This window comes from Henckelia pumila, chromosome 1 (assembly GCF_033568475.1).
Source record: "Henckelia pumila isolate YLH828 chromosome 1, ASM3356847v2, whole genome shotgun sequence".
NCBI classification, from domain to species: domain Eukaryota; kingdom Viridiplantae; phylum Streptophyta; class Magnoliopsida; order Lamiales; family Gesneriaceae; genus Henckelia; species Henckelia pumila.
In genome coordinates, this window is record NC_133120.1 from 96,461,945 (window position 1) to 96,534,033 (window position 72,089).

At 34.8% G+C, this 72,089-nt stretch overlaps 6 protein-coding genes across 9 annotated transcripts in view; 3 read left to right on the forward strand and 3 right to left on the reverse strand.

Moving 5' to 3' along the window:
* The window catches only part of LOC140878275 (nonsense-mediated mRNA decay factor SMG7-like), a 4,534-nt gene extending 2,944 nt beyond the window's left edge, over positions 1 to 1,590 (forward strand). For all 3 annotated transcript variants that reach the window (XM_073281884.1, XM_073281878.1, XM_073281875.1), the window contains exon 6: positions 1 to 1,590. This exon is cut by the window's left edge and continues 598 nt beyond it. In XM_073281884.1, the coding sequence (XP_073137985.1) occupies positions 1 to 1,326 (1,326 nt within the window). In that variant the 3' untranslated portion in view covers positions 1,327 to 1,590.
* Positions 1,591 to 2,056: 466 nt separating this feature from the next.
* On the forward strand, positions 2,057 to 3,177 carry LOC140892710 (uncharacterized). The gene is made up of 3 exons (XM_073301678.1): positions 2,057 to 2,322; positions 2,417 to 2,574; positions 2,881 to 3,177. The coding sequence occupies exons 1-3, from the start codon at positions 2,242 to 2,244 to the stop codon at positions 2,966 to 2,968; spliced, it is 327 nt and encodes a 108-aa protein (XP_073157779.1). The 5' UTR covers positions 2,057 to 2,241; the 3' UTR covers positions 2,969 to 3,177.
* Positions 2,894 to 7,753, reverse strand: LOC140874505 (uncharacterized). 2 transcript variants are annotated; one of them, XR_012148136.1, is made up of 6 exons: positions 7,423 to 7,753; positions 5,529 to 6,858; positions 4,652 to 4,921; positions 4,230 to 4,385; positions 3,790 to 4,086; positions 2,894 to 3,004 (listed from the first exon to the last, which is right to left on the reverse strand). XR_012148136.1 is itself a non-coding variant. In XM_073277799.1 (5 exons), the coding sequence occupies exons 1-5, from the start codon at positions 7,428 to 7,430 to the stop codon at positions 3,967 to 3,969; spliced, it is 1,884 nt and encodes a 627-aa protein (XP_073133900.1). In that variant the 5' UTR covers positions 7,431 to 7,753; the 3' UTR covers positions 3,746 to 3,966. The 2 variants fall into 2 exon arrangements, 1 of the variants encoding a protein (XP_073133900.1); XM_073277799.1 differs by lacking the exon at positions 2,894 to 3,004 and having other exon boundaries at positions 3,746 to 4,086.
* Positions 7,754 to 14,800: 7,047 nt separating this feature from the next.
* LOC140890110 (transcription factor MYB102-like) lies at positions 14,801 to 16,301 on the reverse strand. Its single transcript, XM_073297870.1, has 3 exons — positions 16,064 to 16,301; positions 15,820 to 15,949; positions 14,801 to 15,663 (listed from the first exon to the last, which is right to left on the reverse strand). Exons 1-3 carry the CDS (start codon positions 16,194 to 16,196, stop codon positions 14,880 to 14,882), a joined length of 1,047 nt encoding a protein of 348 aa, XP_073153971.1. The 5' UTR covers positions 16,197 to 16,301; the 3' UTR covers positions 14,801 to 14,879.
* A 1,148-nt stretch (positions 16,302 to 17,449) lies between these two features.
* Positions 17,450 to 19,238, forward strand: LOC140876038 (uncharacterized). The gene is made up of 3 exons (XM_073279877.1): positions 17,450 to 17,816; positions 17,928 to 18,830; positions 18,931 to 19,238. The coding sequence occupies exons 1-2, from the start codon at positions 17,562 to 17,564 to the stop codon at positions 18,093 to 18,095; spliced, it is 423 nt and encodes a 140-aa protein (XP_073135978.1). The 5' UTR covers positions 17,450 to 17,561; the 3' UTR covers positions 18,096 to 18,830; positions 18,931 to 19,238.
* A 3,076-nt stretch (positions 19,239 to 22,314) lies between these two features.
* LOC140875809 (sugar carrier protein C-like) lies at positions 22,315 to 25,207 on the reverse strand. Its single transcript, XM_073279606.1, has 4 exons — positions 24,940 to 25,207; positions 24,516 to 24,838; positions 23,121 to 23,750; positions 22,315 to 23,023 (listed from the first exon to the last, which is right to left on the reverse strand). The coding sequence occupies exons 1-4, from the start codon at positions 25,070 to 25,072 to the stop codon at positions 22,544 to 22,546; spliced, it is 1,566 nt and encodes a 521-aa protein (XP_073135707.1). The 5' UTR covers positions 25,073 to 25,207; the 3' UTR covers positions 22,315 to 22,543.
* Between the last annotated feature and the right edge of the window lie 46,882 nt (positions 25,208 to 72,089).

Sequence of the window (72,089 nt, forward strand, 5' to 3'; positions counted from 1 at the left end):
TCTGATAGAAGGCGTTCTCAGCGCATAATTCACTCTGCTACCAGAATTGTGGACCGAGCCAAAAGTTCGCGAGATTGGTTCTCCAAAGACAAAGAGGGAAGAAATTTCTGCAGTTTCAAGAAAGAAGAATGTTCGAGCCAAGCAGAATCATCCGTCCCAGGATCTGGTTCCATCCTTGAAGTGGTGAGAAGTGCAGAGACGTCGTCAACTCTAAAGAAAACACAATTAATGATTGCTGAAGAGGAAGAAGTGATTCTCTTCAAGCCAATCACGAGACACAACTCAGCCCCAATTTATACCCGTCAATCTACAACCCATCCGGTTAGTCATGAAGCCACAGATACACAGAGAACGACGCTACTTGATGAATGTTTACGCCATGCCACAACATTTTCCTCCAATCAGCAGTCGGAAGATGGTGATTCATTTAGTTTCTGCTCCACTGTGTTTGATTCAGGACAACACAAGCTGTTGAAGGACTCATCAACCCACTCCACTGGACCTCCCTCCCTAAGTGCATGGGTCCTCAATAGGGGAGATTCGAAGTATGGAGTAGAAAATGGGACCAAAGACTTCAATGAACACAAGAAGCTCGATTCTATCGAGGAAATAGCCTCTATGTCCTTATCCGATCTATCCATATCGGAAAGAAAGGATTTCGAGATAGGCGACGAGCCTATTTTAACAATGAGCTACAATTCACCTCCTTATGTACCTTCTGCCCCTCTGTTACCAGAAAACGCGGTTTGGTTGAAAATAAATCCATTAATCTCACCTGAGTACCAGAATGGATCAGATGGGATTCTAGGTGCGGCACCATACACAAATGGTGTTTCAAATCATTCACCGATAGGGTCTACTCCTCCCAGAGTCTCAGGTCTGGTCAATGGTTACCCACCAGTTCTTGGAATGAGTTCTTCAGAGTGGCTTTATCACTACAGAAACAGTCAGAATGTGGAGAGTACCTCCAACCACATATCACCGCTTGTGTACAACGCTCGCCCCGCCTTCGAGAATTTTCAAACAAACCAAGTTTGCAGGCGTGATCTATGTGATCAGTGGGGAAACCATTTGGTTTCAAATCCAATGGTTTATCTTGGGAGCCCCCAATTATATCCAAATACATCTCCTGTGTATGGGTCAGCAGATCAAGAACAGACGACCGGAAAATTCTTTGCAGGTTACCAAAGAGCAGTTCCTTATTTATGTGGTGTTGGCATGGAGATCAGACAAGAACAGCCACCACTTTTGCAGTATCTCAAGGAGAGGGAGTGGCTGCTGCAACCAGAATTGCAGCTGAGGGGCCATACTTTTATTGGAAACTGAATAGAAGTCGGGGGTATATGCTAGGATGCGGTTGGCTCAACTTATTTTCAAGTTGGTCTCCACCTCAAACTATGTAGGCTCCATGCCTTTTTCAATGTCAATGTATCATAAGTAACTTATCATAGAACCTGTTTTTATAAATCGCTATATTTGTCATGTGCATGCCAGATAAATGATTAGGATCATGATTATGTTAGTGTTTATATCTAAGGAGTATATTTGTATATTCATGTAGATTCTTGAAATTAAAGTTTTAAACTATCATCGTCATGGTAAGAATATTCTATATAGCTAATGAATATGTCTGAAATTGTTATAAAACATAACACATTGCAAATGTTAGTGTCTTCGTTGCTATCCATCTTTCCCATATGAGGTTCGTTTTAATTTAATCAATACTTATAATCATCCCAATGCAAAATAAATTATTCATATACCGTTTAGATAAGATAAATAATATATAGATAAGTAATATAATATAATAAAAAATAAATAAAAAATTATAGTTAATATAGTATTTTATTTGATTGATAGATTAGAGTTTATTTGATTTGATTGATTAAATTTTATATAAAAAATGATAAATTACCATTTTGTTCTTTTAACAATAAATAAAATATGAATAATATTGTTTATAAAAGATAATATAATAATTTAAATTCAATGATTTAAATGATGTAAAATAAATAATTAATATATGGATAAATAATATATCAAGAAAAATGCGTTTACAAGATCAATCAAATAAATAAATGTGTGTGGCCTATTTGTACAAACTATTATAAATGGACAATTGACAAGCCCGTAGGCCATTTTCTTGCGGCCCAGTTGCAATTGCCTCGCTCTCTCTCTCTGCACGCAATTGCACAGTCAATAGCTGTAGCAGAGATCTGTTCCACGATCGAACATCCCCAAATGGAGGGTAGACACTCGACTGCAGCGGATATTTCCCCTGCGAAAGCAGTGATGCTTGGAGCTTTGGCTCCAGGAGTCAACGTCCGTATAAATAAATTTTTCCCATCTCTCTTTTTGCGGTGATGAAGATTCGGAATTGATCAAAGTTTCGATCTTTTTGGTGCTATGATTTCAGGGTGCCACTTGGAATACACTAAAGATAGCATTCTTGATGTTGGCTCTGTGTCTGTCTGCGATGCTGGGATTGGCGTTCTCTTCTAGTGACTCTATGCTAATCTTCCATGTGACTTTTCTTGTTCTAATTGCGGGAACCCTTTTCTTGCTCCTTACCAGGTATCTTCATTTCATGTTTTCCAGCAGTCTTGTTGTATCAATCAATTGAACGTACCATTTGTTTTTCCTGCAAAGCTGAAACTTTTTTGTACCGTGGAAAGAGATGTACGATGCACAGAGAATTTTTTTACATAGTTTGGTGCTGTGTTTAGACTTTTATTAGAACCTTTATCCGTCTCAGATTTGCTGTACTTCTCCCGTTGTTGTTTGATTTGGAACCTCGTGAATTTGTAGAGTTTAAACATACAACAAACAGCTCTGGCCCCTATATTATTAAACGTCCGTTCTGTTTTTTCTTCCCCTCAGGTTTCTAGCTGAGACAGGCCTTGTCTCGATTGAACATCAGATGCAGGAGTTGGGGTTAGAACCCAAAGACAACAAGAAGAGCGATTGAAGCAAATGTTTTTATGCATACATCTCATAGTGATATCTGTTTGAAATGCAGCAGTATTGTCAAATTTTCGCATGATTGACACAAATTTTGACAGTTCAAAGAAAAGTTCTTTTTGCGGAAATCGTCTCTGAAAGGTGTATTTTCAGAACACAAATTTACAATGTTCTAACTTCTAAACCCAAATCAACAGGATTCAAAAAGTCGTTAAACTCAGAGTCTCTGTCTACTGGTACTATTTTAGTTCTTAATGTAAGCTTTGACACATTGGTTACCATCAGAAAAAGATTGCAAAAAACATGATTTAAAAGGTAGTTACTCAATTATAAATGCAGTCATGCATGTAAGAAATAGGTTAGTCTAGCTCTAGCACGAATGCAATACATCAAAGGCAAATTCACCCTTCTTTTTTACTCTATATCCGGTTTACAAACGTCTAAAGTACTCCCTTTTTATTTTGGACTAAAATTGGTATTCTCTTGATTTATTGAAGAAATCATTGTTATGGCAACGACTCTCTTCAAATGTTGAGGACTAACTTATCAAAAATATCCCATCGGTGGGAAATCATTTATGTGCATAAACTTCGACGTAAAATTTCAGTGCAAAAATTACAGCTTAATTTAGACTTGAAACACAGCAACAACCAAATTAATATTCAAGGGGAAATTGTTGAGGGTATGAAAATGAAAATGAAAATGAATTAAATATCTTCGATTTTACTTTCGAGAAAGCTTGGAAAGTGAGAACTAGCAAACCATATGTATATTCAGAAACAAAACAGAACACAGTTGTGAAACATGAGATTAAAATCAATGAATTACCTCAAATGTCTTTTGGGCGTGGGCGTGGAAAGCCTCAGAAAAAGACCTCAAATTAATCTATAAATAAAGATGATTTATATTCACCCTCGCAAAATTGCCACAGGCCAAAATATGAGTGTTATTCTACACTATCAAAAATTGTTATGCGGCAACCGCAGCTGTTTAAAGAGTTTTTATTCACGGGGCCATTAGCCCTTCAATTGTATAAGAAAGGGACTTTGCCCAATCAGCTTTCAGAAGCAATGTTTGCAGTGTATGCATCACGTCATAATCTGGATCGAGCTTCCGCTGCCACCCCTATACGTAAAACCCCCAAAATAAGTAAAAATACCATTCTGCTGCATTCAAGAATAGAACTCAAACACGAGTTTGGAAGAAGCATAAGCAAAACGAAATGTGCCTTGGGTATAGAAATCTTTCAGAATGAACCAAGAACCAACCTCAAGGACCAAAAGTGTGACCATAACTGTGCAAACGTTGCCATCAATATTAACTTTATGACGACGAACTTGCTCGAGTAAATTCTGCATGCACTCTGCAGGATGGACCAAATCTCCTTCTGCAGTGCCCCAGAAATCAAACGATTCTTTCACCACCTATTTAAGCAGAAAAAATAATGAAATTCATAGCAGAATCTTAATTTCATTGTCATGTATAGAAAAGTATTACAATGAAATATTATATTAAATTGCAGCCCTGAGAGTTGTACAGAAAGCAAATCAAATCCCAAAGAAATCAAGAAACAAACCAAGTAATGCAAACATCTAATTCAGAATTGCAACGTTAAAAGAGCCATGCCTAATATTATCATTGTGTGAAATTCATCTGAACCAATGAAAATGCCATCGAGTTCTTAATTCACCTGAATAAAGGCCTCTGGCTTCGGGCAGTTTTGTTTCTTTGACAATCGAAGTGTGCACTCTGCTGCGGTTCGGCCGTCTCTCCGAGCTACAGCTTTAAAGAATTCTAATAAATTTACACGATCATTCTTGGAGAGCTCAGCAGTCATGCCAACATCAAGGAATATTACATGAGGCTTGCTTTTGAAGAGCTTTTTACGGGAAGGCTTGTTCTGTGCTGCTCGGACAAGGATGTTTCCAGGATGCATGTCAGCATGAACAAAGTTGTCGACCTGACAAGATTTTAACAATATATCTCAGAATAGGCATCTCTAGTCAACCACACAATAACAGTTGGCATACGACTCTTTATTACCCCACACAGAGGGTTGTTGGTACTAGTACTCTCCTGTTAAAAATAAATAAAACCTAACATGTCAAATAGATCGTATATACCAATTATATTAATGGAAGCCACATCTTTGTGGTACTCAGTCACTTAGATCCCAAATCATATCGTTGAAAAGCATCAAGCAGACATCAAAGCAACACCTGATGTGCTGCATGTCACTAGCTTATCAGTAGAATAATTTGAAAAAGCAACATAAAACAAATTGCGATTACATTTTTGGCAGTTATAAAAAAAGTTGGCATCACAGTTTTTTCACTGAATTCCATGACTGGTGAACAACATTCTATATGCAGGGGTCTACAACTCAGCTATTTCTACAGAATGGTCAGTCTAGACAAATGTCATGCATCATCTTTACGAAAAGAAAATGGCTGTTCCGGCATTGGCTTGATCACAATGAGGAGCTGACTTGCTATAACGCGTACTTATAGTGCAATCAGGTTGATAGCAAGATATATCATAAAAATGAAACAGAATCATTATGTTACCAGAAGCATCTTCAACAGTGCATGGGTTCCAATATGGGCAAGAGCACTCTTAGTGCGTTCATTCCCCCGGAGCTCGTCGACAAAATGAGAAACACTTTCCCCATGCTCAAAAGTTTCCACCAAAACAGCTGGATGCACTAGAGGATAAACAGGCTTTGGGAAAGAAACATCCTTCCATCTACGAAAATTGTATATGAAACGGTTCAAATGAGCTGCTTCACGCGCAAGATCAACTTGAGACAACATGAAAACTGCAAACTGCTGTACACTTTCATCCAGTCGCAACCAATTTAAAGCAGGAATAAAGTTTGAAATCTTTGCCACGATATTTATAATATCAAAGTCCCTTCTAATGGACTCCCCGACTCCTGGATGTCTCACCTTAACCGCAACTAGCAATGGTTTGATCTCACGACCGCGGTATCGAGACCGCAATGAGGCTCGATGCACCTGAGCAATGCTCCCAGATGCCACAGGTTCCTCCTCAAAGTCATCAAAAATTTCAGAAATTTTGCGACCAAAAGCCCTTTCAATAGTCTTTTTTGTGTATGCAAAGCTATGTTCAGGCGCTTTTGTGTGAAGTTTTGACAATTCCATGCACAAGTCTCTAGGGAACAGATCAGGCCGAGTGGCTGCCCATTGTCCCCATTTTATAAAGGCCGGACCTGCTCTTTCTAGAGTTTGATGAACAACCCGCAGCCACAATTTCCTGTACTGAGGTCCAAAACTATCTGCAAACGGAGCCATGGTAATGCTTGGTGAGAACAGAACAGCCAAATATAAGGCTCTCAACAACAAGTAAATGCTTTCAAATACAGAAAGGATCAGTCTGGTCATGAAAAGATGGCTGTTTTCTGCGCGCGTGTACAATGTATTCCTTGGTTGAAAAATATCTGTGTCTGGCACAGCTTCTGCCCATGCTAACTGAGTTCCACACATCAGAGCAAAAGTACCGGGTATAACCATATAAGAACGACTCAAAGCCAAACTGAACGCCTGAGCAACCAGATTTATGGTTGGACGGCTTTCGCCAGACTCTGTGGACTTTCGGGCCAACTTCTTCCAAGAAGCTTGGACATGCTGGGCTATCGTATTGCTCTTTGGAATCGCTGAATAGCTCCTGACACATCCATTATAGGATCTATTTTCGAACTCACGTGTTGCATTCCAAGCATGTCTTCCGCTAGGTAACAAATAACGAGAGTACAATCTGTACTGAATAAAACATTGCCCAGCTCTAAGGATGGCTCCATATTTGGTCTCCTCTGAACAAATACTAGACTGATTTCTTCGTAAAGATTGTGATATTCTCCTGATAACTGTCAATGATCTGCAGCACCTCAAGTAGATTAAAAGAACTGTCTATAAGAATTTCTCAATTCCAGGTGGGAGAGCAATCAATATTGTTTTTGTTTTAATATCGTAACAAAACTTGCATAAATTAGAACTCACCAATTAGGGCCCCTATTAGTACACAAATTCTGGTATTTCCACAGATAACAAGGAATACACACAGAGAAGTGAATTTAAATGGGCCTAGGTGGCAATTTAATGCCATAAAGACAAAGTAACATACAATTTCATTCATGACTTCCATAAAAGACATAACTTGAATTTATTTATATCAATAAAATCAAGCTCATCCGACCATCAAAAACCCTCATCCAAGCTACTCTTGGCAGAAATTCACGAGCCTATTACCTATAATAGCATAAGTACCACCTGATTTTCCTAATGATTATTTATAATATACGAGCCGAGGAAATGCCAGAATTAAATGCTTGCGGAGGAAGGAACAATTAAAACTGCTCTAAACGAACAAACAAACGGAAAAATAACGAAATAGATATCATTCTTTCGTATATAAATATACATAGAGAGAGCTTTCAGAGACCTTGACATGGCGAAGGCAGGGCTTGGCAGAAAAGGGTCGAGGCTAACTTGCGCAGGAGGCGTGATGTATCACCGACGAGCATTTTCCAAAAATAAATGAAAGTTTGGCAGATTCAACCATACGGATCAAACACCATTCACATGCAATTTTGCCACCATCAATAACAACACCGCATCCGATTAAATTCACAATCGTAATTTATGATAATCGAAAAAGGAAAGAGTAATCGAAGACTAAATTGGTGATATTGAGAATAATTTTGGGACAAAAATAAAATGTTAGATTTGGTAAAACCTAAGCGTGGGCGGCGAGGAATGAGAGAACGTAAGGAAAGGAGGAGAAGGAATGTAGTAAAACCACATCGGGTCGGATCCCTGAGATTTACGGGTTCCGCGATTTGGGTTCCAATTTTAGTCTTCAGACTTGGGCCCTTTCTTTTTATGATTTTCTAGTAAACGATTTCTAGATTTTATAATAAGTTAATAACACTAGACTCGCAGAATTTTTAGGTACATATTTTTATAAATTTTTGGATTAACGTAATAGTTTGTAAACCAGTCAAATAAATTGTATATGAAAAACCGTTCATTCGAAAAACTGTTGATAAAAAAAATCGAATCATGATTATTGGTTAAATGTTCATTGCTTCTTCAACTTTAGGACATAATTTTTTGGTTTACGTTGTGCGCATGTAAACTTCTTTGGTATAAAATATTTAGGGGTCATATAAATTTAAATTTATATAGATTTTTGTAAGAAATTTTTTTATGATCGACCAAAATAAATTTTGAATATACTATTTTTGTAAATTAATTTTACGGCACAAGTATATGTGTTGGGTTTTGGAACACAAACAATCCTGATTTTGATTATAACAAAACTTGTTATTGTGTTTCTAACATATTTACTCTAGTGTGAAGTTGCTAAATTGAAGATGAAAAACAAAACTCAAAGTTAGCAAAACTAAATCTCTGGCAAGTTCTACCATTTTGATGATATCTCAGATATCAGAGATGCAAATGATTATCCGCCAACATGACTGCAAATAAAACTCAATTTGAAACATATTTTGTTTCACGTCATTTGAGCAAAATGGATGTTATCTTTGTCAAATAGACATCGCAATACCAAACTGAACCCGATCAGTTTAGCAGAAAATACACCATCAGTTTACCTCAAGCAGTTCTGGTATTTTGGTCATATCTTGCAGCTCGAGTATCCTAAAGGAACGATTCACCATGCGTTGAAAATATAAGACAATGATCTACAAATTATATTCACAAGTCAAAGACTGAATCAGATCCTAAGGAGATGATAAACTGCGCTGAAGTTACTGGTTCGGAACAGAAATTCTGCAGAGCATAATATTTGGAACAATGTGGTGTATTAAGCATAACTTTCGCATATGAACTCCAAATTGAGTGATTCTTGATTCCATGGAAAGATAATGAAAGGGCTACAATTTTTGTGTTTAGCACTTTGCCCAGAAATCAACAAATCAAGAGATAGAGCACTAAATTGGTCGCATGCACTCAACTGATTTTGTGCTAAACAAATTTTGAGCAGCTCTGGTATTTCGAACATAACTTTTGAATATGAACTCCGAATTGATTGATTTTGGTGGCGTTTGAAAGCTAAGATTAAGGGCTAAAACTTTATGTTTATCACTTTGCCAAGAAATCAACGAATCAAGATATACAACACTAGATTGATCACATGTCTCTGAAGTTGCTAAACTGCTACCTAAACTGAAGTTGGCCAAGAGTAGTTTACCCACCCAAACTGAAGATCGCTCAACTGCTACAGTGCCGAAACTGCTACAGTACCAGTTTCGCACCAAATTCAGTTTACCAAGATCAATTTTGTGAAACTCATTTTAACGTTCTAGAAAAGGTACAGAAACAGTACAAAAGTTTCCAACGGCTCTATTTCTGTGTCTAATGGCTATATCACTCTTGAAGCCTATAAATACAACATCTTGGAGTTCAAACACATGATTTTGAAGGAGATTCAAAACATGGGCATCGAAATCAGATTTACCAGCTAGTTGAGAGCAAGCCCAAGGTGTGAAAAACATATCAACAGATTTCTTGAGCTTCTCCAATCAAGTTCTTCACACCCCACCCAACTCATGACTCACATATAAAAGAGAGATGTATTTCATATATTAGTTGAGTGAGAGTCTTTACACAAAGACGTTAAAGATTGTGTTTGTAGTCTTGGCATAAAGGCGTAAAATATTATGCGGATTGTGAGGCTGCGGCCTACAATCGAGTGGTAACTAGGAGTTCTTGTTTAGGCAGTGGGTCAGCCCTAAACCGGATTGGGTTTGTACAAATTGCTTGTATAGATCAAATTCTTCTAGTGGATCCTTCCGAGGTGAAAGAAGGGGTGATGTAGGAGTTGTTGAAATCTCCGAATATCCATAAACAAATCCTTGCCTCTTTATTTCTTGCATTTATTTATTGCTACTGTTTTGGATTGCATTGTTGAAGCATTTTACGTGTTTGATAAAATACCTAAATGTTGCATTCAAAGTGTTTGATAAAATGCTTCAACTAAACTGTTTTCATCTTCCAACTTGCATCATTTTAAAATGATTTACAAAATGTTAAATTAGTTTCTACGAAGGATTATTTCGAGTGTCTTCCGCTTGGTTTGAAAACCAAACTCGATTTAATTCATCGGTGCTAAATATTTCAAGAACCGAGCTATTGTAGCTCAAGAAATGTTTTAAAAGTGTGTATTCACCCCCTCTACACACCGTGATCGATCCTATCAATCAGGGGCGGCCCTGCCCCAGGGCGGGCATGGCGCGTGCCCAGGGCCCCACTTTGGGCGGGGTCCCAAATTTAAAAAAATTATATTATAGATGTATATTATAAATATTATGTATTAATGTATTTCAATTAATTTTTATTATATTATAATAGCTATTAAAAAAATCAAAGAATATTTATATATTGTCAACAAAAAAGCTATCACCCAAATTAATATGTTCAATTGTCGCTTCGTTCATTACCTTTCAACTTGATGTTGTTTTTCGTCGACCATCACTTTTCACGTTCTTGGCATTGATTTTTATAGCTTGATGTTCGACCAATTTTCTCTTGATCTCTGTGTGCGTTAAAATTTGACTTATGAATCGTTTAATTTATTTTTAATTTAATGTTATATTTTAATATTTATAGTTAATTTTATGTCGTGGTTGAAAATTATAGATTAAAGGTACAAATTTCGAAACTTAATTTTGAAAAGTGGGACTTTTATTTAATTTATCTTTAATGACTAAATTAACTGCTTTTAAATTAAATTAGCACTTAAATTGTGAGTGTTAATAGTTCAATGTGATTTTTTTTCGGGATCATAATTATATTCACAAAATATGATGATAATTTCGTATAGCTCAATTATATTTGATTTTTTAAATGGAATTTGATATCTACACTCAAATTCATGTGTAGAATGAAGTGCAAATTTATTTATAAATGTAGTACAAATAACAAAAAATGGAGTGTAAATATCAACTTTTTTAAAAAAAAATTAATGTAAAAAACTCTTCCTTTAATTTTTGCCCCGGGCCTCATTTTTCTTTGGACCGCCCCTGCTATCAATATGGTTATTCTACACCTCTAATTTGTGTGTGTGTGTGTGTGTGTATATATATATATATAAATTAATAAAATATAAATTAGAATGATTATTATTTTATAATTATTAATATTATTTTTTAAAATGATAAAAGTTTATATATCACGTTAGTACAATTTTAATTTAATTATTTGGTTAATTTCCTATAATAAAATTCTAAAATATGATGGGCAAACCCTTGTAAGATGATCTAACCCGACCTATATCTAAAATAAAATTAATATTTTGACATAAAAATTAATATTTTTTTATGAATGTAGTTGAATAAGAAAATTATCTTGCAAAATTTAATCGTGAAATATTGTCATAGTGACTTTTGTGTTAAGTGATAATAGTTTCAAATGAGCGCAATCTATTACTTCCATCCATATACACCTTCAAATGTTAAATAAATATATTTTTTCATGAAAATCCAATCGGCCAATCAATTATTTATTGTTCACTTATTATTCATATTAATGAAAATACATATTTATGCCGTTAAAAATAATCAAACTTGAGTTGAAATCTACTCGAGTTAGCATAAAATCGAGTTTGTAATTATTGCTAGCTCTCGCATTCACGTCTTATGAGATGAAAAGATGAAATATACGACATAAATTAAAGGAGATAAATCAATATATATATGATTGATTTACAAATTAATGTAATCATGATCTCTAATGGACTAAAACCTTAAACAAGCAGCAACGTGTGAAACAAAAAAATATATAATCAACTAATTCCTCATTTTTGACAGTAACATAGCACTACAATACGCAAATTTCCGCATAATATTTTCCAGAGTCATCGAAATCATGATCATCGTTAATTAGCTAAGAGCAAAAAAAGGATGGAAGTATGGAGAAACAGCCGATGGAGAAAAATCAACGGAAAGTTGACAAAATGGGAAAAGACAAACGTACGCAGTAGTAGTAAGAGACATGAACACACTTTTAAGACGCAATCATAAAATTACAATTATATATTACTTTTGATCCAAACTCTTGTTTCTCTGGTCGGTCGAGCCCAGACAACGATGTGTTTTGAATTTCTATAAAAATTATAGAGATTCAAAAAGTCCGACATTTCTTATATATCGAACGAAACGATCACGCATGTGTGACGCGCAGCTGACGTCAATGGCACGTTGACTTCTGGTTTGTATTGCTGTTTAAACATTGAACATTTCATGACTTTAGCTAATATCAGAATGCGTGCTACAACTACGCTTGAATTTAATTTGTTCACATTACAAAACAGGGACCATATATAGTGTTCCAAAAACATTTAATTGTTAAAATAAGTTATCACGATATACATATAAGAGTGAGAATTTGTGATGCATCACACAAGTTTAATATTTTGGGTTTTCCACGATTTTAAACTATGTTTTAGTGCATCATAATTGAACTTTTATTTATATTCTAGTATTTATGTTTTACGTCTTTAGTTATATTATAATTATAATTCGTAGTATCCTAATTGTCTCAAAAACAAATAATATTTATTGGTATTCTATTCACATAAAGAGAATTGTAATCGTTTTCAAGTTAACCAATATTAACTATAACACATTAACACTTCTTACTTCATAGCTATATATATTACGTTTTTATGTTCAATCAGTTAGGATCCAATTGCTTTGTTTGAAATAGTGTCAACTTTCCTTCGCTTGTCGGTTCCAGAAAATTATAGCTAGTCTAACAATATGGTTAAATAGATACAGGAGGCTGAAATGGTCAATTGAAATGTTCACATAAGGGCACACAAAGATTTGGATATCTTGAACTTACTGTGCATAAAACCTAAATACAATTTCTTTGATGGTTTGTTTGGATGGAATGATTTGAAGTTATGTATTTTAAATTCATTTGATTGTTTGAATGAATTTATGTTGAATTTATTTCAAATTCATCCTTAATTCGTTAATCTATGTGATTCATTTATAATTACGATATATTTGAAATATACTCAAGATGTGTGTCATTTCAAATCATTTTCTTCTAAATCAAATACTCTCATATCCTAGCTAGCACAACCTGTGGGACATGATCGATCGTGGTCCATGATATTGAAATTAAATAAAATTACACAATTTAGTCAAGAGAAACTACAAAAATGTGTTTTTTTTTAAAAAAAAGCATTTTTTTTTCAAATGATTTGTAGGCTTATTTCACCGGAGTGTTGACGTGTCATCAGACACATCATTATAATTTTTTTATATCACATTAGCATTTTTTGATGGCACATCAACGCTCCGATGAAATAGAACTAAAAACCCAACAAGTTAATGTTGCAGAACTAAAATACAAACCTTGAAAAATTAGAAAACAAGAAAGTAACATGCCAACTTAGATAAGTAAATTGGTTTTTTTTTATGGAATTAATTTATTCAAATTTTACTTTATCATCCCTCGATCTGTAACTTTATGTCGTACTGAATTCATTGCATTTAATGATAGTTTTTTCCTTTCAATTCCAAGGAAATTAATTGTGAATTTGAATTAAAAATATCTTAATTTAATAATATCACGTGGTGTAGGCAAGTTAATAATAAAAATTAATTTGTTTGGCAATTGAAAATTATCTTACGAATGTTTTTATAAAATTAAGTTCTTAGTTAATCATGCCTACTTATTGAGGTTACCCTGATGATACGACGGGCCCGTTTAGTCGCAATATTTGAACTACGTGCCCCAATCGCTGGCTTTCACAAAGTTTGACCCTTCCCTCATTAATTGCTCGGAATCACAAAATAATTACGATAAGAAAAAATTGCACACTCAAGACATAAATATGATACATCATCTTAAACGTTTTGGACTATATATATAATTTTTATTAGAGTATCTCTTCCGTAAAATGATCTCATGCTAGAGTCGATATATATATCCATCCATGCAATGAAAAGTAATACTTGGTTGTGTCATATCGTATCAGATTCATTTCACTGAATTGACTCATGGTTAGGTCTCACATACGTTTTTTTTGTTTATTTTACTCCTGAAATATATCTAAATATGATGAGTTTATTTTTAAAATTTCATATTATGATAAGAATTTTGATATCTCAAAACACTATGAAATATAATATTCGAACCTCCCGCGACAGCCATAGATGCCACCAAGATTACATAATTATAACCATACATACATATATATATTATCCATGTCCACCTACGGATTGCCACGTCGTTGTTCTTAAGTCAAAACCCTAGGCACTTCTATCACCATGCAAATTGTAAAGCAGAAATACTTTTATTTTTAATCCCGTGTATTGACAGTTAGGTTGCAGGTGGCTTATACACGTGTCAACTTTTCAAACCCCCGCCATCTCACGGCGGCGCGCTGCCACCGGTTTCCCTTTCGGGGATCAAAGAAATTAAAACTTTTCCCAAAGATACGTTCACAATGGATCTTACAATATTAAATTAATGTTCTCCATGCGACGTACAAATTTCACTAAATATTTTTTTCTCAATATAAATATGTTATATATATATATATATATTAAGGATTTGATGATGTAAGTCGAATCCTAAGAAATAAGACAGCATAATAATTAAATTTAGCATGTACGTACGTAGATTAACATCTTGTATATATAATATATAAAACCCAAAAAAAAAGAGACAAAAGTTTAGCAAGAGGTGCATGGTAATTTAATTAATTCCACGACAGGGACCAATATTGACAATTATTGCTAATATATGAAGCAGTAGAGAAATAGTAAAGTCTGAATTAATCATTAAATTTACATGAAACAAGACGATTATTGATCATACAAAAAATATTCTGTTATTTAAGTTATTGATATAATGGAACTACATAAAATCATTAACATCGAAATCATGTGGAATTTCAAACTTCAACATGCTGTTGTAATAACTCTCCGTTTCATCTTCAGTGCTGCTACAGCTGTTAACATTATAAGTGGAATTCGAATTCAATGGAGTGGGGCTGGAAGAAGGATCAGTTGACAAAATGGAGTACTGGAACCCGGGAGTACTAGTACTGTTACTGCAATTATAAGATTGAAAATTTGACGATGGATTCGGGTCTACAAATGGTGGGTCACCCGACACATAATACTCGTCGTCGATTACCGGCGCCACATACTCTCCTGTCAAAGCAGGAGACATTCCATATCCAGCTGGATTTTGTTGAAATTCTTGAACGGAGAATGAGGTCCCGAGGCTAGTATCAACACATAAATCGGGCAACTCTGCAAAATCTTGAACTGAAGTATGCATTAAAGGTGGTGGGATTTGATTGTCGTTGATCATCATCTGGTTTTGCAAAATCGGAAAATCTTGGGATTGGCGGTGGGAATTAGAGAAAACAGAAGCAGCGAATCTTAGCAAGTCGTGGTTAAAACGAGGTTGCAACGTTCCGGATAACCTCGAAAAGTTCATCTGGGTCATTAATGATGAATTGTTGCAGATAGATGGGTTGAGGATTGCCGAGATATCAAGAAGTTGAAGGCGTGGGCTGTGGGTTATGGGGTCGATTCCCATCCGAAGCAGCCTTTTTCTTATGTTCGTGTTCCAATAGTTCTTGATTTCATTGTCGGTTCTTCCAGGAAGTCGAGCAGCAATCAAAGACCATCTGTTTAGCGACAAATTAATTAAACACACACGAATCCCACATTGAGCAAATATCAGCAATGAAAGGTGAAAAGTGCTTTCTAAAAACTTTTTGAAACGACTATTTTGTGTGTGTGTTATATAAAGTATGTAGATATAATACGTGGCTACGACGTACTTGTTGCCAAGTATGCTGTGCAGATGAATAATGGTCTCTTCTTCTTCAAATGAAAATCTCCCTCTCTTAATGTCAGGCCTGAGATAATTAGTCCACCGCAGGCGGCAGCTCTTTCCACATCGTTCCAGCCCTGCAACAAAATATACAAGTGATTCAAGATTCCTCTTCCATTAATCTTGAAAAATGTCGTTCCAAAAAGTATAAGCTTAAAGCTAGAGATGGAGATGGAGATGGAGAAGCTAACCAGCATTAGATGGAAGAGTTCTCCAGTTTCCATATCCAAATTTCTGAATATAATCAAGGAGCTTCTGATCTTCTTCTTGTGACCACGGTCCCTTCTTTAGTCCATTCTTTTCACAGCATGGAGATCTTCCCATTGCAGAAATTAGTGAAACCTCGAAATATGATTTAATTAGATTGAAATTAATATAGGAGAGAATATCATATTATGTGGGGGTGAATAATTCAGGAAATAAAGTGGGAAATGGGTATAGTATATGTAGGAAAAATGGGGCAAATAAAAGGTTGGGCGGGGAAGCAAAATTTAATGAACGGAAGTCAAAAGGATTCGGTGCCGTCCCTGTTATTACCATAGGCGACGTGTCCCCTCTACTTGGACAATTCCTCAACTCACCAAATAAGCCTACGTACGATCCTTCCCCCTCCAATCAATAACGTTTATTATATATCTTGTCACCATAAACTAAATTAATTACTTGCTTATTATTCTAATTACTATTTTAATTTAGTATTAAGATTATTAAGCTGGAGTTCAAAAGGCTGGAGTTCAAGTTAAAACAAACAAAAATAAAATAAATGAATAGATTAATTAATAATGCGGATTGTGGATTAGTAATACTACTAGCGTAGTAGGAGCTAGATGTTAAAGATGGGTCCTAATTGATTATTCAAGATAATGTTTAGAGTACACACACAATTTATTCTACGCAAGCATTTCCTTTGTTTTTATCCAAATTACCAATTTCTTTCCAATAATTAAACTGACAATAAATAAATGCTATTCTTCTTTTCCTACTGTTAGTTTGGTCCTGCAGTACTCTTGCTGGTCTCCTTTTAATTCAATATCAACTTTTTTAATTTGTTTTCTTTTTCTCCACATCTTTTATGTTCTTCAAGTCTGTGTCTTGAAGAAACTATATATATATATATTAACTTATAAGATTGGGAAAAATTAGAGTTAACCATTTTTCATTTAATTTAGTCATGAAAGTTTTCTCATTGTAGTGATGACGTGATATCACATGAAATTATATCAATGTCAAGTATCGATCATATCAACAATTTCAGTGGCACGTCATCAATTTATGGCTTCACGTCAACACTACGATGGAAAAATTAAAAATTATCGGAATAAAAACCCACTTAATTGCAAAACTAAAACTGCAGCATCAAAACTTTTAGGACTGAAAATGGAACACCATCAAATCGTTGGACCAAAATTTTTAATTTTGACTTTAATATTATTAAATGGATACGAATGTTTCGGCATTTGAAAAAATATGGAACCAATTAAACGGGAAATATGTAAATACATATATAATTTTATAAAACCACGTACATTATATTAAATTGAATACCCATACTACATATACATATATATAAATACTCTTCGCGCGATAGCAGAGTTACGTTATCCGGAAGCTAGCTAACATATATTTTCATTTTGAGCCACACGAAGAAGAAAGCCTTGGCCGGGAATTGAGGATAATTAAACCGGCCCGATGAATTCACTCAAATTACTTCACACTACAGCAGGTAATTATCAAGTACTACCGCCGTTGGGCTTCAAATCATGCAACGATGGTGTTCGAAAGAAGATTTCGGCCGGCCGAAGAAGAAAGCTCGTGCTAATGGCGTGTGGTGACGATGGAGGAGAGAAGAAAACGGAACGGAGAAGTTTCTTGACGATGGAGGAGGCTGGTTTGGTTGAAATCTCCGGTCTCACCACTCACGAGCGATTTCTATGCAGATTAACGGTACGCTACACATTCCACCACATCTCGATCGGATAAATCATATTTATTAATTTCGTCTAATATTAAATTTTTTTTTTGGGCGTATATATATATATATATATATATGTACAGATATCATCTTTGAATCTTTTGAGAGTGATAGCAGAGCAAGAGGGGTGCCCGATTGAGGATCTGAATGCCGGGAGGGTGTGCGATTGGTTCCTCAAAGATAAGCTCAAAAGAGAACAGAATTTGGAGTCTGCTGTTCTTCAATGGGATGATTCGCAATTTATGTTTTAATTAATATTCATTATATAATCAAACATCTTTTTTCTCATTATTTTAATTATCGTTTGATCAGAAAAGCTTTTTGCTTGCAATAAAATCATGGGGCTAATATATTTTATACATAGTTTATAATAGTATTATAAATTTAATAATCAACTTGAATATACGTACGTATTAATTATATTGTATCATCACATGTCGATCTCTAGCTCACATATAATTTAAAGTGATTGTAATGTCTCTGGAGAAAAAAGATTAACATCGATTCTCTAAACAAAGTGTTAGCTAGAGCACGTGTGAAAAAGTATGGAAATCATCATCAGAATTAAAGGTTATATATATAAAAAAAAAAAAAAGTTTACATGTACAGTAAATTAACTAACAAAGGAATTTTTGTTATTTAAATATTATTATTTTTCTTGTGTATTTCACCACCATCTCCAATTATCATTGTTGCATGCCGCCGGCATTGTGGAAATCTAGTCTGAGTTACCAATACATAATTATTGGCATTAATATTCTCACATGATGCTAATAAATAGTAGTGATCTCCATACAATCCATAATCCAGAACTAGCTAGATCTTGAGATCGAGTTGAAGTAATTACATCAAAAGGGAAGAAGAAGAAAAAATGGCCCAAGCTGCAGCAAGCAACAAGATTTCAATTATTCTCTTGAATTTTGCTTTGCTTGTCTCAGTTGTTCTCATGATGATCACTACTGCCGAAAGCAGAGCAATATTCGGGGGTGAGCTTTAAAAACTTGTAAACTAGCTAATTCTTGGTTTCTTTTTTTTCTAACAAGTTAATTTCTTCAATATATATTTATTAATTTTTGAAATTTGCAGCTGGAACTAAAATGAAGGCAATTAGTTCAAAACTTGGATGTGAGAGTGTGGTTGGAGTGGAGAGTGGAGACACATGCTTTGGAATAGCACAAAGCAACCACTTGACAGCAGCGGCATTTAGTGCCATCAACCCCAACCTCAATTGCACTGCACTCTTTGTTGGCCAATGGCTTTGTGTTGATGCCTAGCTAGCTCTACCATTTAAATTCTCATCGACTTTTATAAATAAGAAGCCTAATAGTAATTCTATTACACATTTGAAGACTGTGCGGGTTTCTGTGTATTGTGTCCTCTGGACAAATTAATGATTGCATAAAAAATGTGGTTTTAGTTATAAGGCTTCGGAATTCATGTATTTTCTTATACATGTTATATGTTATCATTCAGAATATCCATCGTGACCCTTTTCTTTTCTTTTCTTTTCTTTTCTTTTCTTTTCTTTCCTTTTCTTCTTTTTTCTGTATTTGGTAAGTTTCGTTGCAATATGTTTGGTTTGATTAATGATTAATATGATCAGAAAATATGATAAACTACACTTTGTCATTTTTAATAATTAAGTTAATTAATTGATTATTATTATTATTATTATTATTAATAAAGATATGAAGGATAATATATTATTTTTGGAATATTTTTTACCAGTCGCTTGATTCGATGTTTGGAGTCTTTTTGGGGTAACAAAGTAGTATTTATCTTCATCCAAATTCCAACGTTGGAATTTGGAAAAACAATTTATCCTCAGATGAACAAAAATTTGTATATATTTGTGTGTGTGTGTGTAATTGTATATTAAGGATCTTGTATGCGCAGATACAGTACGAATAATCTAGAAAAATTTATATTATTTTGTGGTGATTCATGGGCATATAAATCGTAAATGTAGGCTCTTCAATTTTTTGAATGGGTTTCGACTTTAATTTCATGTCAAGGCCCAAATTAAATTGGACCAAATTATCTACACACACATCCAGTGGACCAGAAACAATCATTGCGTTTATTTATTTTTAAAAATATATATATAATCAGTATTTTATAGGTACGTATTGATTTGAATATAGACTTTTATAGCTTCCAATTAATCTTTTATGATTTTTTTTTTTGGAACATGTTCCTGCTTCCTGTATTTAATAAATGTTTGAAGTAGTGAAAGATTTTTTGAAACCCTCCTTCCAAAAAAATAGAGATTTTTGCATCAAACACTCCTGTAAAATAAATATTGAAAATAATCAAATATAAATTTATTTCATGTGAAAGTATTAGGCATATCCACTCTTAACTTTTTATAAAATTTGCATGTTTTATCCGTCTAGTTGTGATTTGGTAGACACACGTATTTCTTACACTTGGGTATGCATTTTCTTTACAATATAAATCATGTGGTACAAAACTGCCTCTATATTACTATAATAACTTTAGATTTTTTAAAATACAATATCTATATCATAATACAACTATTTTCTTCACAAAAACAAATTATAAAATATTTATTAAACAATTTTCACTATATTATTTTTAATTTTTTCATATTATTAATTTTTTATTTTCAATTTTATTTTTCTTAATTAATTTGTTGTTTATAATAATATTATTAATTTATTTGATATCATTTTTTATTTCAAAAAAGAAAAAATATATTGAAAAATGAACTATCATGTGGATGAAGTAACTGTTTCAAATAAATATCTAAAAAATATTAATTATCAACTCGCTGGTAAATTGGTAATCCGAGAGTTCTACATTTTTATGATATTTTAAATTTAATCTTGCATAAAACTCAATATTAAATTTAGGAGCAAAAAAGAAATATGATGATCAAACGTAATAATACTTTCTATCATCATTTTTAATATAGTTAATTTGACAACTAATTTGACCATTGTTTGTTTTTGGGGCAAGTGTGTAGATTTTATAAAAAGTAAGGAGGTGATACGCCTATTGAATTTTAACAAGGAAGAAGCGTGTATTTGTAATATTTTACATGAGTGTTTGGTAAAAAAAAAAACAAAAACTCCAAAAACTATATGTAAATAAGTGAAGAATGAAAAGGTGAATCTTTAAATTCTTATGGTAATTTTTATCTATTTTGGGGTTGAGTAGATGTTATCCGCAGGATAGTGGCTTGCGGGTGACGTGGCGGCCCATGATTGATTAAAATTAGTGGGTCCTATGTGGGACCCATTGATTTTGACCAATCATGAGGTTACACATCACCCGCAGGGCACTACCCTGCGGGCGGCATGTACTAAACCCTATTTTGGATCTGCGGTCGTTATCTTTAGACGTAGACCGAGTAAATACTCAAACTAGCGATCATGTTATCCAGGGAAGTGTCGATGCTACCCACAGGGTAGTGTCCTGTGGGTAGCGTGGCAGATTTTGATTTGTCATAAATAGTGGGTCCCATTATTTTTGATCAATCATGGTAAGTCGATGTCACCCACAGGATAGTGCCCATGAGACCCATTGATTTTAACCAATCATGTGGTTACACGTCGTTCGCAGGATAGTACCCTGCGGGCGGCATGAACAAAACCACCCATAATGGGGTTATCATGTGGGCAGCATGTACATATACGTTATTCAAATAAAAAATTCTTTACAGATTTTGTCCGACAAACTCGTCTCACAATGCCTTGATAGAGGAAATTCAACTCCTGCGGCCATGATATAGTCATTTTTTTCACTTAGAAGAGATGAAAATAGAGTTGTCCAAGCGTCCGTATGGCATGCATGATGCACTTTTCTTTTCTTACTTTTCTTTTCTTTGCTTCTTTTTTTTTTTTTTTTTGGATGAAATTTATGAGACACCCGTGAGTCGTGACATAGAAGGAAACTGAAATAAAACAGGATAAGGTACGTGATTTGCCATCAAGGAAAGGGGTGGTCGGTGAGAATAGAATAAAATCGAACTTTCGCCAAAATCACATAAAAGTTAGTGGTAAAGAGAGGAACAGATAGACCCACGTTAAATACAAAGGTCAAACTATTCACCTCAATTATGCTAAATTCCAAAGATAATATCTTTAATAGTACATTCTAATATGATAGAAAAACCAAATAATTCTGGAATCTTTTGATATAAAAAGTATGGCAAACTATTTTAGATATGTGTAATATTTTTACATCATCACTCCAACAAGTAGAAAATTATTGATTGTATCCAAATCCCAATCCTATCCGAAAATTCGAAGCCTGAGGTCATTCATGTGATTCATGGTCGTTGCAAACTTATAATTTCCGTGACCTAAATGACTATATTTTGGTATCCCGACATTATCCGAGACAAAAAAAAAGCGTGATCCATGTTTATCCACAAATTAGGGTCACACCCTTTTTGTCTCGGGCCGTGACTACAATTATTTAGGAAGAAACAAAAGATAAAAATACATAAGAACAAACACATTACTTTTTTAAAAACGAAAAAAATACAATTTAATAAGATTTAAGAAACGAGGCCAAAGAAAATGGCAATAATCCGTCAACTTCTTTGGTTTCCCTACAAATAAAATCCATACTAGCAACATGATGAACATCAACAAATACTTGGAAGTTTTCAATCTTAAATAATTTAATAATAGATTTAGACTAATAATAACCCCCACGTTTCCAACGGCTATGCTTTGTAATTTGCGTCCCCCTTCTTCAATTCAATGGAACCACCCTTAGGATAATCCACATCACTCATGAACCTTGACCAGAACCAATGCTCCTTCCACACGACCACCATCTCCTCTATCGGAATGTTCTTCGTCTCCGGCAAGAAGTAGTACATGAAAACCGTCATCACCACCACAAAGAACGCGAAGAACAAAAAGAGCCCGAATTTCAAGTGGCACAACATCATCAAGAAGACTTGAGCAATCACGAAGGTGAAGAACATGTTCACAGAAACGTTGATACTCTGCGCGGCCGACCGGATCTCCAAGGGGAAGATTTCGCTAGGCACAAGCCACCCGAGCGGGCCCCACGACCAAGCGAATCCCGCCACATATATGCAGATGAAGAGCACCACGACGACGGCAAACCATTTGTGCAAATCACCAGGATCACCACTCACCCCAAATTTCGCACCTATGCAAGCTGCTACCACAACCTGATAACAAAATATACAAACTCAACTCAGTGCTTTGATAACGAAATATTATAGATACACAATTTAACGTCAAAAACGAAATATTAAATAATTTTACCTGGCACAAAAGCATCTGAATGCCACCTTCAAGAAACAGAAACCTTCTCCCCCACCTATCCACACCATAAATGGACACCACAGTGGCCCCAACATTCACCGCACCAGTGATCACAGCAGACATCAACGAAGCCTGGCCCCCGAACCCGAGAGTCTTGAACAGAACGGGGGCGTAAAACATGATCACGTTGATCCCCGTGAGCTGCTGGAAGAAGGGAATGGCTATGGCCATCGTCAAATGAGGCCTGTACTTCCTTTGCAGGAGATTCAACCATGGATGCTCCACTTTTCGAGACGCTTCACTGGCGGCGACAAGATCGTTGAACTCTTCGTCTATACTGGCGACACCTCGGATTCGTTGCAATTTGGATCGTGCCTCCTCTGTTCTGCCACGTTCGATCATGGAGTTGGGTGTTTCCGGGAGGATCAAAGATCCGATGGTGATGATCAAAGCCGGGACCATCGCGCCACCGAGACTCAGGCGCCACCCCCAGCCGCCCTTGATCTTGGCAAAACCATAGTTTAGGATATTGGCTGCGAGGATACCGATTGTGATAGAGAGTTGAAAGCCAATGTTGAGTGCACCTCTGTATTTGTAAGGAGCCATTTCGGATAAGTAGAGTGGAACAGACTGCATTCAAGAAAAAAGGAAATCAAATCAAAAAAAATTTAATTTAACAACGTAACTGATGACAAAATTCACGTCCAAAATCTATCAATCAGCCATTCTATGTCAAATTTTTAATTCCTAGTAATCACTGATCAGAATAACACTACAAATTAATTCAGGCCTATTTTGTCAACAAAAATACTTTAATGTTGAGGCGTGCCTCCTCATATAGTCATATTAAATTCGTTTTGCGAAAAGAGGTCACTTTCAAGTCAATTTATCAACTCTACTGTCAGCCTTTTAACATTTTTAATTTAATGACGACACATAAATAAAATAGAAACGGAATAAGGACAAGTTTTGTAACCAATAAAAAAAATTGTTAATTTCTCTTTAGTTTGTAATAATTAAAATTTCTTGAATTTTCTTTCTTGTACTTGATTCACAGCAATAATTGCAACCGACAAAATATGGGAAGCAATCTTCCATTACGATTTTTTCATATTTTTACGGTGTGTGTAAATATATTTGTATTAAAATTCATATAATTGATGAAAACAAATTGTCATTATTTTTTGTTTTAAACAAAATCTTTTCAGAACAAGTTATGGGTCAACTCTTACCGTTGGTCTAGGGATATATTTTTCTGGAAAATTTATTTTAATAATCTTGTATATTATAATATAAATCAGATCTAAAAGACCCCCTTGACCCACAAATTCAAATTATGATCAAAAAAATAATAATAATGAATAATGAAAAAAAATAAATATATAAAAATGATACCTGATTGGCAAATCCGATGCCAAAACCAAGCAAAATACGACCAACAATAAGCATCCAAACCGCCCGAGCAAAGCCGTTAATAAGAGCTCCGGCCATGAACAGAACTCCGCCGAAAAGCATCGACAGCTTCCTCCCCAGTTTCCTGGTCACCGTCGACGCCACCAGCGACGAACACAGCGCCGCCAAGTACAGAGAAGACGTGAACAGAGTCAGCGGCACACTGTCAAATTTACAGTACTGGTTCACTGATTTGTCCGCCTGCTGCTTCCTGTACACCGACGGGAAAAAATCCTCAAGAAATGAATCCATGGAGGTCACCCCACCTGTAGATTCAACAAGCACATCCTTAATTAACTCCACCCCAAAAAAACCAAATTACCAACACCAAAACAATATTGCGAAAACAGAACCCAAAAAAAATCACCTGAGATTCCAATATCGTAACCGAAGATAAGACCTCCCATGGCAGCGATCACACACGTCACGATGACGTAAGGAGTGAGGTTTCCGGGATACTCTTTCCCGTTCCCGGAACCTGGGACAAACCCACCGGCCATATTTTCTGTCTCTGTATCACCGGAGATAATAGGAGGGAGAGAAACCGGAGAGAAGATATTATGATTGAGACAAGATTCTTATTCTTTCTTCTACAAAGCGTATATGGAAATGTTAAATGAAAGAGAGACGTATTGTCTCGCTATCATGGAGAGGGTATATATAGAGAAACGTTGACTGGTTAAATTAAATTTAATTACGTGTGAAGAAATACACACAACATTTTATCTGTCGATATAAATTAAAATTCATTTAATTTATTTTATTATCGAAGGAATACGCACACCAAAATAGCTGTCAGAGTCAAGTCGAAGTTTATTGTATAATAATATAATATCAAATAAAAATAATGATATGTTTTCATGTAATGAAATGAATAAATAAAAGATTAATATATATTTCCACTTATAGTTGACTAGATAATATTGCATTTATTTCTTTCCCATATCGATCTTAATTGGGATGGCGGATTTTAATACAAATCGGCCTGATCTCCAGATTTAAGAAATGGATAAGATTTTGAAGTGAATACGTAAAGTTGGAATTTGTGTGTAATCTGTATACATGTAATATGTATAATATGGTAAAAAAAAGTATTAATAATTTATAATTGGGAATGAAACAATATTTTTTAAAATCGATTTTCAAATGTGATTATTATATCTTTTTTTTGCGAAAAAATATATTTATATATAAAGAATTCAGTGGGTTTATGAATTCAAACGAGGGAGGGATTTATGCTAGCAAGTTGGAAGATTTTATCCAAATTCTCTAACAAAAATTTAATGTTTATCCGGAGGTGCATTCAAAGCGTCCCACCGACGTAAAAATATGGAAAGATTTCAACGTCTCTCAAAAGAAATTGTAGGTGTATACTTGCTTATTATTTATTTATTTATTAAATTAAATTAATTAAACGGCTTTAAAAGCGTCTACATGTGGTAATCACAATTCAGACTTTCACTTTTGTTCAGACACAGTTTTGGATTTTGTATTTGAAATATTTTATTTCTTTGGCTCTTTGCTCCTATTTATTGGGAAACAATTATTATTAGTAATTATTATTTTTATTTTTATTTTTATTTTTATTTTATTATTATTATTATTATTCTTTTTTGTAAAAATATAGTTGGGACAGGCTATTTATCTCAAAAATGTTGTAATTGTTTATATCATATCAATAGACAAGTGCGTATTTTCGCATAAATTAAAAAAATGTTTGAGAAAATAAATTTTATAAATATTTTTTTGATTTTTTCCTTATTTAATGAAAATTTTAATATAATAAAATAATTGTACTAGTAGTTAATTATTGATATTAATTTAATTGTGTAAATTGGTAAAAGAATACTATAGATAACATTAAATATGAAATATATATATGTGTGAAATGGATGAAAAAAAATTGTAGCATAAATGAGTGGGACTGAAGGAGTCTAATTAAATGACTATGTACAAATAAAATCTATAAAAAAATTATTTACTCCATTTTTTTTATAAATATATCATAACAAATCAAACTAATAGTTAAAATGTCACTATTGCTAAAAAGAATGATCACCTCTCATAAATATATCCAATGGCTCTACACGTAAACAAAATGTTTGTTTCATCGGCCAACCCTTTTTCCCTCTCGTGAACGAGAAAAGCTCATCATTTAATGGTCGTTTCATTTGGAATGCGCGTTGAAACATTAATTGGCAGATGGCACATCGTAATTATTTTAATTAACTTGTTATTATCAATGTATCCATATAAACCAAAATTTATTGTTGCACTCGACAAAATCCACATCCACAACAATAATAATTGTTCTATATTTACATGTTGAGTAGGTGTATTATGGTACGGTCTCGCGAAATTTTTATATGTGAATGATTCAATATGACGGCATGTATATGTAATTAGACGTAATAATTTTCATAGTATGACGGCCTGTATATGTAATTAGATGTAATAATTTTTATATTTAATTAAAAAATATATTTTTTTCATCAGTTGATCGGATCATAAATAAATCTCGTAAAAATATTTCTTGAAACAATCTCATAAGAGTTATTATATTTGTTTTTTTTATAGTACACAATATCAACTAATCTAATACATCCTGTTTTTATTTTATTTTTATCCGTCTCAATTACACAGTTTTTTTTTTTATTTTCACAAATATACAGTTCAATTTCTATATATAATGCCAATTTTATTATTTGTTCTCCTTCTAATATGTCTATGTTAATTCAGTCTTGAAAATTATGCAATCATTTTTTGAATAAATTAAATATGGATAAATATAATTTTTTTTAAATGTTACTTTCCAATTATATTCTTAATACGTGTTAAAACAAACAATATTATATATTTAGGACCGAGAAAGTAACATATCATGCATCCCCAAGTTACGTTATTTTTATTTGCGGAAATATTTTTTTCACATTAATCTATCTTTTCTTGGTTTTAGTTCATTGACTTTTCAATTTTTTATCATAGTACAGCGTACATTAGCTTCTGAAATGTGACTGCTTTTGGTCTTCTATCACTAGAATTTTCATTTTTTCTTGACAGAAAATGTTGATTTAACAGTGGCTGAAGCTAATGTGTAAAAATTAGCGAATTTATTGATTTCAGAGGGAAAATAAATTTTCCTGACAGCTATTTCAACAAAAAAAAAATCGAATAAATCAAACTAATTTATCCTGTTTTATGCTATACATATAAAGCATTAAATGATTATATATGACATATAAAATGTGTTTTAGTTATGACCTGATAAATGTTGTTTATGAAAATTGAACATTTTGTTTTGATGGTAAAGCCATCTCCAACCCATTACTCTATTTTAGTGTAACATTAACTTCAAAATAGTGTAATTCTTATACCAAATACAACATTCATCTCCAACCTATTAACTCTAAACTCTACACTAAAAAGGAATAATCTTGAAATGTTTTCTATTATTTTATTCACAACAACTATTTAATTCACAAAATATTTTTAAACACAATAATTAAAATATCAATAATATTTGAAATAATATTTTCTACATAGAAATATTAATGAATTAAAAATTCTAATAACATAGATTTTAAAAATAATTGAAGTTTTTTAAATATTTTATTTTATTTATTTAAATATTTAAACTCATTATTTAATTTATGAATTTTAATTTTATTTATTTAAATAATTAAAAAATTAATTAGAAAACAAAAACAAAAAAAAAAAAAATAGCGTCAGGCTATAGTATTGCACCAACCTGACGCCAAAAATGGCGCTGGGTTGGAGCAACAATCAGACACCATTTTGGCGTTGGGCAAAATAGCGAAATTCACAAATTATTGTATTGAAATCAAAATTAAAAATTAACTGACAGAACCAAATTAAACAAAATAAAAATCAAATTACTGGACAAAAAATTTATTTCCGCGGTTTAAATTGCATACTATTTGTTACAAAATTGTTTATTTTAGAAATAAAATCACACGCTCCAACATATAATTGTCTAGCTTATATCGTCATCAGAAAGGCACCGACCCGCGATATCTATCTACATTACAACTGCGTGTAAGAGAACAGAGTACTGATATTTGGGTTAGTGTATGCTATATTGGGAGTGTTTCTCTCCCTATTTCAATATCATTAGATCACGTGAGACCCATATATTTTTATGGAAATTGACATATGTCTTGATAATCCAATGATTGATATTTGACCACATCATGAGGAGGAGAAATATTCCAAATGTAGCATAGAATAATCCCTGATACTTTCGTTCACGATATAATAATGTCTTAATTCACAGTGAATTGATCTAATCAAATTCAAATTTATTTAAATGTGCACATGGTTCTAATTATGAATCGTTGATTATGGTACCACTTGTCTTATTGGATAAAATTTTACTATTTTAAATGGTTTGAATTATTTGCCATGATAAATTGGCCAAAATACAAAAACATTAAAAAAATAACTATTTTAGCTTCTGCCCGTTGCCACAGGAACAGGATCCTTGCTGCATGATTCACTATGTATTATTGTTTTTTTTTTTCCGGAGGATCCCATGTATTATTGTGACATAATAAAAAGTAAAAACAAACCACTTGATTCTCATGATACGGATAAACATCTTAAATAAAATATGATCCATAGTTTTCAAAACGACCATAGAAAAATCCACATTGGTAGACTCATGCGCTGTTAAAAATTTCTAAACAAAAAATGATTATGGATTTTTCTGACGTGACCAAATCTTGTATTTTTGGACTATAACCTCTTATGTTGTTCACCGGATGCAAAATATCAGTAAATTGAAATAAATTATTAGCTTTAAATTTCAATTCAAATATCGTTAGAGATAAAATTAGGGATGGAATAGGGTCCGGACTCGTCCCATAACTGTAACACCGAAAATTTTAAAACGTAAATCCGCATACATAATTAGGAGAAATTAATTATATTAATTTTTAAAATGAGGGTTAAATGTATTTATGTGATATTATGTGATTTATATGCATGATTTAATTTATTTTAGCATTTAACCCGCAATATTAGGATTTTTAGATTTTTGAGAATTTTATTGATTTGATCGCGTAGACGGGACCGTGGACGAACGAATTACCAAAAATTCTTAGCCAAAAATATTTTATGAGTTTTATAAGACTTAAAATAGTATTTTAAGTAATTTTGTCAAAAAAAATTTAGTATTTAATTATATATTTATTTAAGGGTTGATTTTTAGCCAAAATTAGTCCCTTTATTAACTTTTATTAATCTTTAAAATTAGCCTATTTATTTATTCCGAGATTTATTATTTAGTATCAGATTTCATATGATGCTTTGAGTTTTAAATATTAGTTTTATGGTATATTATCTTTCTAAATAAGTTATTTTAGTTATTATCCTAAATTAATCTTAATTATCAAAATTTAAAACTAAAACCTACCCTACCCTAACTCCATTCAGCCGACCCCAACTTTCCCTCACCCCACTATCACGTTTCAGCAGCCTCCTAGCAGCCCCATAGCCGATCCCTTGTGGATTTTCAGTGTTCTTCGTCGTCTCGTCGTCCCGGAGCCCCGAATACGCATTCTCCTTCGTTCAAAAATTATCAAGGCATGTCTAAAACTTTTATTTGGCCACCATATAAGGTATTACTCATGCACGACGTGTTTTATATCAAACTTTTCATGGAAATTTTGAGCTTATGCATGTATGCCTTGTATTGATGCATGTTCTTGCTTGTTTGGGTCATGATTCACGTTTTTGCCAAGCATGGTACGGTCCAGGGCTGAGGGCTCGAGTCAGAGGGGTCCTAGGGTGCCTTAGGGTCGAGTTGGTTCATATTTTTAAGGTGTCATAGGCTGAAAACGAAGCTATTCACTTCTCATGCATACAGACGCGCAGGTTAGGGATTTGGGAAGAGAGGGGTCGTTCTCCTTCCTCAATCCATGGATTTGTGCGTGGTTTGTTGGGTTAGAACCGTATGGATGTTGGCTAGGTCTAGGAAGTGGATTCAGGGTCATTGGTGGTCTGATCAAGCCGCACGATCAAAGTTACTGCCACTGCTCATGTCTGCGCGCGAGCTGGGAATGGGCTGTGTTGCAGAGGTTCGTGTGGGCGGTACAGGCCATGATTTGGGTTGGTTCTTAGCTTTATGGAAGCACCTAGATGTGGGCTAGTGTTAGGTGGTGGTGCGCCGGCCGGTGGTGGCCGGAGCAGGGCGGCCGATAACTTCTCCTGGAGCTGCTCGCCCTGCCGAGAAGGGGAAGGAAGGGGGTGGTCGGGTTGGGGCTGGGTTTGGGCTGGGTCGGGTCCGGGTGGTCTGGGTAGGGTCTGTAGGGTAGTGGGTCGGGTCTGGGTGGTCCGGGTCCGGGTTAGGTGGGCCGCGCTCGAGTAATTTTATTTTTAAGTATTTTATGTTTTAATTGGTTTTTGGGCCAATTAATTAGAAATAAAATTATTTGGGCTTCCAAATAATTTTATTTGGGCATTCAAAATTATTTTTAAGTTAGCTCAATGATTTTTATGGGCTTGTGGGCCCATAGGAATTTTTGGATCAGTCAGTGATTTTATGGGCCAGTCAATGAACTTTTATTAATTAATTAGTTAATGGGCCTAAATATTTTTATTTAAGCCCAATAACATTTAAGTATTTTATTTTAGTAAAAAAATTATAATTTTTAAAATTATTTATTAATTATGGGGTTAAGTTACTTAATGGGCTTTAAGTCAGTTAAGGGGTTAGTAGAGAGACCAGCAGTCTGGACCAACCCATGAAAAATAACTAATTTCGGAATATATATTTAATTATTTTTATGCATGAAGTTTATATTTTAAGTATAAGTATATTTACTATGAAAAATCAATTAAATATATATTACGGACAAATTTTCAGTGCATGCATTCATGAAATTTTATATGATATGATTATGATTATGTATGAGTTGAGCAATAAAATATTTTTTTGATAAAAATTGAAGTAGTGTGACATAAGGGTGGTTATCCACCATATAATATATGATTTATGCGGTAGTTTACTACCATAGAAGGTGATTTATCACCGCCACGTACTTGGTTCAGGAGACTGATCAGTCGACACAGATAAGCGTCACATTTACGGATAGGACCATAGACTGTTTCAAAAATACCCTGCTCAACTATGTTATGTATGATGAAGAAAGATGATGTTTATGCTTAAGATTTATGTTTCAGCATTTATGTTATGAAATAAAATGTTTCCATGCATGCTCATGTATCATGTATATGTATTAGTATGATTATGTGATGTATTATTTTAAACCTTGATATTCAAGTTTAGACATGTTGAGCCCCTAAGCTCACTACGCTTATATGGTGCAGGTGAGACAGATGACTTTTATGTAGCTCCTACCGGTGGTGAGGACGTATGAGTTCACGGAACAGTGGCCCCGTGACCGTTGCAGTTTTTAGATGATGTTTTAAGATACATTTATTTTTATGACGTTGAGTTTTTAAAACAAGTTGCATATTTCTATTTTATTATTTCCCCATATGAGAGTTTCAAACATGTATTATTTACTATTTTTGTTTCATGCATGAAACCCTTTTTAATTATTTATTTGTTTATTTTTATTTAAGTTACTACTAAGAAATAGTATTTTATTTTAAATGTGATACATATATGTATGGGCATATATGTATTGTTATTATTTAAAAAAAAATTCCGCATTTAAGTTTAAAGAGTCTTAGATGTTTTAATTGGTATCAAAGCACGGTCCTTGGAGGGTGTCCATCTGCCACGTGAAGCTCAGAAATCTCACTATCGGTCTATAAGTTTTAAATTATTTTTCTTATGATCTATAAGGAGCATATGTAATGATTTAAGATTTCATGTTAGCAAAGTTTTAAAATACTTAGTTATGCATTGCGATTTACGCGAAGAATATGTGGTGATGCAGTATGCCCCAAGACATGTTATACGACAGGTTGACCTCAAGGAATTTTAAATTTGGGAATTTTGATTTATTTTGTTGAAACTAAGGTTGATATTTAGGTTGTCACTTGAATTTTTTTTGTAGTAACTTATTGATTTTAAGTTAGAATGATTCATTGGTAAATTATTGGGTTGGTGATGGTAAGAGGTAGCGGGCCTATCAAGAAATTTTTTTTATGAAGGTGTAGCGATAAATAGAACAATAAAGGTAAATTCCGATAAGAGGCATTAAGTTTTTGTGATAGCAATAGAATTATTGCTTGAGGCAAGAGTAGGATTCCTCGCAAGAATGATTAATCGAGGGTTGTATCATTTTCTTCTTTGGTGAATTTAAAATATTACTTTATAGAGTCTAGTATATATTTTTGGGAATTAAGTTCGCATGTGTCAAATTATGCTAGTTGGGTTCACAGATACCGTATTGTCATTCATTTAACTATTAAGGTTTTTCCTTTGACGAAGAAGTCATTATTTTCTTGGAGATGACACTTGTACCATAAAGTTATAGTTTGATGGTTTGTGGTTTTAAGTTTGTACTCTTAATTATATGAGGTATAAATTGATGATAAATATATTTTGTATTAGGTTCTTGAATCTTTGAGAATAAGAATAATTGTAGAGTTAGTTTGATAAAGAATTGGATAATCTTTTATAATACTTAAGGGTCGCATGGTTGGTGTTACCAAGTAAGCTGTATTGGGTTTGACGTTCAAGTCACTACATTTAAATAAATAGGTTTTGGAACTTGTCAGCCTGACTTATAGATGTTGTGATGACCGAATGATGAAGGTGTAAATTTTTATAGGTTTGTGTAATCGGTCAGATGTGGCATAATACAATTGTTATAAATTTTGGTTTCGATGTTAAGTATAATATAAGCTTTAGATATGGCCTAAGAGTTGACGATATATATGAATATATATTTTTGGAGTGATTTTTTTGTTAAGAGTTGAGTAGTTTGTGAAGTTGGGTTGTTGGTTCTACGCACGTATGAGTATTTGAAACACTTGGAATAATCACGAGTCAGCGTAATGATTTGATATTATAATTGTTATCTCGATACTTTCGTTTTACGTTGGGATTAATTGTGTATAAGTATTTGTATTGATGTTCTTTCAATATCCTTGGGTTGTATAAATTTAAATTATTGGGTCATGTTATAGGAGTGTCTCCACCAAGATTTTTGGGATGCATGAGCAAAAAGGTACTGGTTGTGTTTTGACTGTTCATGGGACCAACATGTATTACTTGTGAGCGGATTATTCAGTTTATTAGGTAATTGACTTAGTATTTTGATTTTGAGGAGTTCAGATTCCATGGACCATAAATAGAGGCAACTATGAAATGATATGGAATTAACTATTGAATGTTATATTATTATGCTATTTAGAGACGATGACATGTAAATACTATTCGGGGAATTTCACTCCTCCAATAGGAGAATCTAAGTGCCTTAAGCCTAAACTAACCACAGAATTAGAATTCATATATTTTAAGCATATTCCTGACGTTAGGAGAATTTATGTTGTGCATGACGTTTGACACTAAATTCACTTTTTGGGTTTCATGGATTTATAGCACTCGAGATTTAAGATTTTCAAGTGTTCGATAGTTGAAAGTGTAGTGGTAAATGGATAAGTTGAAGAAAATTGCGATGAATGGCAGATGTTTGACTCAAAGATGTTTAACTTGTTATAGAAGGCTAGTGTGTGGATAAGCTTTACAAGTTGAATTTATTGGGGTTGATATTGTAATCATATGCTTTAATAAGTAAATTTGGGAACAAAAGTTCGGCTCACGAATGTTGGAGGATTGATAAGTAGAGTGTATAAGCATATAAAATCAGTCAAGTTTTGGCATAGTGTGATTGTTGTGTTTAGGAAAAATGATTAGTAAATTTAATATTTTGTTTATCAGAGTGCGCAGCAGAAGCATGACTTTTGGGATACTGAAACTTGGGAACTAGATGGGTGATCGTGGATAGACTCACCAAGTCAGCTCATTTCTTGCCGGTGAGGACTACTTACTCGTTGACACAGTATGTAGAGCTTTATATCAAGGAGATTGTTAGACTGCATGGCATACCAGTGTCGATAGTATCAGACAGGGATCCGAGATTTAAATCTGCTTTCTGGAAGAGTTTGCACACAGCATTGGGGACTAGATTATTATTCAGTACAGCGTTCCACTCCCAGACAGATGGTCAGTCTGAGAGAGTGATTCAGGTTCTTGAGGATCTACTGAGAGCTTGCGTCATCGACTTTAAGGGCTCTTGGGAGACTAGATTGTCGTTGGTGGAGTTTACCTATAACAACAGCTTTCAGGTATCTATAGGTATTGCTCCTTATGCAGCTCTCTACAGGAGGAGATGCAGATCTCCCGTGCATTGGGATGAGGGTGGCGAGAGGATTCTACTTGGTCCCCATATTGTACAGCAGACTGCGGATATTGTGATCCAGATTCGGGATCGTATGAGGACTCCTCAGAGTCGTCAGAAGAGTTATGCTGATACTTGACGACGAGATCTTGAATTTGCCGTCGGTGATAATGTGTTTCTGAAGGTATCAGCTATGAAATGGGTGATGAGATTTGGTCGAACAGGTAAGCTAAATCCGAGGTATATTGGGCCTTTTGAGATCTTGGAGAGAATTGGCATGTTGGCCTACCGTTTGGCTTTGCCACCAGGGCTTGCGGCAGTGCACAACGTCTTCCATGTATCCATGCTACGGAGATACATCACGAACCCGTCGCATGTATTGGATTACGAGCCTTTGCGGTTAGCACCGGATCTAGCGTTTGAGGAGAGGCTGATTCGGATCTTAGACAGGGAGGAGCGGAGATTGAGGACGCGGGTCATACCGATGGTCAAAGTCTAGTGGCTGAATCATTCCAAGGAGGAAGCCACTTGGGAGACCGAGGCAGACATGAGGACTCGCTACCCAGAGTTATTTGGGTAAGTACCTTAATTTCGAGGACAAAATTCAATTTAAGGGGGGAGAATTGTAACACCCGGAAATTTTAAAACGTAAATCCGCATGCATAATTAGGAGAAATTAATTATATTAATTTTTAAAATGAGGGTTAAATGTATTTATGCGATATTATGTGATTTATATTCATGATTTAATTTATTTTAGCATTTAACCCGCAATATTAGGATTTTTAGATTTTTGAGAATTTTATTGATTTGATCGCGTAGATGGGACCGTGGACGGACGAATTACCAAAAATTCTTAGCCAAAAATATTTTATGAGTTTTATGAGACTTAAAATAATATTTTAAGTTATTTTGTCAAGAAAATTTTAGTATTTAATTATATATTTATTTAAGGATTGATTTTTAGCCAAAATTAGTCCCTTTATTAAATTTTATTAATCTTTAAAATTAGCCTATTTATTTATTCCGAGATTTATTATTTAGTATCAGATTTCATATGATGCTTTGATTTTTAAATATTAGTTTTATGGTATATTATCTTCCTAAATAAGTTATTTTAGTTATTATCCTAAATTAATCCTAATTATCAAAATTTAAAACTAAAACCTACCCTACCCTAACTCCATTCAGCCGACCCCAACTTTCCCTCACCCCACTATCACGTTTCAGCAGCCTCCTAGCAGCCCCATAGCCGATCCCTTGTGGATTTTCAGTGTTCTTCGTCGTCTCGTCGTCCCGGAGCCCCGAATACGCATTCTCCTTCGTTCAAAAATTATCAAGGCATGTCTAAAACTTTTATTTGGCCACCATATAAGGTATTACTCATGCACGACGTGTTTTATATCAAACTTTTCATGGAAATTTTGAGCTTATGCATGTATGCCTTGTATTGATGCATGTTCTTGCTTGTTTGGGTCATGATTCACGTTTTTGCCAAGCATGGTACGGTCCAGGGCTGAGGGCTCGAGTCAGAGGGGTCCTAGGGTGCCTTAGGGTCGAGTTGGTTCATATTTTTAAGGTGTCATAGGCTGAAAACGAAGCTATTCACTTCTCATGCATACAGACGCGCAGGTTAGGGATTTGGGAAGAGAGGGGTCGTTCTCCTTCCTCAATCCATGGATTTGTGCGTGGTTTGTTGGGTTAGAACCGTATGGATGTTGGCTAGGTCTAGGAAGTGGATTCAGGGTCATTGGTGGTCTGATCAAGCCGCACGATCAAAGTTACTGCCACTGCTCATGTATGCGCGCGAGCTAGGAATGGGCTGTGTTGCAGAGGTTCGTGTGGGCGGTACAGGCCATGGTTTAGGTTGGTTCTTGGCTTGATGGAAGTGCCTGGATGTGGGCTAGTGTTAGGTGGTGGTGCGCCGGCCGGTGGTGGCCAGAGCAGGGAGGCCGACGGCTTCTCCTGGAGCTGCTCGCCCAGCCGAGAAGGGGAAGGAAGGGGGTGGTCGGGTTGGGGCTGGGTTTGGGCTGGGTCGGGTCCGGGTGGTCCGGGTTGTCCGGATAGGGTCTTTAGGGTAGTGGGTCGGGTCTGGGTGGTCCGAGTCCGGGTTAGGTGGGCCGCGCTCGAGTAATTTTATTTTTAAGTATTTTATGTTTTAATTAGTTTTTGGGCCAATTAATTAGAAATAAAATTATTTGGGCTTCCAAATAATTTTATTTGGGCGTTCAAAATTATTTTTAAGTTAGCCCAATGATTTTTATGGGCTCGTGGGTCCATAGGAATTTTTTGGTCAGTCAGTGATTTTATGGGCCAGTCAATGAACTTTTATTAATTAATTAGTTAATGGGCCTAAATATTTTTATTTAAGCCCAATAACATTTAAGTATTTTATTTTAGTAAAAAATTATAATTTTTAAAATTATTTATTAATTATGGGGTTAAGTTAGTTAATGGGTTTTAAGTCAGTTAAGGGATTAGTAGAGAGACCAGCAGTCTGGACCAACCCATGAAAAATAACTAAGTTCGGAATATATATTTAATTATTTTTATGCAAGAAGTTTATATTTTAAGCATAAGTATATTTACTATGAAAAATCAATTAAATATATATTACAGACAAATTTTCAGTGCATGCATTCATGAAATTTTATATGCTATGATTATGATTATGTATGAGTTGAGCAATAAAATATTTTCTTGATGGAAATTGAAGTAGTGTGACATAAGGATGGTTATCCACCATATGATATATGATTTATGCGGTAGTTTACTATCATAGGAGGTGATTTATCACCGCCACGTACGTTGGTTCAGGAGACTGATCAGTCGACACAGATAAGCGTCACACTTACGGATAGGACTATAGACTGTTTCAAAAATACCCTGCTCAACTATGTTATGTATGATGAAGCAAGATGATGTTTATGCTTAAGATTTATGTTTCAGCATTTATGTTATGAAATAAAATGTTTCCATGCATGCTCATGTATCATGTATATGTATTAGTATGACTATGTGATGTATTATTTTAAACCTTAATATTCAAGTTTAGACATGTTGAGCCCCTAGGCTCACTACGCTTATATGGTGCAGGTGAGACAAATGACTTTTATGTAGCTCCTACCGGTGGTGAGGACGTATGAGCTCACGGAACAGTGGCCCCGTGATCGTTGCACTTTTTAGATGATGTTTTAAGATACATTTATTTTTATGACGTTGAGTTTTTAAAACAAGTTGCATATTTCTATTTTATTATTTCCCCATATGAGAGTTTCAAACATGTATTATTTACTATTTTTGTTTCATGCATGAAACTCTTTTTAATTATTTATTTTTTTATTTTTATTTAAGTTACTACTAAGAAGTAGTATTTTATTTTAAATGTGATACATATATGTATGGGCATATATGTATTGTTATTATTTTTTTAAAAAAAATTCCGCATTTAAGTTTAAAGAGTCTTAGATGTTTCAATTGGTATCAAAGCACGGTCCTTGGAGGGTGTCCATCTGCCACGTGAAGCTCAGAAATCTCACTATCGGTCTGTAAGTTTTAAATTGTTTTTCTTATGATCTATAAGGTGCATATGTAATGATTTAAGATTTCATGTTAGCAAAGTTTTAAAATACTTAGTTATGCATTGCGATTTACGTGAAGAATATGTGGTGATGCAGTATGCCCCAAGACATGTTATACGACAGGTTGACCTCAAGGAATTTTGAATTTGGGAATTTGGATTTATTTTGTTGAAACTAAGTTTGATATTTAGGTTGTCACTTGAATTTTTTTTGTAGTAACTTATTGATTTTAAGTTAGAATGATTCATTGATAAATTATTGGGTTGGTGATGGTAAGAGGTAGCGGGCCTATCAAAAAAATTTTTTTATGAAGGTGTAGCGATAAATAGAACAATAAAGGTAAATTCCGATAAGAGGCATTAAGTTTTTGTGATAGCAATAGAATTATTGCTTGAGGCAAGAGTAGGATTCCTCGCAAGAATGATTAATCGAGGGTTGTATCATTTTCTTCTTTGGTGAATTTAAAATATTACTTTATAGAGTCTAGTATATATTTTTGGGAATTAAGTTCGCATGTGTCAAATTATGCTAGTTGGGTTCACAGATACCGTATTGTCATTCATTTAACTATTAAGGTTTTTCCTTTGACGAAGAAGTCATTATTTTCTTGGAGATGACACTTGTACCATAAAGTTATAGTTTGATGGTTTGTGGTTTTAAGTTTGTACTCTTAATTATATGAGGTATAAATTGATGATAAATATATTTTGTATTAGGTTCTTGAATCTTTGAGAATAAGAATAATTGTAGAGTTAGTTTGATAAAGAATTGGATAATCTTTTATAATACTTAAGGGTCGCATGGTTGGTGTTACCAAGTAAGCTGTATTGGGTTTGACGTTCAAGTCACTACATTTAAATAAATAGGTTTTGGAACTTGTCAGCCTGACTTATAGATGTTGTGATGACCGAATGATGAAGGTGTAAATTTTTATAGGTTTGTGTAATCGGTCAGATGTGGCATAATACAATTGTTATAAATTTTGGTTTCGATGTTAAGTATAATATAAGCTTTAGATATGGCCTAAGAGTTGACGATATATATGAATATATATTTTTGGAGTGATTTTTTTGTTAAGAGTTGAGTAGTTTGTGAAGTTGGGTTGTTGGTTCTACGCACGTATGAGTATTTGAAACACTTGGAATAATCACGAGTCAGCGTAATGATTTGATATTATAATTGTTATCTCGATACTTTCGTTTTACGTTGGGATTAATTGTGTATAAGTATTTGTATTGATGTTCTTTCAATATCCTTGGGTTGTATAAATTTAAATTATTGGGTCATGTTATAGGAGTGTCTCCACCAAGATTTTTGAGATGCATGAGCAAAAAGGTACTGGTTGTGTTTTGACTGTTCATGGGACCAACATGTATTACTTGTGAGCGGATTATTCAGTTTATTAGGTAATTGACTTAGTATTTTGATTTTGAGGAGTTCAGATTCCATGAACTATAAATAGAGGCAACTAGGAAATGATATGGAATTAACTATTGAATGTTATATTATTATGCTATTTAGAGACGATGACATGTAAATACTATTCGGGGAATTTCACTCCTCCAATAGGAGAATCTAAGTGCCTTAAGCCTAAACTAACCACAGAATTAGAATTCATATGTTTTAAGCATATTCCTGACGTTAGGAGAATTTATGTTGTGCATGACGTTTGACACTAAATTCACTTTTTGGGTTTCATGGATTTATAGCACTCGAGATTTAAGATTTTCAAGTGTTCGATAGTTGAAAGTGTAGTGGTAAATGGATAAGTTGAAGAAAATTGCGATGAATGGCAGATGTTTGACTCAAAGATGTTTAACTTGTTATAGAAGGCTAGTGTGTGGATAAGCTTTACAAGTTGAATTTATTGGGGTTGATATTGTAATCATATGCTTTAATAAGTAAATTTAGGAACAAAAGTTCGGCTCACGAATGTTGGAGGATTGATAAGTAGAGTGTATAAGCATATAAAATCAGTCAAGTTTTGGCATAGTGTGATTGTTGTGTTTAGGAAAAATGATTAGTAAAGTTAATATTTTGTTTATCAGAGTGCGCAGCAGAAGCATGACTTTTGGGATACTGAAACTTGGGAACTAGATGGGTGATCGTGGATAGACTCACCAAGTCAGCTCATTTCTTGCCCGTGAGGACTACTTACTCGTTGACACAGTATGAAGAGCTTTATATCAAGGAGATTGTTAGACTGCATGGCATACCAGTGTCGATAGTATCAGACAGGGATCCGATATTTACATCTGCTTTCTGGAAGAGTTTGCACACAGCATTGGGGACTAGATTATTATTCAGTACAGCGTTCCACTCCCAGACAGATGGTCAGTCTGAGAGAGTGATTCAGGTTCTCGAGGATCTACTGAGAGCTTGCGTCATCGACTTTCAGGGCTCTTGGGAGACTAGATTGTCGTTGGTGGAGTTTACCTATAACAACAGCTTTCAGGCATCTATAGGTATGACTCCTTATGCAACTCTCTATGGGAGGAGATTCAGATCTCCCGTGCATTGGGATGAGGGTGGCGAGAGGATTCTACTTGGTCCCCAGATTGTACAGCAGACTGCGGATATTGTGATCCAGATTCGGGATCGTATGAGGACTCCTTAGAGTCGTCAGAAGAGTTATGCTGATACTCGACGACGAGATCTTGAATTTGACATCGGTGATAATGTGTTTCTGAAGGTATCACCTATGAAATGGGTGATGAGATTTGGTCGAACAGGTAAGCTGAATCCGAGGTATATTGGGCCTTTTGAGATATTGGAGAGAGTTGACACGTTGGCCTACCGTTTGGCTTTGCCACCAGGGCTTGCGGCAGTGCACAACGTCTTCCATGTATCCATGCTACGGAGATATATCACGAACCCGTCGCATGTATTGGATTACGAGCCTTTGCGGTTAGCACCGGATCTAGCATTTGAGGAGAGGCCGATTCGGATCTTAGACAGGGAGGAGCGGAGATTGAGAACGCGGGTCATACCGATGGTCAAAGTCTAGTGGCTGAATCATTCCGAGGAGGAAGCCACTTGGGAGACCGAGGCAGACATGAGGACTCGCTACCCAGAGTTATTTGGGTAAGCACCTTAATTTCGAGGACGAAATTCAATTTAAGGGGGGGAGAATTGTAACACTCGGAAATTTTAAAACGTAAATTCGCATGCATAATTAGGAGAAATTAATTATATTAATTTTTAAAATGAGGGTTAAATGTATTTATGTGATATTATGTGATTTATATGCATGATTTAATTTATTTTAGCATTTAACCCGCAATATTAGGATTTTTAGATTTTTGAGAATTTTATTGATTTGATCGCGTAGACGGGACCGTGGACGGACGAATTACCAAAAATTCTTAGCCAAAAATATTTTATGAGTTTTATGAGACTTAAAATAATATTTTAAGTTATTTTGTCAAGAAAATTTTAGTATTTAATTATATATTTATTTAAGGGTTGATTTTTAGCCAAAATTAGTCCCTTTATTAACTTTTATTAATCTTTAAAATTAGCCTATTTATTTATTCCGAGATTTATTATTTAGTATCAGATTTCATATGATGCTTTGAGTTTTAAATATTAGTTTTATGGTATATTATCTTCCTAAATAAGTTATTTTAGTTATTATCCTAAATTAATCCTAATTATCAAAATTTAAAACTAAAACCTACCCTACCCTAACTCCATTCAGCCGACCCCAACTTTCCCTCACCCCACTATCACGTTTCAGCAGCCTCCTAGCAGCCCCATAGCCGATCCCTTGTGGATTTTCAGTGTTCTTCGTCGTCTCGTCGTCTCGGAGCCCCAAATACGCATTCTCCTTCGTTCCAAAATTATCAAGGCATGTCTAAAACTTTTATTTGGCCACCATATAAGGTATTACTCATGCACGACGTGTTTTATATCATAATTTTCATGGAAATTTCGAGGTTATGCATGTATGCCTTGTATTGATGCATGTTCTTGCTTTTTTGGGTCATGATTCACGTTTTTGCCAAGCAGGGTACGGTCCAGGGCTGAGGGCTCGAGTCAGAGGGGTCCTAGGGTGCCTTAGGGTTGAGTTGGTTCAGATTTTTAAGGTGTCATAGGCTGAAAACAAAGCTATGCACTTCTGATGCACACATACGTGCAGGTTAGGGCTTTGGGAAGAGAGGGGTCGTTCTCCTTCCTCAAGTCATGGATTTGTGCGTGGTTTGTTGGGTTAGAACCGTATGGATGTTGGCTTGGTCTAGGAAGTGGTTTCAGGGTCATTGGTGGTCTGAGCAAGCCGCAAGATTGAAGTTACTGCCGCTGCTCATGTCTGCGCACGAGCTGGGAATGGGCTGTGTTGCAGAGGTTCGTGTGGGCGGTACAGGCCATGGTTTGGGTTGGTTCTTGGCTTGATGGAAGAGCCTGGATGTGGGCTAGTGTTAGGTGGTGGTGCGCCGGCCGGTGGTGGCCGGAGCAGGGCAGCCGACGGCTTCTCCTAGAGCTGCTCCCCCAGCCGAGAAGGGGAAGGAAGAGGGTGGTCGGGTTGGGGCTAGGTTTGGGCTGGGTCGGGTCCGGGTGGTCCGGGTAGGGTCTGTAGGATAGTGGGTCGGGTTTGGGTGGTCCGGGTCTGGGTTAGGTGGGCCGCGCTCGAGTAATTTTATTTTTAAGTATTTTATGTTTTAATTGGTTTTTGGGCCAATTAATTAGAAATAAAATTATTCGGGCTTCCAAATAATTTTATTTGGGCGTTCAAAATTATTTTTAAGTTAGCCTAATGATTTTTATGGACTCGTGGGCCCATAGGAATTTTTGGGTCAGTCAGTGATTTTATGGGCCAGTCAATGAACTTTTATTAATTAATTAGTTAATGGGCCTAAATATTTTTATTTAAGCCCAATAACATTTAAGTATTTTATTTTAGTAAAAAAATTATAATTTTTAAAATTATTTATTAATTATGGGGTTAAGTTAGTTATTGGGCTTTAAGTCAGTTAAGGGGTTAGTAGAGAGACCAGCAGTCTGGACCAACCCATGAAAAATAACTAATTCCGGAATATATATTTAATTATTTTTATGCTTGAAGTTTATATTTTAAGTATAGGTATATTTACTATGAAAAATCAATTAAATATATATTACGGAAAAAATTTCAGTGCATGCATTCATGAAATTTTATATGATATGATTATGATTATGTATGAGTTGAACAATAAAATATTTTCTTGATGGAAATTGAAGTAGTGTGACATAAGGGTAGTTATCAACCATATGATATATGATTTATGCGGTAGTTTACTACCATAGGAGGTGATTTATCACCGCCACGTATGTTGGTTCAGGAGACTGATCAGTCGACACAGATAAGCATCACACTTACGGATAGGACAATGGACTGTTTCAAAAATACCCTGCTCAACTATGTTATGTATGATGAAGAAAGATGATGATTATGCTTAAGATTTATGTTTCAGCATTTATGTTATGAAATAAAATGTTTCCATGCATGCTCATGTATCATGTATATGTATTAGTATGATTATGTGATGCATTATTTTAAACCTTGATATTCAAGTTTAGACATGTTGAGCCCCTAGGCTCACTACGCTTATATGATGCAGGTGAGACAGATGACTTTTATGTAGCTCCTACCGGTGGTGAGGATGTATGAGCTCACGGAACAGTGGCCCCGTGACCGTTGCAGTTTTTAGATGATGTTTTAAGATACATTTATTTTTATGACGTTGAGTTTTTAAAACAAGTTACATATTTCTATTTTATTATTTCCCCATATGAGAGTTTCAAACATGTATTATTACTATTTTTGTTTCACGCATGAAACCCTTTTTAATTATTTATTTTGTTTATTTTTATTTAAGTTACTACTAAGAAGTAGTATTTTATTTTAAATGTGATACATATATGTATGGACATATATGTATTGTTATTATTTAAAAAAAAAAATTCCGCATTTAAGTTTAAAGAGTCTTAGATGTTTTAATTTGTAACGCCCCACTGAATTAAGACGGGTCTTTTCAGCGTGCTTATGTCCTCACTCACACGCACCCTGGAAAACTTCCCAGGGGTCACCCATCCTATAATTGCCCCAAGTCAAGCACGCTTAACTTTGGAGTTCTTATGTGATGAGCTTCCGAAAAAATGATGCACCTTCTTGATATGATGAGTACATATGAAATCTTTTAAGCCCTCCTCAACCATGTAGTCCCATACCTACACAGTCTCTGAATCCCTCTCATTCCGGCACGGGATCGGTTCATTCATGTCTCCCTCCGCCTAGAAGCCTACCAGGAGCCGCTCATTGTCCGTGCAACCTCTTGGCACCGGCGATCACTCCCTGCCTTTTCAGCCACGGGCGTCACATGCCCACCAGCTTCCGCTTGGTTCGTCCTCGAATCATACCGTACTAAGAGAGGTCGGCTCCGATACCATTTGTAACGCCCCACTGTATGAAGACGGGTCTTTTCAACGTGCTTATGTCCTCACTCACACGCACCCTGGAAAAATTTCCAGGGGGTCACCCATCCTATAATTGCGCCAAGTCAAGCACGCTTAACTTTGGAGTTCTTATGGGATGAGCTTTCGAAAAGAAGATGCACCTTCTTGATATGAATAGTACATATGAAATCTTTTAAGCTCTCCTCAACCATGTAGTCCCATACCTACACAGTTTCAGAATCCCTTTCATTTCGGCACGGGATCGGTTCATTCATGTCTTCCTCCGCCTAAAAGCCTACCAGGAGCCGCTCATTGTCCGTGCAACCTCTTGGCACCGGCGATCACTCTCTGCCTCTTCAGCCCCGGGCGTCACATGCCCACCAGCTTCCGCTTGGTTCATCCCCGAACCATACCGTACTAAGAGAGGTCGGCTCTGATACCATTTGTAACGCCCCACTGTATCAAGACGGGTCTTTTCAGCGTGCTTATGTGTGGGGACCCGGGTTGCTAATCTCATCTTAGGGCAATTAACGATTAATAAACAATTAATCCAACAAGAAAAGAATATTCAAACCAAGAGTTAAAATTATTATTTCTTTTTAAAACTGAGCACCTCGCTCGATCGGGTAAACTTGCCCGATCGAGCGAGCAAGAATATCCTGCTCTCGGGTCTGAACATATTTGTCCTCGCTCAATAGGTGGAACTCACCCGATCGAGCGAGCCCCAAATCCTTATTTCTCTGTTTTGAACAAACACAGGCCGCGCTCGATCGGTGGAGTTCACCCGATCGAGCGGGCTCCAAATTCTGGAAATTCTGCTGCAACATAATACTGTCAAACTTGGAATATAAAGACATCTAGTCTTATACAAGCTACAAAATAATATACATGCATTGACAAATAAATCCTAACTCATAAATACATCAATTCATGAATATAAACTAGGATTTACCAAAGAGAAACATGTACAAGATTCTTTGTCTTCTAACATGTTAATATCATCTGCTTAAAACCCGAATCACCACATGCTATCTCTCTTCTCAAGCTATCCAAGCCAACTCTAGCTTGATCATGCCCCAACCTGATGTAATGCACACATACAAACAAAGCAACAGCCGGATAACTCCGGTGAGAATATATCTCAGTATGAAAGACATGCATATACATCACGAAAGCATATGGAATCTATATGCTATAAAACTCTAAAATCATAAAACATGTAATAACATGTAGATCATATAATCATCATCGACTCTTAAACTCTTAACGCATAATGATTCATCTAAAGCAATAGCACATATTCATATCTAGAATAGCATATCACAACATTCTAGCATTTATATCTGCATAATCTAAACCATAGCAATCTCTAGGTTAATGCATAAATGCAATGCATGTGCCAAGGAATAGGCTATCAAATCTGATACCAATAAGCTTAGTTCTTGGGATTCCGGAGAATAAAATCTTTAACTAACCACCGACTCTCCCAATCGAGGTGGTGTTAAATATCTCAATTCCCCTGACTTTGGTGCAACTATATTGAGTCATCTAGCTCTGGATATAAATCTATATTCCGTGCCATGAGTCATCTGACTCTGGAAGTAAATCTACATTCCATGCCACTCAACTACAGTTCTCCAAACGTCATATGCACTCTAGGTCATTCTGCCCTCTGTGCTATTCAAGGTAGGGTTCAAGATGAATGCAACATAATCTGTATGCATTACTCAAATAAATACTGATAAACATCTTGAACACATAAGTCAATATTCATAGCAACAAAAGCAAGTAAATCACATAAGAGCACTTAAACAACTAAGTATGCGATTTCAGGATAACTCGAAAACAACCACGTTCTCGAGTTGTTCTACCTGGCAAGAATAATGTCAACTCATACCTTTCATCGCGATTCAAACCTCTTGAATCTGTTGCCAATGCTGATCATCTCAACGCTAGCCAAATCGGTCATACAATGCTGTTCATTTCAATCAGTGCTACTTGAAGGTGTTTTTTATTCCACTTCAAACACTTCAAGTCATTTGAACTCGAACTCGTCGATTCAACTTCGATAATCTTCAATTCAAATCTGAAATAGATTATAACATATCTAAACATCAATGTCCAATCTGAATCGATGTTTCTTGAAAGCTTATACAGTTCAAATCTTGCTAATACAATCGAAATTCAAACCGACGTCGCAACTATTTGAGTCCGATAAATATTTCGATTCAAATATCATTATATCTTCATTCTCAACATAATCACATAGTCAATTCATCCACAATAACTTGAAGATGAGCTCTAGACATTGAGAATGCATAACAATTCAAAATCTTGAACCGGCGGCGTAACGATACGATTTCGATCTTTCCAAAAGCTTCAACATCAATATGACAATCATATCAATCTCATATCATCACCAATTCTACAGCTAAATTTCGAAATATGCAGCCCCATAATTTCAGAATTTCAACAATTCTTTCAAAAATCGAAAACATGTTCAAACACCGATTTTTTCACGATCTTTCTTAAATATGCTATCGTCGTATCTACTAGAACACGTTTATACAATCAAATCATAATTCTAACAACAACTTAAAATTAAAACATGGTAGAACTTCATAAAACTTACGTTAAAACGTATCACTCGGAGCTGTGATCGCAAATATATGTTCATCCGGAAATTCTACCGGGCGGATTGATTTTAATCGGGACTTGAAGGGACAAAAATTGGCTTTGGAACCCTTTTTCCCCCTTCTCTCGTTTTTGGACTGGGAATCTGATGCCTTCCCCTTCTTTACACGTTTTTAAGGCCAAGTTGCAAGGCAAATTGCACTTTGGTCCCTGAACTTTGGTCTAATTGCAATTCAGTCCTCGGACAAGCGATTTAATTCCATTTCAATCCTAAATAATTTAAGAATGATAGAATTTAGTTCTAAACTCTAAATATTCTCAAATTAAATATTCTCGGATTAAAATTAAATCATTTCGGACCTTATCGCAATTTAGTCCTTGAATTGCTAAATATTTGCAAATGGGTCCTTGCTTGGATTTCATCCTCAAATTCAATCTTTGATATTTATCATCTTGGAATTCACATCTTAAATTCCATAAATATCAATTGCAAATATTTTTAATCTTTTAATTTAAGAATTCCGGATATTAAAATCTTAAAATCCAAAAATCCTCAAATTAAATATTTCTGACCCGAAATTGAAATCTCTAATTTTCATAAATTTTTAAATTCATCTTTTCACTTTTATTCGGAATTCAAATCTTAAATCCCGTCATTAAGAACTTAATATTTTCGGGCCTTACATTTCCTCCCCTCTAAGGAATGATTTCGTCCTCGAAATCGCATTCGATCTGACTGCGGATTTTCGTAAACTGTATAGCTGACTGAAGTAATACTGACTTCAATTCTCTGAGCTTTCGATATCTATTCTGATATCTTCTCTTCTATCGTATCTTAATCTTCTTTCTGATCCTAATGTTGCTTGGGAAAATTTTATTTTCTGATCATTCTGTTCAGGCTTCAAATCTCTATCTGTTACTCATCTATTAGCTCTGTTAATGCTGCTCTATTATTATTCTGTTCGAAGCAATCTTCACATTCTCTATCTTTTCTTGACTCATATCTGGTTTGATAGCTGATATTTCTGTAAGATTGTTTCAATATAAAGACAATTCTGTGTTTCTGAGCAATCAATCATCAAAATACTGTCTTTATATCTATCAAATAGCTGTCACAGAAATCATAGTAATCACGTGGAAAATAATCAATCAACTAGTACCGAATCTAGTACTATAGTTCTGAGCATATCCTCGGAAATCTGGATAATCACATCTGATAGTCCACTAATCAGAGGACGGTATAATGAAATCTCATACAACCAAACACTCAGAACATCTGACAATCAATGCCACAATCTAGAAAACAAATCTAAAGTCTCTATCTTGACAATAGATTTCCATAATTCCTGTAATCTGATCATCTTGCTAAATGCATGACAAGTATCTTTTATGTTTGTATCATATCTAATACAACATATTCTTGAATCTATCGAAATCTACTATACTCTAAATCGCAAAATCATGACGATTCATGTAGATTCGAACTAAAGTTGTTTACAAAGTTGATCTGTTTTCAATTCTTATGTAACTAATCTGTTACATAAACCACTTGCGTTCGTCTTTTCTGCTTCTTTTACTGAAATTTTAGTATTGGTACTGTCAATTCTGCCGTATCTGTTTTCAGTTCTTCTTCCAATACTATTCCAAGTACTGACTACATGTAAGTCATACATGTTGAGACAACTAAATGGATATTAAATCTGTTGTCATATGCCTCTTTTAGAATCTGATATTCCATATCTAGAATATCTGGCATAATCAAATGATTATTCACCGCAAAAAAATTCATCTGTTTTGCTCTGCTGTCTTATCTCTTATCTTAATCTATCATTCTCAATCAATATTCTATTGCTTGATCTAAGATCAATATTGCTTTTATCTTTCCAAACTAATTCAAGTTTAGCTTGGATCGCAACAATTCTGATCGTTTACGTATCTGTCAAGCATAAATATTCAACAAGTACAGATCTGTACCCAATAAATCCAGCAATTATCTAAAATCCATATATCTTGCTAATATTCGGAATCTGAATTTCTATCAGTTATGAGCCACATACTTCAAGATACACTGAATAAATACATCAAATAATCAAAATTCTCAAATCTCAGCTCAAAGGAACTTTCTCAAATCAAGATCATCCAAAATTACATATTCTGAATGATAAAATCTGCTAAGTGATACCAACTCACTTGCATCATAAAATTCAAGAAGAATGAAACAAATCAGACTCTAGCAAAGGAATAAGAGTCAATCAAAATCGATCGAGGTCGAATACAAAAACCTCAGAATCGATAGCAAGAAATTCAAGAATCATGATTTCTATGATGAAATTGCTTCAACAAAATTGAAGAAAAAACTCAACTGTAACTGATTTTTCTTATTCTCTATTGATATGAGTTTATTTATTAATTCTTAACTAACAATAGTCGAATATAATCTTTTCGACGTAACTTATTGTCATAGAATTAATCATCATTTCGGTACTACATAATTCTTTTCTACTCAATCTGCTAGCTGTTTCTGAAGTTCTTCATTTCAAGTAATGCTCTTCTATACGAGTTGCCATAATACTTTCATACTAGACACCACTCTATATAGACCTGCATTCATGTCGTAGAAAGGTCGAAATATGTCATTGAACTATTTCTGTACATTCTAACCACTGACATAGCTGTCAATTCTAGGTTACTTCTGTAGTAACCCAGATACCATTTTAAGATAATAATATGTTAAACATGATTAAGGGTTGGTATTTAACCAATTTTGGAGTGTTATTGGACTTCAGAAGTAAAATTTGGGCTTTTTCATTTTGGGCCGGATAGTAAGCTCCGATCCCGGATAGTAAGCTCCGATCGGAAGGGAAGCTCCGATCCTGGAACGGAAGTTCCGATCCCCAGCTGTCAAAAATGATCGATGACTCAGTCGCGAGTTTTGACAAGTGTCGGTCATAGAGCAGATCGGAAGCTCTGATCGCAGATCGGAAGTTCCGATCCTGGCGTGGCAGACATGCACGCAATGAGCTGGATCGGAAGCTCCGATCCCGAAATCGGAAGTTCCGATCCTGGCCGAGAAATTTGGCTATAAATAGGGCCGTTCAGAGTTCATTTTCAATTACGAATTTCCGAGTTTTCTTCTTCAGTTATATAGTGTGAGTTATACACTTGAGGGCCCTATCGGTTATAATAGAGGTTCTGGAATAACCAAGGTGTGGTTATAGTCATCCAGGACTAGCGACTTCAAAGGGCTATCGACGGACGAAGGTATGGTCCGGGAATCTATTTAAGTTTTGGGAGTACTTATTAGCTTAGTTAAGGCTTATAGAATTTATGTAGTGATACGGTGAACTTTTGAATATAGGCTTGGAACCTAGGATCTACTTTACTTGAACTAGCCTAGAGGTACGTACACATTGACTGAGATTGCCAGCGAGTATACATGTTTATATGTTGCATTTATTTGGCATTATTATATGGCATGATGTATGCTTTACCGTCTTCTATACTCATATGTCATGTGCATATACACGTTGAGCATATACCTTGTTATACCTGATTATAGAGCCGCTCAGCTCTATACTCGATAGTCTGTCACTGAGGGTACCGCGACGGCGGGGACATTTATGTCTGTCTACTCTGGTGTACTAGACGAGTGTGGTTGCACCCAGAGGTTGATCCGTGCGGTGGCAGCACTCATATGGCGCCGGTTCTGAGCATGATTTTTCAGATGATCTTTTACCAGTCATCATGTTGCATGCATTATATACATATGTTTACTCATGTCTATGTACTGGGCGTAGCGCTCACGTCCTAGTTGTTATCTTGGACACCCTATTCCATGGGGCAGGTCGCAGGATGGACGGAGCTGGTAGTTCAAGGCAGGACTAGGGAGCAGGAGCCTTGAGGATTTTATTATACAGCAGGATTCGATATAGCTGTATAATGTTTACTGTTTAAGATTTTGATTTGGTTGTATCACTACAGATTTAAACCTGAATTATATTACTAAGCTGATATGTAATTTATAGTTAAGTTTCCGCACGTTTTTACTCTGTTAAGTATATTGCTGTATTAAGTTTAATGCATGTTATTAGTTGCCAGTTAGTAGGTGATTCCATGCAGGGTCACTACAACTTCTGTACTAGGTCAATATATCAACTAGACTTCTACTGACATTCTTCCATGGTCATTGTGATATAATCAGTACCGAAATAACCAAATCTAATTTCTGAAACTCATATCATAAATTGCTAGTCATGTCTATTGCTGCACGGATTCAATCAACTGGTAACTGATTGTAACGACCCACTGTATCAAGACGGGTCTTTTCAGCGTGCTTTTGTCCTCACTCACACGCACCCTGAAAAACTTCCCAGGGGTCACCCATCCTATAATTGCCCCAAGTCAAGCACGCTTAACTTTAGAGTTCTTATATGATGAGCTCCCGAAAAGAAGATGCACCTTCTTGATATGGGTAGTACATATGAAATCTTTTAAACCCTCCTCAACTATGTAGTCCCATACCTACACAGTCTCAGAATCCCCTCTCATTCCGGCACGAGATCGGTTCATTCATGTCTCCCTCCGCCTAAAAGCCTACCAGGAGCCGCTCATTGTCCGTGCAACCTCTTGGCACCGGCGATCACTCCCCGCCTCCTCAGCCCCGGGCGTCACATGCCCACCCGCTTCCGCTTGGTTCGTCCCCGAACCATACCGTACTAAGAGAGGTCGGCTCTGATACCATTCCACTGTATCAAGACGGGTCTTTTCAGCGTGCTTTTGTCCTCACTCACACGCACCCTGAAAAACTTCCCAGGGGGTCACCCATCCTATAATTGCCCCAAGTCAAGCACGCTTAACTTTAGAGTTCTTATATGATGAGCTCCCGAAAAGAAGATGCACCTTCTTGATATGGGTAGTACATATGAAATCTTTTAAACCCTTCTCAACTATGTAGTCTCATACCTACACAGTCTCAGAATCCCCTCTCATTCCGGCACGAGATCGGTTCATTCATGTCTCTCTCCGCCTAAAAGCCTACCAGGAGCCGCTCATTGTCCGTGCAACCTCTTGGCACCGGCGATCACTCCCCGCCTCCTCAGCCCCGGGCGTCACACTGATACTCAGTTATTGCATTAATATCTATAATGCATTCTAGCTTAATATCTCACACCTGATATCAGCACATTCAATATTATTTCCTCAATTCTGTATTTCATAGAATCTTACAAATGTGTTCCATCTACTCAAAGGCAAAATCTCAGCAAATACGATGAATAAAGGCTCATCAGATACAGATTATAGCATAACAAATCATTGATCTATGAATGGATGCTATGCACTCAATATATAAGAGGTTAACTAGAATTAACTCACTTACCTGTAATCTCATTATCTGGTGCAACTTGAGCCTCATTTTCTGTACTTGCTTATTGTCTATGACATGATCTGTCATTCAAATGTTCTCTTGATCTATTTCAGCTATTTCTGCTATGCTTATATTTCTTCATCTGCTGGCATTTAGACTGAATCGATTCTTGTTGCTATTGTCACTATCTCTTGCTTCATAGCTATACTACTATGGAAGTTGTAGTGGAGGTGATGATCATAGTGTTTCCACAATTACAGAGGCATGAATAAAAATTCAACTCTGCCTCGTACTACCGGTTCATGATTTCGTTCTTCTCTTACTGGCTTGAAATCAACTTATGCTTCTAGTCTGCAAAGTCTACTGTTCTATCTTCTTTAGCATATACGGAAATAAACAATTCTGTTTACTTACCTGCCAAACAATTTCAATACGTCTTCTGGCAACTTCACCAACTTCTTGCTAAGTCCTGGAGTTGATATAAAATCAGGCTGGTTCTATGTTCATCTGAATATGCTTCTCTTGAACAACTGATCCAGCTCTTCAAATCAAATCCTTTCTAGTCATAGCATATTCTGTATCTTTCTGAGTTGATGATTCATAGCTTTGGAGTTGTTCAACTAACATACTCCTCAGTACAATCGGTTCAAAACCTTACCTCAACACGGTTCTGTTCTATCTGAGGTTCTGTTCTGTCTGAGGTTCTCATGCTATCTGCACAATCTGTCTTATTCGAGAACAGAAGCAATATATATGGCAGAGATTAGAACATACAATGTCAGTATATCATACATATAATCTCATGCTTCTGAATAGAACACATGCTTGCAAAGAATCATGCTTTTTCAAATAATACATGCTTGCAATGAATTCACTTATTCTTATGAATTCAATAAATCATGCATACATATCAGCATATACGCATGTAACTCTTATCTCAATAAAGCAAGTAGTGTTCAATCAAGAAATCATAGTCGCATACAATTCTGTAAATCAAGTAAAGCATACTCATGCAATACTATAAATGCATGCGACTCAATCTACCCCGCTCAACTTCTATCTTCCAAGACTTTACGCTCCAAGACTTTACGCTCTGATACCACCTGTTGTGGGGACCCGGGTTGCTAATCTCATCTTAGGGCAATTAACGATTAATAAACAATTAATCGAACAAGAAAAGAATATTCAAACCAAGAGCTAAATTTTTTTTAAAAAAAAAAATTGAGCACCTCGCTCGATCGGGTAAACTTGCCCGATCGAGCGAGCAAGAATATCCTGCTCTCGGGTCTGAACATATTTGGCCTCGCTCAATCGGTGGAACTCACCCGATCGAGCGAGCCCCAAATCCTTATTTCTCTCTTTTGAACAAACACAGGCCGCGCTCGATCGGTGGAGTTCACCCGATCGAGCGGGCTCCAAATTCTGGAAATTCTGCTGCAACATAATACTGTCAAACTTGGAATATAAAGACATCTAGTCTTATACAAGCTACAAAATAATATACATGCATTGACAAATAAATCCTAACTCATAAATACATCAATTCATGAATATAAACTAGGATTTATCAAAGAGAAACATGTACAAGATTCTTTGTCTTCTAACATGTTATTAACAATACATATCATCTGCTTAAAACTCGAATCACCACATGCTATCTCTCTTCTCAAGCTATCCAAGCCAACTCTAGCTTGATCATGCCCCAACCTGATGCAATGCACACATACAAACAAAGCAACAACCGGATAACTCCGGTGAGAATATATCTCAGTATGAAAGACATGCATATACATCACGAAAGCATATGGAATCTATATGCTATAAAACTCTAAAATCATAAAACATGTAATAACATGTAGATCATAGAATCATCATCGACTCTTAAACTCTTAACGCATAATGATTCATCTAAAGCAATAGCACATATTCATATCTAGAATAGCGTATCACAACATGCTAGCATTTATATCTGCATAATCTAAACCATAGCAATCTCTAGGTTAATGCATAAATGCAATGCATGTGCCAAGGAATAGGCTATCAAATCTGATACCAATAAGCTTAGTTCTTGGGATCCCGGGGAATAAAATCTTTAACTAACCACCGACTCTCCCAATCGAGGTGGTGTTAAATATCTCAATTTCCCTGACTTTGGTGCAACTATAGTGAGTCATCTAGCTCTAGATATAAATCTATATTCCGTGCCATGAGTCATCTGACTCTGGAAGTAAATCTACATTCCATGCCACTCAACTATAATTCTCCAAACGTCATATGCACTCTAGGCCATTCTGCCCTCTGTGCTATTCAAGGTAGGGTTCAAGATGAATGCAACATAATCTGTATGCATTACTCAAATAAATACTGATAAACATCTTGAACACATAAGTCAATATTCATAGCAACAAAAGCAAGTAAATCACATAAGAGCACTTAAACAACTAAGTATGTGATTTCAGGATAACTCGAAAACCACCACGTTCTCGAGTTATTCTACATGGCAAGAATAATGTTAACTCATACCTTTCATCGCGATTCAAACCTCTTGAATCTGTTGCCAATGCTGATCGTCTCAACGCTAGCCAAATCGGTCATACAATGCTGTTCATTTCAATCAGTGCTACTTGAAGGTGTTTTTGATTCCACTTCAAACACTTCAAGTCATTCGAACTCGAACTCGTCGATTCAACTTCGATAATCTTCAATTCAAATCTGAAATAGATTATAACATATCTAAACATCAATGTCCAGTCTGAATCGATGTTTCTTGAAAGCTTATACAGTTCAAATCTTGCTAATACAATCGAAATTCAAACCGACGTCGCAACTATTCGAGTCCGATAAATATTTCGATTCAAATATCATTATATCTTCATTCTCAACATAATCACATAGTCAATTCATCCACAATAACTTGAAGATGAGCTCTAGACATTGAGAATGCATAACAATTCAAAATCTTGAACTGACGACGTAACGATACGATTTCGATCTTTCCAAAAGCTTCAACATCAATATGACAATCATATCAATCTCATATCATCACCAATTCTACAGCTAAATTTCGAAATATGCAGCCCCATAATTTCAGAATTTCAACAATTCTTTCAAAAATCGAAAACATGTTCAAACGACGATCTTTTCACGATCCGTCTTAAATATGCTATCGTCGTATCTACTAGAACACGTTTATACAATCAAATCATAATTCTAACAACAACTTAAAATTCAAACATGGTAGAACTTCATAAAACTTACGTCAAAACGTAGCACTCGGAGCTTTGATCGCAAATATATGTTCAATCGGAAATTCTACCGGCCGGATTGATTTTAATCGGGACTTGAAGGGACAAAAATTGGCTTTGGAACCCTTTTTCCCCCTTCTCTCGTTTTTGGACTGGGAATCTGATGCCTTCCCCCTCTTTACACGTTTTTAAGGCCAAGTTGCAAGGCAAATTGCACTTTGGTCCCTGAACTTTGGCCTAATTGCAATTCAGTCCCCGGACAAGCGATTTAATTTCATTTCAATCCTAAATAATTTAAGAATAATAGAATTTAGTTCTAAACTCTAAATATTCTTAAATTAAATATTCTCGGATTAAAATTAAATCATTTCGGACCTTATCGCAATTTAGTCCTTGACTTGCTCAATATTTGCAAATGGGTTCTTGCTCGGATTTCATCCTCAAATTCAATCTTTGATATTTATCATCTTGGAATTCACATCTTAAATTCCATAAATATCAATTTCAAATATTTTTAATCTTTTAATTTAAGAATTCCGGATATTAAAATCTTAAAATCCAAAAATCCTCAAATTAAATATTTCTGACCCGAAATTGAAATCTCTAATTTTCATAAATTCTTAAATTCATCTTTTTACTTTTATTCGGAATTTAAATCTTAAATCCCGTCATTAAGAACTTAATAATTTCGGGCCTTACATTATGTCCTCACTCATACGCACCCTGGAAAACTTCTCAGGGGGTCACCCATCCTATATTTGTCCCAAGTCAAGCACGCTTAACTTTGGAGTTCTTATGTAATGAGCTTCCGAAAAAAAGATGCACCTTTTTGATATGAATAGTACATATGAAATCTTTTAAGCCCTCCTCAACCATGTAGTCTCATACCTACACAGTCTCAGAATCCCTCTCATTCCGGCACGGGATCGGTTCATTCATGTCTCCCTCCGCCTAAAAGCCTACCAGGAGCCGCTCATTGTCCGTGCAACCTCTTGGCACCGGCGATCACTCCCTGTCTCTTCAGCCCCGGGCGTCACAATAACCCTCCTGTCTAATTCTCGTCTCGATAAAAATTGAAAAACTTTTTTTTTTCTCTCGATCTCGTAATAGACACATCTCGGGACCCGAATATTAAGTATCCCGTCGGATAAGGAGAGCAAATCACAAATTCTTTTCATTTTCAAGATTTTGTTAAAAAGAATGTGATTATTTTTTTAAAAATTATTATTTAAAAATTTATATTTCTAAATAAAAAATAAATATTCAACTTAAAAAAATATAATATTAAAATAATTTGGATAGTGCTTCAAGGTTTTATCAAGAGAAAAACATCATATTTTACATCTGATAATTATTTTGAATAAAATGTTCGGATACAAATTACTAGATGAATTTTGTTAAATAGATTTTCAAATTCATGTCTTTATTTTACATATTTGTTCTAATTAGATAATTATAAATATGAATTTATTAAATTATTAATTTAATTTTTAAAAAAATACAAAAAATAAAATGTTATATCATGATTCTATTATTTGATAGTTTCAACAATAAATAATTATACGAATAAGTCTTTAGTTTAATTATTATATGAGTTAAAACAAAATAATATGTAGCTCGATATATTTATAAAATATATTATAATATTATTTCAAAACTGATCGAAAATCCCCTTGGGATAAGGTTTTATTCTCGATCTCTATTTCGATATAATAGGGCCGAGAAAAATCCCGAAAATTTGGGTTGAAAAAATGTCGGAATGAGATTTTTTTGATACGAGAATAAAATGAGATTCAGGAAGAGTCGAAATTTCGAAAATTTTTATTACCCCTAGATAAAACATATATTCTGTAAAATTAATAGAATACTTGTTTTTTTAGAGTAATTGAATACATTTACATGTACATTTGTTGTCATTTTATACTACATGAAAATATGATTTAATTTATCATTTGTTTTTTATTTATTATCTTTATTATATTATAATATATGATCTCATAAAACCTATCTTTGATATTTTAAGAGAAATATCCATAATTTTACTAATTGAAATTTTAACAAAACCAATAAAAGAAGAGTAAAAATTTAATATTATTTCATTTTTACTACCGCACTTCTACTATATCTCATTCTTATTTTCTCAACCTTCATCCCGTGTTATTGTAATATTTAGTTTTACTTATTCACCCGAAAATAATTTATTTATATCATGATCCAAAAAACATAAAACAACACATATTCTTTTATCAGTTTTCACTCAATTTTTTTTTGTCTATTATTGTATATCATATAGTTTTCACACACAATATGTGTATGATTTTTTGCTAGTATAATATTTGGATGATTTGCATGAGATTTGTAATTGCAAATATCATTAATTGTGTATTTGGTAAAATAATATTTCGAAACGAGAATTTTATTTGATGAGATTTTATTTAATTGAATGAAATTTTTATGAAATTAGTTGGATTTTGTTGAATATCATAAGATTTGAGTTTTAAAATAATAATATTTTTTTAAGAAATCATATTTATATAGCTTACACATAGATTTCAGATTATCTTTGCAAATTTTACAAAATATCATAATTATTGTTTATCTAAAAAATTATATCATCAATTCACATATTATATTTTTAATTTTACTTAACACCAAAATTAAATTTCAATTTCATGAATTCAAAATCTAATTCTAAATCCAATTTCAAATTAATTTGTTATCCATCCATCCAAAAACACAAGTTATACGTGAAATCGTGAATGATAAATTATTTTTCATGAATATTATTTATATTATAATACGTCGACGAACTCCTAAAAAATTCAAACCTGATGGCTTGACTAGAAAAAAGGTCACTGTGTTTGGATCACGGGAATTGGACGGGATTTGGTGGGATTTGGAATTGGAAATACCGTTTCATTGTTTGGCAACTTGAGATTTCAAAACGGGATTGGTATTTGGTGGGATTTGATGGGATTTCAATTAGTTATGTGAAATCTTGACAAAATTGGTCGGATTTCACGGGATTTGAGTTTATAAAGCAATAAAATTATTTTTAATAATAAATTCATATACTTTACTTATATATTTTAAGTTTTTTTTTTATAATTTTTTATAAAATATCATTTATCCAAAATTTATAATATCAAATTCCAAAATATATTTTAAGTTTTTGCCAAACACAAAATGGAATTTCAATTCCATGGATTTTAAAATTCAAATCCAATTCCAAATTCAAATCCAATTCCAAATTCCATTTTTTAGACATCCAAACACACTGTTTAGGCCCACCCAACTGGATTTGGTCAACAAATAAGACAAGAAACTCCAAAGTCCACAGTACACACATGGAAATTAAAATTTGCACACGATTATTAATATTATTAATTTTTAAAAGACACATGATGATTTTTCAACTCTTTCCTTCATTTCTTCTTTCGTAGGAAAATTTAAATATAAATTATCCTCTATTTTCGTTAAGCAATATCATTAATTGAAATTGTTCCATGGAAATTTCTTTTGATTATTTTATTCCCATTGTGTTTCTTCTCCCCAATGATTACGCACATGCTTTTTACAACAAGTTTTCTCCCTCGTCGATGTTAATCGGTAAAATGATTTTTTTTTGTTAGTTTTAAGTAAATTTGTTTTAAAAATAATTTTTTTTCGTAAGTTTAGTAAGGAAACAAGTAAATCATTGCTTACAGTTAGTTATTACTCATTAATTTGAATAAAAATGATTATATTTACACATTATATAAATAAATGTATCATAATATATTGCATTGTCACTATGGTAAAACATTATTCTTTATGTCTCACTCATTTAGACGCCTGATTGTTTTTTGTTTTCACATCAAATCAAAAAAAATTGAAAAAATTAATTTTGTAAAGTGATGTTCCATTTTGCCCTTACGAATAAAGTTATTATATTAATTTAACCTCGACAAATTGGTAAAATAATGAAAAAAATAACATTAAATATGAAAAATAAACTATTAAGGTAACGCTTGGTTTGGTAGATAAAATAAATAATATAGAGATAAATAATATAATATAATAACAAAATAAATAATAAATAATAATTAAAATATTATTTTATTTGATTGATAGATTATAGTTTGTTTGAGTTGATTGATTAAATTTTAAATAAAATGATAAAATTAAAATTTTGTTATTTTAATAATTTAAAAATATGAATAATATTATTTATAAAGGATTATATATTAATTTAAATTCAATGATTTAATTGATTTAAAATAATTAATTAATAATTTGATTGATTTAATATAAATAATTAGTTAGATGAATAAATAATACGACAAAAAATGTAAAATTAAATAAAATAAGTTATATATATTATTAATATACAATAATACAAATCAAACGGACCGTTGTATGAATGAGAAATGATGTTCAAAAAAAAAAAAAGAATGAGGAATGAAATTTTATCTTAAATGAGGGGAATCCAGGGAGCATCTGATTCTTGAATTTGAAAGCTCCTAAAATGATTTCATTTCTAATTCAACGGTACCCACACCCACACTCAACCAGATGGGAATGGTGGGAACTGGGATATCTCGGGAGTTACAAAAAGTCAACCTTTCACCCATAATGAAAATGAAGTCAGCCAAATTAGATATATATATATATATATACAAATAATATATGCGTATAAGTATTTTGAGATTTTACCGTTACGATATTATTCAAAGATTAATATAATGGTGACATTTATCTATCCCATGGAATCATCTTAATTCTTATCTAATCATCTTTCATGTAATGGATCATTGTTGATTGGTTATATTATAAAAATCACGTATATGAGATAATTGAATCTCGGACCTAAGAATTCGTTTCATGTTTGGAGATTCTATCCCATGTTTGGAAATTGAAACCTTGGAGTGTTATCCAAAATATGTAAACTCAAAACGCGAATATAACAGAAACGATATACTAAAAATGAAGTAAGATCGTATAACAATTCAGTAGTATAGTGAGCATGTAATTACTGTAAAGTATAAACAGAATGAGTAAGGAAACAGTTAAGCAAACCGAGGCCTGTAATTAGTACAGTTTCCTTAAAACAGATTCGTCCCCTCCTGTGTGTGCTTTTAGGATTACACAGACGTCTGTCTCCCAGGATACAACGAGAAAACCTTGTAAAAACCTAGCACGAAGGAACTACAATGGCGAACCGAGAATGTACCTGAACAGTATGACGACGAAACAGAAGAACAAGAACAGAGCCACAGCGAGAGCAGAACACAGCTGATCCGAGGAACAGCGAAAGCAGAGTGCAACTGAGAGGATTTCGTGAGATTTGTTTGCTTGTGAGATTGTTTTTGAAGGACTAGAGTCTGCCTCTATATAGGCATCGGGCTGGGCAGATGGAAGGCCAAAGGCTGGAAGATGAAGCACCAATAGTCTGGCAGCTGAAGCACCAACGGACATCCAGCTGAAGGGTCTCATCCAGAAGCTTCTCAGGGCATGTGGAAGGTCAAAATCAAAAAATAAAATAGCAAAAGGTGGCCAAAACTTGGTAGGAAATTTTGCCTTGCTCGGTCCGACATTCGACGCACCCAGGTCGCGCTCGTACGCTTGCACACAAGTCAAGCCTGTTTCAGTGCAAATCGGGCCCTTGATTTGCACCACCCCTGCGCAAGCGCGCGCGAGAGAAAACCTCTTGATCAATCATTCTTACACCTTTACAAAATGTAACACAATATAAGCACACCCATGCCAAATTCTTTTTCCAATGTGGGACACTCACTTTTTTTCCACTTACACATCCACATAACAAGCCCAATTGCTTGTCCAAAATTTTATTCACATAATGAAAGCCCAATAGCTTAAACAATTTTCATTCACATAATGAAAGCCCAATTATCCTAAAAAGTCCAACAATCCCCCACATGAATGGAAATTGAAAGATAAACGAAAATAATCGTGATAAAGTTCAACAGTTAAATCCTGCATAGGATAGGTAGGTATTACCCTTTGAACCTTCCCTTGTGAGCGTATAATAATTTACTGGTTGACAGTAGACGCGATGTCTTTGAACTTTAGAGCCGTTTGTGTAAATTAAGATATACTTCACACAGGACTCTCCCTGATACATTTCAGTTCTCATGATTGTGTTCGTTTTTGGCCATGAACACACGCATGGTTCTGTAAGAGGGTCTAGAATTGAACCTTGCAATTCCTTCGATGCGGCCCCACTTCTCTCTCACATAGGTGATTCTATGTTGAATTCCATCAGAATCATTAAAAGTTTTATACTTATCCTCAACATTCACTGTTTGAAATAAGAATAGACTAACCCCCACAGTGATATACCAAATCAGTGCGATTAGGTTGTCTCATTGAACCTAGTTCTTGGGATCTCCAGTCAGCATAGGTTGGGTTTTTCTTCGCACCGATTTATTCCATTGGCTTCAGTCTCATTTCTTTTGAAAATTTTTCAACTAACTCTCTGTTTAACCCTTTGGTTAATGGATCCGCTATATTATCCTTTGACTTTACATAGTCAATAGAGATAACTCCAGTTGAGAGTAGTTGTCTAACGGTGTTGTGTCTACGACGTATATGTCTAGACTTTCCATTATACATCTTGCTTTGTGCCCTTCCGATCGCAGATTGACCATTAAAATGAATGCAAATAGCCGGTACAGGTTTCACCCATCCTGAAACATATTCTAAAAATAGACACAACCATTCAGCTTCTTCAGCATACTTATCAAGTGCAATAAACTCAGATTCCATCGTGGATCTGGCTATTACAGTTTGTTTAGAAGATTTTCAAGTAATTGTTGCACCTCCTAAAGTGAATACAAATCCACTTGTAGATTTTGAGTCTTTCATATGAGATATCCAGTTCGCATCACTGTATCCTTCAATAACAGCAGGATATCTGGTATAGTGCAGCCCATGGTCACGAGTGTATCTCAAATACCTTAGCAATCTTATAATTGCTTTCCAGTGTTCATCTCCTGGATTACTCGTGAATCTGCTCAATTTTCTTACTGCATAGGCTATGTCTGGTCGTGTATAATTTATTAAGTACATCAGACTACCAATGACTCGAGAGTATTCTAATTGGGAGATACTCTAACCCCGATTCTTCGATAGATGTTGACTCGTATCTATCGGGGTTCTAGCCAATGCAGAGTCATCCTTATTGAATTTCTCAAGTATTTTTTCCACATAATGTGATTGACTTAGAACCATCCTTTCTGATGTTCAATGGATTTTAATTCCAAGAATGACATCGGCTAATCCCAAATCTTTCATGTCGAATTTTGAGTTTAACAATTTCTTAGTAGATTTGATCATCTTATCATTGCTTCCGATGATAAGCATGTCATCTACGTAAAGACACAAAATGACGTAGCCACTTTCAGTGTTCTTTACGTATACACATTTGTCACAATCATTGACTTTAAATCCACTTTTTAGCATGACTTTGTCAAATTTTTCGTGTCATTGTTTTGGTGCTTGCTTTAAGCCATACAAAGACTTCACCAATTTGCAAACCTTATTTTCTTGCCCAGGTGCAGAAAATCCCTCAGATTGTTCCATGTAAATTTCTTCTTCTAAATCTCCATTTAGAAAAGCAGTCTTTACATCCATTTGGTGTACTTCAAGATGCTGCAAGGCGGCAATTGCAAGTATCACTCGAATTGAAGTTATTCTCGTTACTGGAGAATAAGTGTCAAAGTAATCAAGCCTTTCGTGTTGACGGTAATCCTTGATTACCAGTCTGTCTTTATACTTATCTATTGTTCCATCTGATTTCATTTTCCGTTTAAAAATCCATTTATATCCTATTAGTTTGCTTCCCGGAGGAGGTCCACTAGTTCCCACGTATGATTTTGCAAAATGGATTCTATTTCAGAATTTATAGCCTCTTTCCATTGAGGTCCTTCAGATGAATTTACAACTTCCTTGAAAGTTTGAGGTTCACTTTCCATCATGAAAGTGATGAAATCCGGACCAAATGATTTCTCAGTTCTAGCTCTTTTGCTACGTCTAGGTTCAACCTCGTAGTTAACCTCTTGTTCTGTTTTCATTGTCTCATGTAATCTTTTGGATGAACTTGGTTCTTCCTTAGATTTGCAAGGGAACACATGTTCAAAGAACGAAGCATTTCTTGATTCCATTATTGTATTCTTATGAATGTCAGGAATTTGAGATTCATACACAAAGAATCTATAAGCGCTACTGTTGTGTGCATATCCTATGAAAATGCAATCAACAGTTTTTGGTCCAATTTTTACCCTTTTTTGGAGTATGTACGACTACCTTGGCAAGACACCCCCACACTCGCAAATATTGGTATGAAGGTATTCTTCCTTTCCATAATTCATATGGACTTTTATCTTGCTTTTTTCGGGGTATCTTATTTAAAAGGTAATTAGCTGTCAGAACAGCTTCCCCCCACATGTTTTGTGATAAACCAGAACTCAGTAACAATGCATTCATCATTTCTTTCAAAGTGCGATTCTTTCGCTCTGCGACACCATTTTGCCGAGGAGAGTAATGTGCAGTTCTTTCGTGTCTGATACCATGTTGAGCACAAAACTCAGCAAATGGTGATTCATACTCTCCTCCACGATCACTTCTTAGCACCTTAATTTTCTTGCTAAGTTGGTTTTCAACTTCACTTTTGTAGTGGACAAACTTTTCAATAGCTTCATCTTTACTTTTAAGAAGATAAACATAACAATATTTTGTGCTATCGTCTATAAAAGTAATGAAGTATTTGTTTCCACCACGTGTTTGTATTCTTTTTAAATCACATAGATCAGAGTGTATTAAATCAAGGGGTTTACTTTTCCTTTCAATTGTTTGAAAAGATGATCTTGTTAGTTTTGCCTCAACACAAGTTTCGCATTTGTGTTGTGTATCAATTTTGAATGTAGGAATATTTTTCAAGTTAATTAATCTACGAATCGTATCATAATTAACATGTCCTAGTCTACCATGCCACAAATTGGAAGACTCAAGCAAGTAAGCAGAAGATTTCATCTTATTGATCACGGGCTTAATAGCCATTACATTGAGTTTGAACAAACCATTGCTTACATAGTCTTTTCCTACAAACATTCCACTTTTAGACAAAACAACTTTATCTGACTCAAACACAATGCGAAAACCATGCTTGTTATGTAGCGACCCAGACACCAAGTTCTTACGGATGTCTGGCACATACAACACATTGTTCAAAGTCAGCTCTTTTCCAGAAGTCATCTTCAAAACCACTTTTCCTTGTCCCTTGATTTCAGAAGTTGCAGAATTCCCCATGAACAGCATTTCCCCGTTCTCGGATTCCTCAAGATTTGCAAAAATCTCTTTGTCAGAGCAAACATGGCGAGTGGCACCAGTGTCAATCCACCACTCCCTTGGGTTTGAACCAACCAGATTCACTTCAGAAATGACAGCACAGAGGTTCATGTTTGAAACCTCATGGGATATGTTCTCCACTATATTCACCTCTCGGTTTTTCTTTGGCTTCTTGCACTCAGAGGCCTTGTGACCAGTACCATCACAGTTGAAGCATTTGCCGGAGAACTTCTTCTTCGTAATGCCTCTTTTTGGTCCCATCTTCATCCTTTTGTTCGAAGGATTGAAGTGTTTCTTTTTCGAGCTTTGTCCATGCTCGACAACATTTGCTTTAGCAGCAACCGAAGAAAACAGTCGTCTTTCAGAGCTCTTGTTGTCTTCCTCGATACGAAGTCGAACAATGAGTTCTTCAACATTCATCTCCTTTCTCTTGTGTTTCAAGTAGTTCTTGAAATCCTTCCATTCCGGTGGTAGCTTCTCAACAATGGTCGCCACTTGGAAGGATTCGCTCAACGTCATCCCCTCAGAGTGAATCTCGTGAAGAATCACTTAGATCTCTTGAACTTGGCTGATAACTGGCTTGGAATCCACCATCTTAAAATTCAGAAAGCGGCCTACAAGAAACTTCTTGGCCCCCGCATCCTCGGTTTTGTACTTTCTATCAAGGGATTCCCATAGCTCTTTGGCCGTTTTCTTTTCGCAGTACACATTGTAGAGCGAATCTGTCAATCCGTTCAGTACGTAATTTCGGCATAGGAAATCAGAATGATTCCATGCCTCCAAAGCACTGACGGATTCAACATCTCCCTCACCCTCCTTGAGCTTAGGAGCTTCCTCCGAGAGGAATCTGGCGAGGTTCAGCGTCGTCAAGGAGAAGATCATTTTCTGCTGCCACCTCTTGAAGTCCGCACCAGTGAACTTCTCTGGCTTTTCTCCGTGACTGTTATGAACAGGAACGACAGCACCACGTGGGGCAACAGGAGGAATGACACGGTTTGGAACCGTGACAATAGGGGCAACCGAAGTAGTCTCACTTGAAGCAGAATCCATTACTGAAAAAATTCACGTAATGAGTACAAAAAATTTGTTTTAAGTTTGTTATCCAAAATATGTAAACTCAAAACGCGAATATAAGAGAAACAATATACTAAGAACGAAGTAAGATCGTATAACAATTCAGTAGTATATTGAGCATGTAATTATTGTAAAGTATAAATAGAATGAGTAAGGAAACAGTTAAGCAAACCGAGGCCTGTAACTAGTACAGTTTCCATAAAACAGATTCGTCCCCTCCTGTGTGTGCTTTGAGGATTACACGGACGTCTGTCTCCCAGGATACAACGGGAAAATCTTGTAGAAACGTAGCACGAAGGAACTACAATGGCAAACCGAGAATGTATCTGAACAGTATCACGACGGAACAGAAGAACTAGAACAGAGCTACAACGAGAACAGAACGCAGGTGATACGAGGAACAGCAAAAGCAGAGTGCAACTGAGAGGATTTCGAGAGATTTGTTTTCTTGTGAGATTGTTTTTGAAGTACTAGAGTCTGCCTCTAAATATAGGCATCGGGCTGGGCAGATGGAAGGGCAAAGGCTGGAAGATGAAGCTGTTAGAAAACTGTATTCAGATCAATCAGAATTGATACCCGGTGCAGCGGAAGTTTTAAAATTTTATATGGAACGATTCCATATCATGGGTATCAAAACTTTACGATTAAATTGTGCGTGTAAAAATTAAATAACAATTAAATTTTTACCTTGAATCTCGAAACGAGATTATGGACACCAACAGATAACTCTGGTCTTGTTGTATATCACAGGAACTGATGGACGAACAATTCTTCAATCAGATCCACGAACAGAAGTTTAATCCCTCTGATAGATTGCACTAGAAAATCTATCAGAAGTTTCTACGAAGAGAATTAACGAATTTGATCCGTTAAACCAGACTGCAAATTCAAAATTCACAAGCTGAAATTTTCGACAGAGAGAGGAGGGGGCGGCGGCCACTAGAGAAAAACAGCTAGGGTTTTCGAAAATTGTGACCTCTGTTGTGTAATTTCTGTACTGTAATAACTTATTTATAATGTGGGCTGCTAACAACTTAGGGCCCATTAGTCATAAGTTCAAGCCTGACAAGCAAAGCCCGCATGTTCAGAAATTAATATAAAATTCATCATGACTCCGATTGATAAACCAATTTCATCAATGTGCACAGAAACCATTTCTGCACCTTTTAAAGTCAAGATAAGTTTTCTGAATCCGAATTCAGTGATTTCCAAAAATGCACATCCCTATGTCATTTTAGGAAATCTTACTCTTCTACTCTGATATAAGAAGTCCTACTTCTTTGTTCATTAAATTTAACTCTTTAAATTTAACTATCTCAACGGGGATTAAAAATCCATTACTTGTGTGACCCTCAATGGTTCAGGGATACAGCTAGCCGTGGGCTCACAACTCCTTGTGACTCGGAACAACAATTTCCGACTTGCCCATCGAATCATGGTAAGAGCGTCTAGCAACATCGCCCCATGATTCCCTAGGTATCACTGATAGTGCCTGAAAGAACCAATAGATTTTGGTTAGCGTACAGTACGGTCCCTTCATCCATATATCCCGATCGAATCAACAACCATTGGTAAATCGAGAGTCGTTCGAGATTCGATAACTATGCAATGCATCTTGAAGATCAAATAGTGACATCACATGTGCTACTAAGAAACCATTTCTTAAAACACATCATGTACTCTGGACAGAGATTCGTCACACTAATATCTCCTCAGATTGCATAGGATATCCACACTAGCAAGTATGTGGTGAATCCTTGACAACAAAGCATCGACTCCTATATGTGTCGTAACTGTACCCAATCCCGACACCTGATGACCCCAATAGAGTCGGTAAACGAGTCAAAGTACAGTACTAGCATATAGAGTCTCAATGATGTTTCAAGTAGTAAGGACTAATGGTGTACAACCAAAACCGCGGACTTTATCCACTCGATAAGTGATAACCACTTGGAAAGTCCGGATAGGGTAGTTCGATCATTCATCATATGAATATCCATTTGCATGCTTCGAACATCTCTATGTTCCCTACCAATGAAACGTGGTACTCTGCATCGCAAATTCTAGTCTCAAACTCGAGCGATCCTTATCCTTATTTTCGGACGGCTCAATCGACTAGGAACTGTTTAGAATATACAGTGACTATAAGATGTGTTTCATGATAGCCATCCCCATGTGCCACCACATCTTACATACACTATAGTATATTCAAGGTCTTCATCTAAACATCTTATAGTATGTCACAACATAATAATATGATAAAAGATAAAGTAAATGCCATTATAAAAGTGTAAATTATATTAAACAAAAGATTGTTTATACATAGAGTCATAAAAGCCCTTAGCCACAAGTTGGCTCACCGGGCACCCACTCTTTCAGAAGCACCAATAGTCTGGTAGCTGAAGCACCAACGGACATCCAGTTGAAGAGTCTCATCCAGAAGCTTCTCAGGGCATGCGGAAGGTCAAAATCGAAAAATAAAATAGCAAAAGGTGGCCAACACTTGGTAGGATAAAATATATTACAATCGAAGATCTGAAGCAAAAGGTGGCCAACACTTGGTAGGACATCCGACATACCCAGGTTACGCTCGTACGCTTGCACAGAAGTCAAGCTTGTTTCAGTGCAAATCGGGTCCTTGATTTGCAATCCCCCTACGCAGGCACGCGCGAGAGAAAGTCTCTTGACCAATCATTCTTGCACCTTTACAAAGTGTAACACAATATAAACACACTCATGCCAAGTTCTTTTACCAATGTGGGACACTCACTTTTTTCCCACTTACACATCCACATAACAAGCCCAATTGCTTGTCCAAAATTTCATTCACACCAACATGGAGCAAAAAACATACTCGTCATCTACAAAATATGTATCTTATTAAATATCGCCAAATAAACACATTCGCTAACCATGTCTAAATTGTCTTCGGAAAAAAAAAACAAGGATAAAATATATTACAATCGCCTAGTAAAGTCAAACATATATTTCTATATTATCTTCTCATTTCAAACTTTCTTTCAGTAAAATATCATCTTATATTTATTAGATTGCTCAATAAACATGATGTTTGGAACTGTTCATTTAGTTTAAATAATGGTAACGTCATTTACACAAAAACTTTTTCAATATCTTTTTTAATTCTCACGGTTGTGCCTTTTTGTTTAGGACAAGACAATATTTCAGGTTTATAGATATTTAATTGAAACTCAGAGTTTCCACAACTATATATAAGATATTTTGTTAAGAGTATAACTTATAATATCGTGCTCCACCCTTCCATCATACCACTCTTTCGTTTAAGCAAATACAGTAAACTTATAACCTTCACGAGTAATATATGATTTTTCAAACACAAAATATTCCATGAGACGGATTTTTTTTCCGACTTATTCATTAAAAATATTAATTTTATTGTAAATATTAATAGAGTTGATATATCTTGCGGATAAAGAACCAGAAGATCGTCTCGCAATAGACTTACTGTTTTGTTTGTTTGTTTCTTTGATTATTATTCTTATTTTTAAAAAAATAATTCTACTTTCTAAGTTTTAAATTAAAGCGTCTCAGCCTGTGATGAAGATCTAATGGTTTATTGGAGGCCTGGGGATTAAAATGGGCCGAATTTCTGTATCCAATATGAACTCAGGTTAGGCCCATTGGAAAATTTAGCGTAATTTAAAATCCAGTCTTCCATTTTCATTCCTAAAATGGAATCCTTCTATTCAATTATAGGGTCAAATTTGGGAAAATTGCAATTTTATTTTTGTAAATTTATTTTTTTCAGTCATATAATTTGTCGAAGTTTGGTTTCATCTACTAACTTATATTTTTTATAGATTGATTTTAGAGTGCGACATATGCTTTACTGTTGCCAAATGAGTCACATGCCACGCGCGAGTATTTATGGATCAAATTAACAATATTTGAGCTTAATTAGTGACTTCTTACACAAAACTGACAAAGAAAATTAAGTTATTGAATGAAACCAAACACGGATAATTTACGAAAATTCAAAACATACCAAAATTACAACAAACGTACTGGTAATTCTGAAATCATCTTTAACTCGAGAATCACAAGTAGGAACCAAGAATCCTGCGTATTCTTCAGTATTTGCACTGATATCTTTTGTTTTCACACAGAAAGCAGCTTCCGCATTTTCCCCAATATTTATTGTTTAGCTGATCATTATGAGATAGTGAAATAATGCTTGATTAAAACGGCTACATTCAAATGTTTAGTTTTATTTTTGAATATGAATATTATTATTAATGGTAAAAACTTCAATTATATTCGTAAAATTATAGTCAATATTAGATAACAACCAAAATACAATTATTTTTAAAATAAAGATATCAAACTAATGAATTAAATATTAAAAAAACATAAAAGAGAAAAAAAGCGTCTTTTTCTGACTCAACTCTTTCCTTATTTGCCACATCATTCTAAAAATTAAACTATTCGACGTATAATTTTTTTATTTTCTAAACGTTATTTTTTTGTTCATTTTCCTTAAATTATGTGTATTAGCCAAAATAAAATATAGTGTTACAAAAAAGGAGACATTTATTTTTCTCTATAATTTTAATTTTTTAAAATAAATTATAAATTTTAATGAATAAAAATTATATTTTATTTTTTAATAAAATATAATGTTACATATAAGTAATTGCGTATAAATAATATATGAAAGAGATTAATTAATAATGTGAGTTGAAAATGAGACCTATTAAATAATAACTAGAATATTATATTAAAATGTGAGGTTCATAAATAAGTTGTTTGAGATTTTTTTGTAATTAAAAATCGAATGAGCTGGCTTCAGATCTTCTACTCCACTTCATGCACCATTATATATTATATGCTACACTAATTAGATAATGAAACTTGTCTCACAAAATCTTGCTATTTAGCAAATCAATTCTTTTCTTATTATATTTTCATAATAAAATGAATCTTTTTACCTTTTCATACATTGTACAATAAAGTTTTAAAAAATATATGAAGATAAAATAATCGACGTATTTTAAAAGTTTATAATATTTTAAATTACTTTTTATTTTTAAATTGAATGGAATATTTATATTTTTTTATAGTAATAATGAATTTCGTGAGAATATATTACATTTTAAATATCACCAAACAAACACACACACACACACAAATCGGTGTATAATATTTTCAGATAAATTTGTAAAAAAAATTAATCTAATATGCTGTAAAGATTTGATTTCAATTAGCTAAAATAACTCTTTAAGGAAAGTACATAAATATAATAAAAATTAATAAGATTTTGTGAGACAAATATTATGATCTAATTAATGTAACATATAATAGTGCACGGTGTGGAGCAGAAGATCTCAAGCTGGCCTGGGAGACCTTGATGGGCTTAACTTGAGTTGCCGTTTGATTTTTTTTTTTTTTTTTTTGGGATAAAACTTGAATTATAGTTATAATCTTTGTCTAATATGTATTATATTGATTATTACCTTTAT

Coding starts and splice junctions, on each gene's coding strand:
- LOC140892710 (XM_073301678.1), top strand. CDS start 2,242: ATGGAGGGTAGACACTCGACTGCAGCGGATATTTCCCCTGCGAAAGCA. Junction 2,323..2,416: donor CTTTGGCTCCAGGAGTCAAC/GTCCGTATAAAT, acceptor CTATGATTTCAG/GGTGCCACTTGGAATACACT. Junction 2,575..2,880: donor CTTTTCTTGCTCCTTACCAG/GTATCTTCATTT, acceptor TCTTCCCCTCAG/GTTTCTAGCTGAGACAGGCC.
- LOC140874505 (XM_073277799.1), bottom strand. Junction 4,386..4,651: donor AGCCAGAGGCCTTTATTCAG/GTGAATTAAGAA, acceptor CTGCTTAAATAG/GTGGTGAAAGAATCGTTTGA. Junction 4,087..4,229: donor TCACACTTTTGGTCCTTGAG/GTTGGTTCTTGG, acceptor TTTTACGTATAG/GGGTGGCAGCGGAAGCTCGA.
- LOC140890110 (XM_073297870.1), bottom strand. CDS start 16,196: ATGGGAAGATCTCCATGCTGTGAAAAGAATGGACTAAAGAAGGGACCG. Junction 15,950..16,063: donor AACTCTTCCATCTAATGCTG/GTTAGCTTCTCC, acceptor ATTTTGTTGCAG/GGCTGGAACGATGTGGAAAG. Junction 15,664..15,819: donor CACAGCATACTTGGCAACAA/GTACGTCGTAGC, acceptor GTCGCTAAACAG/ATGGTCTTTGATTGCTGCTC.
- LOC140876038 (XM_073279877.1), top strand. CDS start 17,562: ATGAATTCACTCAAATTACTTCACACTACAGCAGGTAATTATCAAGTA. Junction 17,817..17,927: donor GATTTCTATGCAGATTAACG/GTACGCTACACA, acceptor ATATATGTACAG/ATATCATCTTTGAATCTTTT.
- LOC140875809 (XM_073279606.1), bottom strand. CDS start 25,072: ATGGCCGGTGGGTTTGTCCCAGGTTCCGGGAACGGGAAAGAGTATCCC. Junction 24,839..24,939: donor TTACGATATTGGAATCTCAG/GTGATTTTTTTT, acceptor TTGAATCTACAG/GTGGGGTGACCTCCATGGAT. Junction 23,751..24,515: donor GCATCGGATTTGCCAATCAG/GTATCATTTTTA, acceptor TCTTGAATGCAG/TCTGTTCCACTCTACTTATC.